Below are 72,089 nucleotides of genomic sequence, written 5' to 3'. Positions count from 1 at the left end.
AAGTCTATTGTATTTAAAAGAGCTTTGAAATGGTTGCTCAAATTACTAATGGAACCTGAGGAGAGCGACTTGAGATTAAGTTTTGCAAGACTGATTGCTTTAATGCAAAATAAAAATGTACCATATAATTGGTCTAAATTTTTGTACAGTTCTTTAACAACTATTGGAGCACAAGATCTTTGGATAGCACAGAATCCTAATTTGTTAAAAAAACAATTCAAAAATTTATTGACGAGATTTAATAATAACTGTATAAGTGTAGATATAGACAAAGCGCTAACCTCCTCGTACAACCTTTATTTTAAAAATAGTTTACCCTCATTAACCGTAGAAAATTCATATCTTATAAATAAAGTTCACATTAATAAAATCAAGTTAATAGACCAAATTCGTCTTGCCTCGAAAAAATATCCATCTATCTGAATGCAAGGGCATAAATTTAAATTTGACATACAAAGGAAATGTATATTATGTAACCTGGAATCAAATGATATAGTCCACTTCTTTTTAGCGTGCCCATCTCTTAACTCCCTTCGGAAGAAATATATAGGGTGAAGGGACCAGTAATTGACTGGGCACCAGTAATTGACATACCAGAAATAAACTGGTATTATAAGGGATATGAGCCGTTTTTAGTGGTGATTCTTTCAATTTCGTTATTGAGAAGCCTTTGGGCAGCAGTTCCAGAAAAATATTAATTATTGGAAGGTTCCTTGGTATCAGTGGAAGGTTATTTGTGTTAAAAGTTCAAAATCAAGGAAAAAACAAGCCGTTGCTAAGAAGGATTGATAAGAAAATAATTTTTATTTTTTCTTATTTTTCGTTTATTTGTTCATATATTCGTGTGGTTATCAATGTTCTGTTATAATTAGTATTACTTGTAGATTTCATTTATGTAGTTTTTGTTTTAATTATAAGAAGCATTGAGGATTAAAATGGGGCTGTCAATCACTGGTCCTTAAAACGGCAATTTGCCCAGTAATTGACATGTATGACAATTACTAGTCCTACAACTTTTTTGTTTGAGACCAGTGATTGACTTCCTGGGAAAATGATAAGATAGATTGATAAATTTGATTATAATTAAAAATTCAATACATTGTAAAATAAAATCATTGATAAAAATCGGCAACATAAAATAAATAGTAAAACTTCCAACAAAATATGTTTAAATTATTGAATTAGCAAATGTACGCCTTATTTCAAGAGGGCATGCAGAATGATTATTCTGTACAGAACAACAATGTATGAACAACAAACTGGAATAATCGTGATCGCCGAACAGCTTCCGAGGCCTACGTGATTGATAAAAACGACGCCCACTTATCGGAGTTGGAAAATCTCTCTTTCTCCCTCAGTTTTGGGTCCTAGCCACATGACAAAGAAGAAAGGGAGGAAATGGCTGAACCATAGAATTCCATCAAATAAAACGGCCAGGGGAAAAATGAAGCTCCCTCAAGAGAAGTACCAGGTGCGAAATCAAACATACGTGGAGAGTTGGTGACTTAGTGATGTTACACATTAATAACATAAAAAAGATAGTAAGATCTATTGTATTTACCAATTGACAGACATGTTGACGGAAGACGAATATATAGCATCCCATAGGCTAAATAGGCTAATCTGTATTAAAAAAAAATGAAATCAGTATGAAAACCATTTTTAATTCCCAAAGACGTGAAGGTTAGATCGCCCTATACTACTTTATGGAGAACGTTACCAATTTAATAAAACCGTTGATGTGTGAGGTTTTCAAATGGCTTGTGATTTCAAGTGGCTAATTATCAATTACATAAGATATATTATGATGTTCATTTCCTATGTATTCCGAAATAATATTTTGTTTTTTCATTCATTTTTTCTTTTATGGTGTGCCTGTTTTAATAACACATATTTTTGTCAATTGGTTACCTAGTTATGTGAAAATCAGTGGTTTATTTGTAGGTATGTGTATATTAATACCTATCTTTTCTAAGTTAAAGAGTCAATAACAGATATATATTTTTTTTAATCTAGTTTTTTTTTCATTGACGTTTCATTTATTTATTACTGTTATAAGTGCGAATGCTTACAACCTGTGGCGGGACACGATGAACATGCACACAATGTACATACACATGTGCCCAAGAGGTAACTCAGTAATAATAAACAATCTCCTTAACAAAAACTTACAGTTTAAAAAGTTAAGTGTAAGGGTTGATTGAACGCCAAAAGGTACACAAATCATCTAGTACCCAACATTTCATTAATTCTTCATTAATATTTAAGTAATTTTACTGCATTAATATTCATTAATATTTTTTAGAATTTATTAGATGTCACAGACCCTTATGCTGGCCATTTTCGTCTACAAAATATATGTTCAAGTAGCACTGTAGATTGACTTTAATATCTATTAATCTATAATAATCAAACTATTAATTACAGGTTAAAAAGAAAAACGTTATAAAAAATAAAAAAAAATTATGAGGCTAAAAAATTCAAAACCTTTTTTAAAAAATGCTTGCACCAACATACATCAATGACTTTGTTTATTTTATTTAATTATTTTTATTTTTAAATAAAAATCGTCGGTTTAAGTTCATTCTTCGATTAAAGTAATTGCTATTTTATGTAGTATTTAAACGTTTATAATTATAGGTAATAATTATCTGGCTTTATCGCAAATAATATAGTTTTCTTCAATTGCACTATCAATCTAGGTAGGACAGTTGTATAAGGGTTGATCATCAAAAACTGCACGAAAAAGCGTAACATTGAAAAACACCCAAATTTGACAATTTTTTTCTCTTTTTCTATAAAAGATAAAATTGTCAAATTTCCTTTAAAATAAAGGGCAAATCCTCCTTAATGCCTGTAATTTTTTTGGCCAAACCTAGATTTAGTAGATTACGAGAAAAAAGTTGCTGAAAATGAGCAAAAAAGGTATTTTCAAAAATTAGTCTTGTTCTTGTTGTTGTTTTTTTTTTTTTTTTTTTGTTTTCTTTTTTTGGCATTGGCTTCCGCCATACAGCCAGCATCGTCTAGGTGCTTATCACTAGAATATCACTTACTCTCCGTTCTTACCTACAAATACATTCGCTTCACACATTCATCATTCTACTATATACCGCTATTTACATAAACTACTGCTAATGGATGGAGCAGCACTCTGTGCTCCTGCCATCCTTCTCGCTTAACCAAAATTAAAATTCGCAGTTGTTGTTGTTGTTGTTGTTGTTGTTACCTTTTTTGTAAACAACGTAGCGCCTAAACGCGTGAACCAATTTTCTTGAATGAGGTGTCATTCGATTCGGAGTTTTATGTAGATGTGCCTTTTGGGGGTCTCGACGCTGTACATCGAATGGGAGAGGGGTTAGCCCCCTTTATGTAAGGCCCCCTTCAAAATTATTATTACTAATTACTCTGTAAATCTTGGCCCGATTTTGATAAAATTTGGTAGGATGATAGGGTTAGGGCTCCCCTAGGAAACATTAAAGTGGCGATCTGCTCTCACACTTTTTAAGGGGAAGTATAGCAATCGTTTCAAATTATCGACACGTGAACCAATTTTCATGAATGAAGTGTCATTCGAATCAAAATTTTTTACAGATTTGTCCTATGAAAATCTGACGCTGTGCCTTATAAGGAGGGGAGTTCGCCCCACCCAAATAAGGCCCTTTCTAAAACTATTATTACCAATATTTCTATAACGCTTAGTCCGATTTTGATAAAATTTATCACGAAAAAGTGATTAAAGCTTCTCTACGTGGCTGTGAAGTGCCATCATGCTCTTACTCCTACTAAGAGGAAGTACTGCAATCGTTAAAATTATCAATGAGTGAACCGATTTACATCAATGAATTGATGTTCGATTCAAAATCTTCATCTCTTTGCATTTTAGGGAGAAGTAATGTATTTGCAGTTTATTTTTCTTACTCCTCTTAAAAGGAAGTACTGAAATCGCAATTTAATTTTTCTATTTACGTACAAAAACCTTCCTTTTTATTCAAAACGCTTTTTCAAAAAAATTGTTATTGAGGATGGTTTGGGGACCGCAACTATAATCATTCATTAAAAAGATCTCTCCAGTGGTGGTTACGGTTCCGTTTTAGCAACTTATCAGGTTAAAATGATAGTATTGCTTATTTCAAATTTTAAAAAAATCTAAAGCAGATAGGTAACTTTGCAAAATAGACCAAAAAGAAAATTTATCTAAAAAGTACTTTTTTTTGGTCGTTGAATAAAAAGGAGGCTAAAATAATACAGGTTGAACAATTAAAAACCCAAAATTAAGTTTAAAATTAAAACAAACCCACAACAATTTTATTATTATTGGTTTTCTAAAAATCTTTTTAATTATTCTAAACATTAACATTAAAGCGACGATCTGCTCTTACACTTGTTAAGGGGAAGTATAGCAATCGTTTCAAATTATCGAAACGTGTACCGATTTTCATGAATGAAGTGTCATTCGAATCGAAATTTTGTACAGATTTGCACTTTTAAAGTCTCGACGCTGTGCCTCATAAGGAGGGGAGTTTGCCCCACCCAAGTTAGGCCCTTTCTAAAACTATGTTTACCAATATTTCTATAACGCTTAGTCCGATTTTGATAAAATTTAGCAAAAAGAAGTGGTTAAAGCTCCTCTACGTGGCTGTGAAGTACCATCATGCTCTTACACCGACTAAGAGGAAGTACTGCAATCGTTAAAATTATCAATGAGTGAACCGATTTAAATCAATGAATTGTCGTTCGATTCAAAATCTTTGCCTCTTCGCCTTTTAGGGAGTAGTACTGCAATCGTAGTTTATTTTTCTTACTCCTCTTAAAGGGAAATACTGAAATCGCAGTTTAATTTTGCTATTTACGTACAAATTACCTTCCTATTTTATTCAAAACGCTTTCTCAAAAAAATTGTTATTGAGGATGGTTTGAGGGACCGCAACTATAATAATTCTTTAAAAAGATCTCACCAGTGGTAGTAACTCCGACTTAACACCTTTTCAGGTTATAATGATAAAATTTAAATTTATTATTCCCAATTTTTAAAAAATCTGTAAAGCAGATATGTAACTTTGCAAAACATACAAAAGGAAAATCTATCCAAAAGGTACAAAAATCTCTTTAACAAAAACTTAAAGTTTAAAAAGTTAAGTATAAGGGTTGATTAAACGCCAAAAGGTACACAAATCAGCAAGTACCCAACATCTCATTAATACTTCATTAATATTTAAGTAATTCTACTGCATTAATTTTCATTAATATTTTTTTGAATTTATTAGATGTTTCACAGACCCTTATGCTGGCCAGTTCATTCATTTTCTTTTTCTTTTTTTTTTTATGATTTAAGTCGCTTCAACATCTAAGGTTATTGGCGCCCGGAGCTTTTTTCAGTGCACTGCCGGCCTCCGGACAGTGTTCTCTCGTTACAGACAACACTGTCCATCACCCGGACAGTGAGCTGTAAGAAGCTCTTAGAAAGAGAAAATCTAAGGGTCTGCTGCTGGATTCGAACCCGGAACCTCCACGTGGGAATCCAATACGCTAACCGCATAGCTAATCCCTTCCCTTTGTTCATTCATATTTTATTTTTTTGTTATAATTATGATAAAATGTATATTATATCTTCATAATTAAATAGGTACTTTATTTTAGCTTTATTCCAAATTATTCTTCTGATTTATCTTTATTATGCTCTTTATTCTGAGTAGTCACATGTATGTACGAGTATGTACATGCACGTTAAAGTAGAAAAAGACTAAGGTAGAGTCGGCTACTATTTAAATTTGAATCACGGATTTAAAACAATATTTCAGTCTAGAATTCGTCTTTCCGAAGTATTTGTGAGCACAAATAACGCGTAGGTAATATCAAGTAAATTATTCAACAGTAATTATTCATTTCTCAATTGTAATTTAATGTAGTCCCTCTAATTTTACTTATAGTAAAATACTGGAATAATTATGTTAGCTGTCATAAAAATATGCATATCTTATTTATCTTATATTCCAAATATATAATACTGTGGGAAAAATACCTAGATTGAGAATGTAATTGAAGAAAACTATATTATTTGCGATAAAGCCAGATAATTATTACCTATTATTATAAACTTTTGACTACTACATAAAGTAACAATTACTTTAATCGAAGAATGAACTTAAACCGACGATTTTTATTTAAAAATAAAAATAAATAAATGAAATCATTGATGAATGTTGGTGTAAGCATTTTTTTAAAAAAGTTTTTGAATTTTCTAGCCTCATATTTTTTTTTTATAAAGTTTTTCTTTTTAACCTGTGATTAATAGTTTGTTGATTAGATATTACAGACAATCTAAGTTAAATGGTGTTCTACTTGAACAAATATTTTGTAGATTAAAATGGCCAGCATAAGGGTCTGTGAAACATCTAATAAATTCAAAAAAATATTAATGAAAATTAATGCAGTAGAATTACTTAAATATTAATTAAGTATTAATGAAATGTTGGGTACTTGCTGATTTGTGTACCTTTTGGCGTTTAATCAACCCTTATACTTAACTTTTTAAACTGTAAGTTTTTGTTAAAGTAATCTACTTGTTATAACTGTGTGTTATTTGTGCTCACGAATATTTCGGTAAGACGAATTCAAGACAGTAGCCTACTCTAACTTTGTCTTTTTCTACTTTAACATGCATGTACATATATGGGATTTATCATAATTATAACAAAAAAATAATATAAATGAAGTGGCCAGCATAAGGGTCTGTGACATCTAATAAATTCTAAAAAATATTAATGAATATTAATGCAGTAAAATTAAAAAAGCGTTTTGAATAACATAGGAAGGTATTTGTACGTAAATAGCAAAATTAAACTGCGATTTCAGTACTTCCTTTTAAGAGGAGTAAGAAAAATAAACTGCAATTACAGTACAGCTCCCTAAAAGGCAAAGAGGCAAAGGTTTTGAATCGAACGACAATTCATTGGTGTAATTCGGTTTACTCATTGATAATTTTAACGATTGCAGTACTTCCTCTTAGTAGGTGTAAGAGCATGATGGCACTTCGCAGCCACGTAGAGGAGCTTTAACCACTTATTCGAGCTGAATTTTATCAAAATCGGACTAAGCGTTATAGAAATATTGGTAATAATAGTTTTAGAAAGGGCCTTACTTGGATGGGGCAAACTCCCCTCCTAATGAGGCATAGCGTCGAGACTTTTAAAGTGCAAATCTGTACAAAATTTCGATTCGAATTACACTTCATTCATGAAAATCGGTTCACGTATCGATAATTTGAAACGATCGCTATACTTTCCCTTAACAAGTGTAAGAGCTGATCGCCGCTTTAATGTTACGTACGGAAGCCCTAACTCTATCATCCTACCAAATTTTATCAAAATCAGGCCAAGATTTACAGAGTAATTAGTAATAATAATTTTGAAGGGGGCCTTACATAAAGGGGGCTAACTCCTCTCCCATTCGATATACAGCGTCGAGACCCCCAAAAGGCCCATCTACATAAAATTCCAAATTGAATGACACCTCATTCATGAAAATCGGTTCACGCGTTTAGGCGCTACGTTGTTTACAAAAAGGTAACAACAAGAAGAAGAACAACAACAAGAACAAGACCAATTTTTGAAAATGCCGTTTTTGCTCATTTTCAGTAACTTTTTTCTCGTAATATATTAAATCTGGGTTTTGACAAAAAAATTACAGTTATAAAGGAGGACTTGCCCTATAATTTAAAGAAAATTTGGGAATTTTATCTTTTATAGAAAAAGAGAAAAAAATTGTCAAAGTTGGGTGTTTTTCAACGTTACACTTTTTCGTGCAGTTTTTGACGATCAACCCTAATACAACTGTCCTACCGGACAGTTTTAATAAAATACTGAACAGATGCAGAAAGTAAGTATGAATTACATTCAGATAGTTTGGTTTCGAAGCAAATGACACTGGCAGCACTGATTGTGGAAAATATTAGCGAAGCGCTCCAAAAGAAAGTAAGTGTAGGAGAAATTTGGTTCACTAGAAAGCACCAACAACTCGAACCCAAAGACGCGTAGATGCCATCGGTAGCAGCGTTATAGGCGGATTGAATGAAACAAGGATGTGGCCACATAGTCTAATCGGAAGTAGAGAGGGTAGTTTGGTAAAGTGAGAACCAAAAAAGTTCCCAAAAAAAGGTTTAAGTAACAAAATATTTAGCGGTAACTTGAAAGGATAAGAGAGCGGAAGAGTTGAGAGAAAGAGATAATAGCCAGCCGAGTGTCTCACGAGCGTTTGAACAAGTCACTTCGTGTCTGTCTCTAAGTTAAATTTAAGTGGTTTAAACTAGGAGTGCGATAGCAAAAATTGACCAGTGAAAAAATTATACAATTTTGTACTATATAGTGAAAATTTATTAAACTCTATCGATCGGTTTTCGAGTATTTAGTGCAAATAAATTGAATAAGAACTTAATAAATTAGTAAAAATTCATTGAAGAGAATTGTCAACGAGTAGTGGGGATAGCCCAACTCTCGGCGGAGACTGTTGATCAACATTAAAGTTCGCTCAGTTAGATATTGTATTGGAATAAATAAGGTAAATAATACAATATTATTAGATAATCACAAAACTATCAGCTCTACAACTGAGTTCTAATCTACTGCGATATATTATTTAATTAAAAAATAAAACTAAATTAAAAATTAAAAAAAGAAAAAAAAAAAAAATTAAGTAAAAATTAAATAATACAAGATTTTTTAAAAAAAGAAGTAAATATTATAAATAGAATTATAATTTTGTATATTATAAAGGATATCAATAAAGGTTTTATTTTTAATTATAATTGTTAGAATGGCTGAAATTAATTTAAATGATATAATGTGTAAATTGATCGAAATGAAAAATCAAATGGAGCAAAATACTAAGCAACTGGAGAATACAATTAATTTATTCCGAAACCAGCTTGAGGGAATCAGCAGTAAATTAGATAATGTAGAAGTGAAATATAGAGATGTGAACAAGGAAGTCAAAGATTTGAGCAGAAATGTCAGTAGCTTGATGAGAAAGGATAAGGAGAAAAACATTATAATGTATAATGTGGAGCAAAAGGAGAATGAAACAGTAGAACAACTAGAGACGGCTGTTATGAATGTATTAAGGAATGATTTAAAAGCTGATATTGAACTCAAGGAGATTGATAGAATTATAAGAGTTGGGAGACATTAGCCTAGTAATAGACCCGTTTTAATTAAATTCGTTACCTTTCGTAAAAAAATTGAAATTCTAAGACTTGCAAGAAACTTAAAAGGAACAAATTTTGGCATATCTCAGGATTATTCGTATGAAGAAAGGCAGCTTGGGAAGAAACTAATACCTTATATGGTGCAAGCGAGAAGTATGCAGTGTAGAGCATCGCTAAGAGGGGGCAAATTGTTGGTTGATGGTGAGTTGTACTCTCTGGAAGAATTGATTACATTAGAGGAGCAAGAGCCGATTGCTATGGGATCTAACACGGGCCAAGAGGAAGCAGATAAAGGCAAGCCAAGTAATGTGTTGACGCCAGCCAAGCTTAATGTCAGTGTTCAACAGCATAGGCAGAAGGTTCAACCGCCGATCTTCAGTAAACATCCCGCGCTGAGATGGCTTCGTGGACATCCAACTGGCGAGCAGACCAACAAGAAGAGGAAGACAGAGTCGAGTAGTGTATAGCAATTGTTGGGTTCAGGTATGAGTCTCGTTAAGGGTTTAAAAAATAATTCTGCTAATCTAGATAATAAATTCGTTCAAATTGTTTCTTATAACATTAGTGGGTTAAAGAATAAAATTTTTGATAATCATTTTATGGCATTTATAAAAAGTTTCGATATTATATTTCTATTAGAGACGCATGTTGAAAGAGAGGATATAGAAAAGTTTAACAAATATTTTCAGGAATATACATTGCATTGGATACCAGCAGTTCGAGAGTGTAAACATGGTAGGGCCAGCGGCGGTATTTTGTATCTTTTAAGAAAAACCACATTAATTAATAACTTATGCACATTCATTATTAAAAATAGTGTTTGTTTTGTTAGGATAAATATTGCTAGTAGTAATTTGCTAATACTTCCTGTGTATATAAACAGCAGTCATTGGGATAGAGATTTCAATAACTTGGAGTACTTACTGAAAGGTGAAGATCTAGGAGACTACTTAATAATAGGTGACTGGAATGTTAGAATTGGGGAGGAGCAGTCTATGCCAAGTGATCTTTTGGACGATAATGGGAGCACTCTTCCGGTGGCTCCGTACAGAAAATCGAAAGATAAAATTGTAAATGGGAGAGGAAGAAAATTTTTGGAATTGTGTGAAGCGTATAATTTGATAGTACTGAACGGCAGAACTCCGGGAGACGAAGAAGGAGAAATAACTTTCACGGGTGCAATGGGTACTTCGACAAATGATATTGCTTGCATTACTTTTGATAGTATTAATTTAGTGAGTAGTTTTCGTGTTTTATCGGAATTTTACTCGGATCATTTCCCAATTAGTGTCACGATCAAAGTGAATTTAAAAGAAGATGAAAATGAGTTGTTGCCGTTGTTACCGAAGTTATTATGGACCAGACAGGATGAGATATATTTCTCTGATAAATTAGATAATGCAGTAAAGAAATGTGCGCAATCTGAGAATATTGAAGATGAATTAGTTAATTTACTTACCTGTGTACGTAAAGCAGCCAGTATGGGGAATTATTGTTTTAAAAATAGTAAAAATTTTGGGCCAAGTTGCTTTAAACAAGTTTGGTTTGATAAGGATTGTCAGAAATTGAGGAAAGAGGTGTTGTCCTTGCTAAATAAATTTAGGAAGATTGGTACGGAGGAAGCAAGAGAGGCTTATCTAGTAAAAAGAGGTCTTTATAAAAGATTATGTTCAGAAAAAAAGAAAATGTATTATATAAACACTATTGAGCAGCTAAATCAAATTAAAAATTCAAAAGATTTTTGGAATAGAGTAGGAGTATTTAAAAATAAAAATTTTAGATGTTCTGCGCAAATTGATATGAAAGATTGGGTAGATTATTTTAGGCAATTGTTGAATCCCCCTCTTATTGCTAGGCCAATAGAATATGCGGAGCCACATCTGATAGATCCTGTGTTTGATAAAAAATTTTCTGTAGAAGAACTAACGGCTGTGTTGATGTCTGCTAAAAGAAATAAGGCGCCTGGACTAGATAGGATACCGTCAGAATTTTTCATTGGTTCCCCAGCAAATTTTCAGGCCCGTTTGTTGGCATTTTTTAATGTTCTGTACGAGCGAGGTACAGTGCCGGTAAGTTTTACAACGTCCATTATATTTCCGTTGTTTAAGAAAGGAGAAATATGTCAAGTTTCAAATTATCGTGGTATTTCCTTTATTAATGCGATCGTAAAAATATTTACGGGTCTACTGTTAAGAAGGATTGCAAATTGGGTCCAGAATAGAGGTATCCTCAGTGAATGTCAGTCGGGTTTTCGTCCTGGCTATTCTACTGTAGATAATGTGTTCAGCCTGACCTCTGCGGTGCACGTGTCTTGGAAAAGAGGGTTTAAAAGAGTTTACGGTTTTTTTGTGGATCTTTCGGCAGCTTTTGACTCTATTGACAGAAGAACTCTATTTTACAAATTAAGTTGTATAGGCGTGTCAAGTAAGTTTCTTGCTACTCTTAGAAGTTTATATAGTAACACTAGATCGGTGGTATGGAGTAAAACGGGAGTCTCTTCGTTTTTTGATTGTATGATGGGTGTTAAGCAAGGATGTCTTTTGAGCCCTCTGCTGTTCTCCCTGTTTATAAATGATCTAGAGCAATATTTAGGCGAGGGTCTGCAAATAAATGGGCGTAATATCAATGTGCTAATGTATGCCGATGACCTGGTGCTCCTTTCCACGAGTGCATTTAAAATGAAAAAAATGATTTGTAATCTAGAAATGTACTGTGACAGGTGGAATTTACGTGTAAATTTGGCTAAATCCAAGATGATGGTCTTTCGTAAGGGAGGGCAAGCTGGTGATGATAAATGGGTGTATAAAAATCAACGTATAGAAGTGGTTAACCAGTACAACTATTTGGGGGTGTTGCTGACTCCTCGGCTGGCATTCCAGGCTCACCTTGCTAATAAAGCTAAATGCAGTAAACTAGCCTTGAATCTAGTATGGAAACGTTTCATTTCAAATAAATTTATTTCAGTGAACTCCAAGTCCCGAGTCTTCAATACGGTTTTGTGCGCAGGTTTGGGGATTTAAACAGTATGAAGTATTGGACAAATGTGAACGGTTCTATTTGAAACTGCTTCTAAGCGCACCGAGTTACACTCCGAACTACATGCTGGACCTGGAATGTCAAAGAAGTAGTATTTTTGAATATTGCCTGAACCTTCATTTGGGATATATTGGTAAAGTTGTGTTGAGTTATGACGATGAGCGTCTTCCTAGGTTTCTGGCACACGAGGTAGTTAGATGTAACACGTTCTGGTTTCGAGAATGGGCAGACCTTGCTCGAAAAAATGATTATGGCTTGGCTCTAAATTGGGAAAATAGGGAAATGTGGTTGGGGGAAATGAGAAGTTTATCCCAGAAAGTAAAGCAAGTTGAGCTGGAGAGAGCAAGAGCTAGGGCGTCATTCAAATTTCAACAGTTATTACAGCCAAATATGCTTGGGTAATTGTAATTATTTTTACAATGAAAATAATTTAGATCATGTAAAATGGATTTTTAAACTGAGGTGTGGACTGTTGAATTTGAATGACAAGCCTTGGAAGAAAGAAGATCACAGGAGATGCTCTTTGTGTAATCTCGGCCAGATGGAGGATCACTTCCACTTTACTGCCATTTGCCCAGTTTTGGGATTTATAAGGAGAAAGTGGTTTGGGTTTTCAAACCTCTCCAGGGTACTGTTTGAACAGTTTTTAAGTGGAAGTGACTTTAAATCCTTGGTTGGCTACGCTCAGGAGGCTTGGATTTTTAGGGAAAGTTTGGTAAGGGAGTTCAACTGGGATTAGCTATAGCCTGAGTTGTGTGCTGAAATAGGAAATTATTTTTAAAAATAAATGAATAAAATTAAATAAAAAAAATTAATAATATTTATATAAAAGTAAAAAAAAAAAAAATATATTCAAATTAAAGATAATCTATTATGTATAATAATTATGTTTTCAAATATTGTAATAGGGAAATTTTATTCAGTTGTTTTTAAAAATAAATAAATAAATAAATTATTATCAAAAAATTTAATAAAATAAAAATAAATTGTTCTGTGTTAGGGACAGTAAAATGTATTGTATAGTGAGACTCTTCCTCCTCACAGTCTAAGGACTAAGGAGTAGAGATTAGTTGAACAAAAAACATTTATGTAAATGTATATTACTGATGTTAATAAATCTCTCTATTATTATTATTATTATTAATGTTACGTACGGAAGCCCTAACTCTATCATCCTACCAAATTTTATCAAAATCAGGCCAAGATTTACAGAGTAATTAGTAATAATAATTTTGAAGGGGGCCTTACATAAAGGGGGCTAACTCCTCTCCCATTCGATATACAGCGTCGAGACCCTCAAAAGGCACATCTACATAAAATTCCGAATTGAATGACACCTCATTCATGAAAATCGGTTCACGCGTTTAGGCGCTACGTTGTTTACAAAAAAGGTAACAACAAGAAGAAGAACAACAACAACAAGAACAAGACCAATTTTTGAAAATGCCGTTTTTGCTCATTTTCAGTAACTTTTTTCTCGTAATATATTAAATCTGGGTTTTGACAAAAAAATTACAGTTATAAAGGAGGACTTGCCCTATAATTTAAAGAAAATTTGGGAATTTTATCTTTTATAGAAAAAGAGAAAAAATTGTCAAAGTTGGGTGTTTTTCAACGTTACACTTTTTCGTGCAGTTTTTGACGATCAACCCTTATACAACTGTCCTACCGGACAGTTTTAATAAAATACTGAATGGATGCAGAAAGTAAGTATGAATTACATTCAGATAGTTTGGTTTCGAAGCAAATGACACTGGCAGCACTGATTGTGGAAAATATTAGCGAAGCGCTCCAAAAGAAAGTAAGTGTAGGAGAAATTTGGTTCACTAGAAAGCACCACCAACTCGAACCCAAAGACGCGTAGATGCCATCGGTAGCAGCGTTATAGGCGGATTGAATGAAACAAGGATGTGGCCACATAGTCTAATCGGAAGTAGAGAGGGTAGTTTGGTAAAGTGAGAACCAAAAAAGTTCCCAAAAAAAGGTTTAAGTAACAAAATATTTAGCGGTAACTTGAAAGGATAAGAGAGCGGAAGAGTTGAGAGAAAGAGATAATAGCGAGCCGACAGACATTGTGTACGATCTAACAAGCATGTTAGCTAATATCTCCTTGGTGCTATTGAAAGTAAGGGCTGTTCTTCAAATTACCTGTCTTGGTAGGACAGTTGTGTAAGAGTTGATCGTCAAAAACTGCCTAAAAAAGGGTAAAGTTGAAAAAATATTAGATTATTTAGGTTTGCCTATTTAAAAACTGATTGTAATTAATTATGAATAAGACTAATTAGTAGAGTAAAAAGGAGGCTTCTGGCTCAGTAAAGATGGCGGACTAGGATGAAGTAGGGGTGGCGGGTGCAGTTTATTCCTGCTCTATCCTTCTCTCCACACTCTTAAGGTGCATCTTTCTCTTCTCTCCACACTATTAAGGTACATCTCTCTCTCTCTCTCTCGCCCATCCATATTAGTTAAAACTAAATAATAGTTGATTTGAATTGTGAAAATAAAATACTTAAATAGGTGAATAACCTGAAAAATCTCAACTAGCCTGCGTGAACATGCTCAAACTCTCTCTCTCTCTCTCTCTCTCGGTTAGTTTCTCTTGCTGCAGACATCAACTACATATATAATACTCATCATGTGTAGAAGCGGTGTAGTCCCACACATTCTCTACTTAGAGAGGGACCGGTTTTAAAAGACTATATAATAATACTATTGCAAATACGACACAGTCAGTCAACTTGCTTTGACTCCATTGAGCACTTCCTGCAGATTCTTCTATTATTAATTAAAAAATGGCAGATCAATGGAAAGTGATTTCAGTGAGTGATAATTATAATAAGTTTGTTACAACATTTCCCACCATTACACTAGCCGATTTGGATTTAGTACTAGCTTATATCAATCTACGTGATGATTTGAAATCTTTAGAAAAATACTCTAAAGAATATATTGTTAAGGCTGCTAATGAACATTATATTAACTGTGTTTGGTCGAATCCGAAACAGACTGTTGGGCCAGATACTTGCCCTTGTTCGAACATTGCTTGGTTATCCCACCACATTACCAAAGAATTAAATCTGCTATGCAAAGGAGGGATAGATGATGAGAATTAGTGTAACATAGTCAGTTTGTGACAAGATGGCGAGTGGTACAGGATTGCAGCTTACAACCAGCTTCTCGTTGAACGCCAAACACTCAAAACAACTGGTAACAGGCTTGTCTGAAGATGGTGCACCACTTATTGCATTCAAAACAAAAAAAACAGTTATCTACTTAAATGAGGAAGATTGGTCAACTCTACAAGCTAACAAGCAAGTATGTGATGATTTTTTTGGTAAAAAAAACGGATCCGTACCGGCTGAAGTACAACTACAGCATGCAACAGTTTTCTTTGAGATGTTCACCCATAAAACTATGGTTATACGAGGAAAACCATCATGGTTAGAAGATCTCCTTCAATATCACCCTCCGAAGATAATTTTTTTAAAAAATGAATATTTTAAACTAGTGAGTTTAATAGACGATGTTAATAAACAATTTACTTATTTAAGAAAAATATTAAACTGTTGTAACACTGGTGTAAAAACTATTGAATAAATTTTGTTTATACAAAATAATCTGTTTTCATTTTTTATTATGTTCCTTAATGATGTGGAAGGTTAATTAAAAAAAAAAAACAAAAAAAACTACACAATTTTATTACAAAAACTTTATTATTCTACTAAATCATTTTTATTTATCCAAGAAGGTTTCCTAAAACCTAACCACTTTACATACAGCTTATCTTGTTTACGTCTTAGTATTTTTTCTACAAGATATACATCTTTATATTTAGTTTTCTGCAGTTCTTGTGCATAAAATGCTCCTTGAATAGGTTGTCCTGTCAAGTCTTCCAACAAGTAAGTATATGGAATAGTGTTGCGGACATTTATAATTTTAAATACTTCGGTGCTCCAATTGGGTGTGTAACCTCTGCTAAATATAGTTCTCTTTTTCGAAACACGTACATAGTCTCCTTCTTTAAAGCGTTGTTTATCTATCCTTTTTACTTTAGAAGAGTATACATTAGCTAGTAAGAATGCTTCATTACTAGAATTTACTTCCGATGGTGTCATACCAACCGTACTGTGTACTTTGTTGTTGTAGGTATCTATGAGATCAGGTAAATGCTTTGTATAATTATAGCTTCCTCTGAGACTAAATAAGCGATACAACATAGATTTAAAGGTTCTATTAAATCTTTCTACAATTGAACTTTTAACTTGGCTGTAAGTACTATAGTGATTAATGTTGTGCTTCTTCATGAGTTTCGTGAAGGAAACATTGTAGAATTCCTTCCCATTATCAGTCTGAATATTTTTCGGTACTCTTCCACTTGAAATAAAAATATCATTCATAGCTTTAGTGATATCTTTAGCGCTTTTGGATTTAACAGGTTCCACCCAGGCGTACTTTGAAAAACAATCAATCACTGCTAATATATATTTGTAACCACTATTTTGACGAGCATATGGTATCATTTCCATTAAATCAGCTTGCCACAAATCATCAATACCTTTGAGCAATGTACGCCTTCGAGGGTAGCGTGAACGTGCTGGTCTGTGAAGTTCAACAACTACAGCCTCTTTGCTAGACATGACTTTATGGTTCAAAAATCGTTTTAAGCGTAGCAGCAGTTATAGGAACATTTGGATTCAATAAACTTATTCGATTCCTAAAAACAGTGAATAAACCGCGCACAAAATTATCTGTCACTTTTTTTCGGGCTTGGTCATACGTTTCTAAAAGATAACGTTTACTAACAAAGTGTTCTTGTAAATATGTATTTGTTACTAAATCTAACTCTTTTATATACTTTTCCAATTCTTTAGTTACAAATTGTTCAAGATAAATCTTATTAACAGCATCTGAACTATCAACTGGATTATTGATTCCAAGTAATCGTTTATTTTCAAAGTCGATATATTCTCCATCTTCATCATCACTAGCATGAAATACTGTTTTTAAGTGATGCAAAGGTCTACCAAACTTGTCTATAGACATATCGAAAACCAAACAACAACTGATAATTTATTCCACAAGTAATTCCTAATAAATAATATCTGCCTCTCTCAACTCTTCGATTATAGAATGAATTTCATTTCCATGTCCAGTGTGACCAGCATTTGTTGATGCATATAAGAGCCGAAGTCGATCCACTAATTCATTTGGATCATCCCAATGTTCATAAACATTTTGCCCCACATCCATACCTTTACCAGTAGTAGTGGTCGTATGTCTTAGACCGTATCTTCTTTTAATAGGCTTTGTTGCAATTGTAGTCCGAGGTGTCCTAGTAACTTGATCTGCGGTTGATGGTGGTGTGAAATAGGGTTGAGCCGACTGTTCACCCTTAGAAGGATAAAATAAAGGAGCTATTATATTTTTGTATTTGAATCCTTTGCTTGAGCTAAGATGTTTTTCATCACTAAATTGTTGTTTATGTGCGTTACTAACTTCTAAAATATCCTTATAATTTTCCAAATCTTCTACAGTGTATTTGTTAGGCTTTTTTAAAAATAATAATTGTAATAACCCAGGAGTACCTTTATACCAGTTTCCATTTACATTGATATCATTATCCTCAATGGCTACCTGTGCATTTCCTATCGTCATGCCTCCAGTAGGTAACACTCTAATGCCGTATCTATCATCTAGATCTTTAGTATCTGAAGTCATATGTTTCAATAAATATGGTTTTATTAAAGATCCTATATCTTCTACTTCTTCTAAGCTTTTCTCCAATTCCTCTTTACTATGTATTTGTTTTATTTGCTCTAGAGGAGAATCATCATCTTCAAACGTCTCTTCTTCCATTTTAATATCTAAAACATCCTTTCGTGGTATAGGAGTTGAAGCTTTAAGCGGTAATTTTACTTCTTCTTCTTCTTTGAGCGGTAATTTAACATATTCTTCAAGTGATGTCGTAGAAGTCGAAGCGTCAGATTTTAAAGCGGCTTTTTTAGAACGCTTTTTATTCTGTTCAACTAACTCTTGAAGCGGTTTTGTAATGGGCTTTAAACTTCTTTCCAGATCTTGCTGTGATAATTGAAGACCTCTCTTTAAACTTTTGAATTTTTCTCGCAGAGATTTAGAAGTTTTGATAAGATGTTGTGTAACTTTAGGATCCATAATGAAAAATGATAGACCGATGGAAAATATTGCTCTATATATAGATGTATGTATCTAAACCTTTTCGAAATCTACCATTGTGTACGTCTCTTGTTTTATCTATTGTTAGAAAACTGTACGGTGCATCCCAGCAGACCTCACACATTTCTTTAAAACTATTAAATGACACACTTGGTGAACTTACATGATCGTTATAGATATGCCTTAAATTTAAATCATCCTGCGTAAAAATTATAATAAAATTGGCATTATCACGTATAAGATGTTTAGGAATCCTTGCATAGCTTTGTGTTAAATAGAAACAATCAATTCCTCTATGCCTACCCATACTGAAATACTGTCTGATTATATCCTGTTGATCCATTGCAATATCATCAAATACTATGATAGAATTCTTTTCAGCATTGTCAGGAGTGATTACCTGCTGCGTATCGTTGATTTTGTGAAAACCTATTTCTGGTACTAATTTGAATACGTTTTCTAAATATAAATACTTTTCTTGTTGGAGAGATCGGCTACATAAGTACACATTTCCAAATTTTAACCCATTCGGTTGTAAAAGCAAACATGCTATGAGATTAGTTTTACCAGACCCCGAACTACCACAAATAAGTGCACGTATATTATCAGGCAACAATTGGCCATGGTGACCTTCATTTGCTTCCTGTTCTTCACCTGAAGGAATCACGTTATAAACAGGTAGACGTTCACGTTGTTTCTCCAAACGCATACTGATGATGATGGGTCTAATTCACAACCTATATAAGCATAATCAGAGCGAAAATAGTCATCATAATGAGAAAGAAAACAACGGGTAAAGGTCTAATAAATTCAGTGATTAACAAGCTTCCATTTGAAGCGCATATTCCAGGATATAGATTTTGTGGCCCCGGAACTAAATTACAAGAAAGATTAAGCCGTGGTGATAAAGGTGTTAACCCTCTAGACGAAGCCTGTAAGGAACACGACATTGCATATTTTAAAAACAAAGATTTGAACTCAAGGCATAAAGCTGATCGCATCTTAGCGGAAAAAGCTTGGCAAAGAACAAAGTCAAGTGACTCATCTTTTGGTGAAAAAGCTGCTGCTTGGGCTGTTACTAACGCTATGAAAATGAAAATAAAATTGGGAGGAGGTGATGGTATCAAGAAGAAGAAAAAAACTTACAAAGATGTAATAAGTGCTGCTCGCGTCACATCGCCTACATCAATTAGTGGAGCCTCCAAAGCGGCACTCAAAAAAGCTAAAAAGTTTTTATCAAAATCAAAACTAGACAAAATACCAAGAATATTACCAGTTCCAAGAACTGGAGGTATTCTCCCTTTTCTGGTACCATTATTTGCAGGTTTATCTGCTCTTGGAAGTCTAGCAGGTGGAGCAGCTGCGGTTGCTAAGGCAGTTAAAGATACGAGAGATGCTAGAGACCGTCTAGAGGAAATGAGGCGTCACAATCTGAAGATGGAGGAGCAAAAAATTGGCCAAGGTTTCTACCTTAAACCTTATAAAAAAGGATATGGTCTTTATATTAAGCAATATTGACTACTACTACCTAACAGAGCTCTCACAAATATAGAGTTGATGAAATTTGCCAAAAACGTACCTCATTTTAGAGGTGTTTATATGCGTGATTCTTTGCCAAGTTATCCTAAAACTAATGAATGTGCTATTGTAAATCTAGATTCAGTGAAAAACATAGGTACTCATTGGGTCGCCTATATTAAAAAAAATAATAAAGTAATTTATTTCGATCCTTATGGAAATCTAAGACCACCGTTAGAACTTTTACATTATTTCAGAAACTGTGATATTACATACAATCGTAGAAGATATCAAGATTGGAATACACCATATTGTGGGCATTTATGTTTGAAATTTCTATATAATAACGATGAATAAGCATTTACGGAATTCAGTCATGTCGTACACCTTTACCTTAACAGGAGCTTCAAGCATTCTTAGTGCAGATCTTTTTCCACCAATTAATTTATTAGACAGTGGTGGTGATTATAGCATTGGTTTATTAAGTTTTCAGTCATACAATTCCATACCGAATATCATTGAAGGAGTTAACAATCTTTTTCATTATGGAGACAATGTTATTAGTTTACCTACCGGAACTTATGAAGTGGAAGCTATAGCACGTTATCTTAAATCACATATAAGTTCTACAGATTCATTGAAATTGAAAGGTAATACCAACACATTGAAGGTGGAATTAACATGTACACAACCTGTTTACTTCAATAAAGAACATTCGATCGGCCCTTTACTGGGCTTTACTAAACATGAGGTGTTAGAAAAAATGATCGCTCATAAATCAGACGAAATTGTACAGATTCATAGTGTCAATACAGTTGCAATTAACTGTAATATAGCATCCGGTTCATATAGAAACGGGAAACCAGGACATACTATATATGAATTTTCACCAATAGTTCCTCCAGGATTTAAAATCGTACAAGAACCTTCTCCAGTCATTTACTTTCCAGTTATCGGTGAAGTAATCAACAATATAACACTTGTTATAACAGATCAAAACCAGAACTTAGTGGATTTTAGTGGAGAAACAATTACCATCAGATTACATCTAAAGAAAAATGGGTATTGATTTTCGAAAGTATAAAATGGATTACGCTGAAGTGAAATCAACTAGTATTCAACGGTCACCTTACCGAGCGTTAACACCATCAAATATTTACTTCCTACAAAGTATAGGACTTTTGATTAAACCAAAATGGAAGAAATACTAAATGTGGATAAAAAAGTGAGTTTTGAGGAGAGAATAACGGACTTTGAGTTTCACTCTCATCAGCCTTACAATCAATCATTAGAAAATTCTGACGAAATAATAATTGCAGTTCAACAGCAAGACATCTTCACTGTTCCATCCAAGAGTTTTCTCTACATTCAAGGACAACTGGTCCAAGAAGGAGTAGCATCTATAGATCCAAGTGTATTGAGTTTAGTGAGAAATGGATTTTTGTTTTTGTTTGACGAAATCAAGTATCAGTTGAATGGTGTATTAATTGACCATGTTCGGAATCCTGGAACTGTTAGTACTTTAAAAAATTATGCATCTCTTAGCCCAGACAAGGCATTAGGATTAGAAATGAGTGGTTGGATGATGCCTGCTGAATATGTGAAATTGGCAGATGAAAAAGGCAATTTTGATGCTTGTATCCCCCTAGACATTGTAATGGGTTTCTTCGAAGATTACAATCAAATAATTCTACAAGGAAAACATGAATTAATTCTACATCGCAGCAGAACAGATAATGATTGTATAAGAGTTTTAGGGGATCATACCAATGTTAAGGCATCTATTAAACTGAAGTCTGTACAATGGAAAATGCCTTACGTTAAGGTTTCTGACGAACAAAGGTTAAAATTTTTAAATTTCATCAACAAAGGAAAAACGGTTCATATGGCATTCCGTACATGGGATTTAATAGAATATCCTTCTCTACCTGTAACAAAGAAGCATACTTGGGCAGTGAAAACTACAACAAATTTGGAAAAACCACGATATGTCATAATTGCATTTCAAACAAACAAAAAGAATAATATACAAAGTGATATGTCTCAGTTCAATCATTGTAATATATCAAATGTTAAATTGCATTTAAATTCTGAGGTTTATCCTTATGATGATCTTAACATAGACTTCTCCAAGAATCACTTTTCAATTCTATACCATATGTATCAAAAATTTCAAATGAGTTATTATGCGAAGGAAAATGAACCTATTTTAAGCAAAGAACAATTCAGGGATGAAGCTCCTATTATTGTAATAGACTGTTCTCGTCAGTCTGAGGCAATTAGATCATCTTCAGTTGACATTAGAATAGAAATGGAAGCATCAGAAACTTTTAAACCAGATACAACAGCCTACGCTTTAATTTTTCATGATTCATTAGTTGAATATAATCCACTGACAGGTTTAGTTAGAAGAATTTAATTGGTTAGAGTGGGGGAAAGAATCATATAAGTGTAGAGCTGTACACGGTTGCTTATAGTTCACCAATATGCATGCCGCAGTGATAGATATTCAATGTTATCAAAGCGATGATCCTACTTTCATCGTAAAGGAGCTGGCAATTGTTGACGTCACCGGTCAACAGAAACATTGGATGTTCAAACCGCCCTCATATGGAAACCCGTACTCACCACCCAATAGATGGGTGTACAGAAACCTACATGGAATCAATTGGGAAGATGGCGACATGGATTATTCTGAATTTGACAATGTTTTAAAGGATGAAACTAAAAACTACACCTACCTCTATGTAAAAGGAGTTGAAAAGAGCAAGTTCTTGGGGGATATTATGGAAAAAACTGTGTATAATCTTCAAGATTTTGGATGCCCCAGCTTAAAACAACTTTGCAAACAGCATTATTCAACCAAATGTGACTATCATTGCGGAACTAAATATAACTGTGCTTTGCACTTTAGTAAAATATTAGTGCATTGGCTGCTGAACAACTACTCCAAAGTTGATTTTACTAATTCTAGTGTTCGGGAGAAATCTTTCAGCGGGTGGAAATTAACTGTAAGTCCGGAATTACTTGCCTTTAACGGCTACATCAAGATAAGAGACGATTGTGTTCAATGTATTTATTGTGGACTACAGATTTTAGAAGATGTAATTAAAGAATGTCCATGTAAATTACACAGTATTCATAATCAAAATTGTATATTGCTTAAAAAACATGGTATTAAATAAATGTATTTTTTTAAATAAAAAGAATGGTAATTTTTTTTCTATCCTTTTTATTTTTATTTTAAACTTAGGGAAGAAATAACACATTTCTTAATTATTTTTGTTCTTTATTAGCATAAAACAAAATACATATAATCAATATTACATTTTATAATATGAATATTACTTATCACTAATTTAATACAAAAAAAAGTAAAATAAATATTTGTATAATCATCATTGACCATTTCATCTATTCATTTAAAATATGCCCCAGAGCTCGAGTATTAATTGAATCAACTATGTACCTTTTATTATCTAGGGGACATAAACTTACTTTATTCTGTTCTACAGTCATCATAAGGTGATGCTTACTTCTAAACATAATCATTGAATGTCTAATTGCTTCGTTTGTCAGTAAGCAAGCAATATAATCATCAAACTTTATGGAATGTTTTAGAACCGGCTTTTTTACCCCTTTTGCTTTTTTTATTATTTTGGAATCTCCCATTCGAAGCGAATACATTTTTGGACGGAGTCCAATAAATTCTGTTATTATTTCACCTGCAGCTTCATCCTTAAATTTACCTATAGCTGCTTTATTCTTTTGTAATTCATTAATTATATCACATGACGCTATATCTTTGAATTCCTGACGAAAGATTTGAATCAATGGGTGGTCTGATGTGGTGGGATAGTTGGACAAATCTAAATAATTTCGCATCAGCAGTGAATCTTTAAATAAATTATCTGTTTCAATGAGGTAAATATATGCATCGGTATCCATATAGCAGAGATGTAATCTATCAGGCCCATAAAATGGAAGCATTACATCATAATGATACCAGTACATATGTAATTTCGATAAATCCAAAACACTAAGACCTATGTAAATAGGTTTATTAAAAAGAATACTATTCTTGGCTAAATGTACAGCCGCCAGAGATTTGTTGTATATAACATAGTCTAGACAGTCAGGTCGAGCTATTAATTTTTCTAACTTCAGCGAATTTGATACGAGTTTGATAGAAATTCTACGTCGAACATTCTCCATAGTTTTACCAAAAACTGAATTATTAAACAATTTGTATAAGTCCTTTTCAAACTGATTTGTAGCTTTCTTACGCAGTTCCGTGTTATGCTGTATATAAGGTGCTAACCACGCTGACTGTTGGAATTGCAAAACTTTATTGATTCGCGTTAATTTTAAACCATGTGCTAACGCCTGTTTTAAGACCATATAATGGCAAACATAGTTTTTACGAGGTCTAAAGTGTGGTATTAATTTAGTTTGCCCATCTACTAAAGTATTCTCTGCTAAGAATGGCAAATCATTATGACTGTTATGGAGTTCAGGTGGATACTCGATGTCAACGTCTAATATATATCCTATTTCATCACATTCTCCTAGACTATGCAAATTTATACTGTCCGGTTCAACCCATTTGAAATCACCAGATGGGAGGAATTTAGTCATTGCGAAACCGTATAAATTGTTGCAATCTTGGTATGTGATAAAAGTTGTCGGCAATGAAGGGTTATAATCATCCATGAAATGATTATTAGCTTCAGCATATCTCTTTGTTACCTGTGAAATTCCACCCTTCACCCCCTTCTCTATCATCAAAATTTGGTCATACTCAGTGAGGAGTTGTAATTTACAATGAGTTAACCTTAACATGGCATCCCAAGACAAACCTGGTAGGGTGAAATAATAAGCCGGGTCAAGTTTATGAGAACCAATAGTTACAGTTCTAAAGTGCTCAAATACGTCCGACAGAATTAGTACATCAATTTTCAAATATAAATCACTATATTCCCCCAGAGTTTTGCATGAAAATGCATCCCAAACGTTGAGGGCGTGTTGATAATCGTCTTCACTTATATCTTCACTCTTAACGCTACTATAAAACATTTCTTTAGGGGGTAATGAATTATCGCCTAACCTGTCCCAACTTGAAATATATTCATATGGGAATACACCTTTCCTAGTCACCAAACGCATCACGTCCGGACTGAAGAATTTTGATGTTTCTGTTAAATTTGCAAGGTTTTTCACTAAGCTATCCAAACTGGAGGCCATAAATCGAAATGTATCAATAAACCTTAACTTCATTTTTTCACTGACATTTTTTGTAAAAGAGATATACCGCTCCCCCGAAGTGGGGATGACGAATATTTCTCTATCATCAAATCCTAATTGGGCGATTAAAAAATGTGCGTCATAACCACTAAGATTATGGCAGAATACTGGTACAAAATTTAGTTTTCTACATAGCAAATTACATGTGTTATGTGCGGGGCCTCGATAAACGCCTGAAATGTGTGAATGATCCTTTACCTTTGCATTTTCATCAGTAAAAGATCTATCGCACATGTAACATGTACTGGCGCAGTTGAAATTTTCTTCTTCTTCATGAGTTAGGGGTTTAATGGGTGTGTTAATGTTGTACAGATTCTCCACAGCTTCGGCAATTCTCTTTAAATATAAGATACATTCTTTAGCCGCATCTGGTCCTCTGTATATGAATGGTTCTTTGGGAAGACTATGGTCTATAGCATCTAATTCATCGCTTATTTTAATGTAAACACCGAAACTCATTGGTGTGTGTAAGTGAGTAATTGTAGTGTATGATTCATCAGGGTTAGGATTACAAGTGCTCACCGGTTCCAGTATAGTTTCAAAATCTAAGTAAATTACGACAGGGACTCTCTGTATGTAACCCCCATGTTCAAATTCAATATATGGTTTTTTTGTTGGTAACTCAACTCTGGCAGGTTTGTGTGTGTAACAGAATAATTTATGGTCTTCGTATCGAGATTCCCCGTTGTAACGTTCATCAAAATGGGTGAAACATCTTTTACATATATATTTTGATGATTTGCGTTTGGATATTTGCTTACTGACAAGCCTATTAAAATTTTTTATATAAACATAGTGGTAATTGTTATTTGAATTTAGCAGTAACAGATCGCGATGGTCGTCTAATTCCTTATAAACTACCTTTAGAGGATACACATCATTGTTATCATCCAGGCCAAATACATTGATGGAAATATTATTAACAGATTCAAATTTGTTAACGTCTTTAAGAGGGCTTGGGAAATTTACACAAGAAAAATTATATTTACTCTCCAATGATTTGTATTTGTTTGGACGCCCCGAATTTTTCCCATCAATAAATTTGGCCAGTATTGCATATAAAAAGCATTTATTATCAAAATTTTTGACATTTATACATGCCTTCTTGCTCTCAATAGATTTAGGCAAAGGTAAATATGTTGTAGCTTTTAAAGGATTGTGTTTGCTTACCCTCACTCTTAGTCCATCCACTGAAACCAGTGACCAACCACTCTTGGTCATAGCCGCTTCTTCTAGTTCTTTCTTTAATTTGCTGAAGGCTATATCTAGAAAGCTGTTGACGTCATCGGCTAGGTATATTGCTTTGTTAGATGTTTTCAACGCCTTTTCGATTTTCTCTCCATGTATATTTTCAAAAGTGCAGTCCACCCACAGATTAAATTTTATGGATGAATGCGTTACCAAACTTTGATGAATAATGTCTAGAATTTTTGAACGTACGCTTTCTAGAAATATTGGAAGATCCATACAACTTGGTGAGCGTACAAAATATGACGCAAGACGTCCCTGAAAAGCGGTCTCATACGGTGTTACATTATTTAGCCCTGTGGATAATCCCAAGAGCTCTTTTCTGGAAGGTTCTCCCAATCTTGATCTTTTACTTCCACAGACAGCTTCATGTAAACGGCCATTGTGTATATCAGCTTGTACACAGTTACAATGCCTGCACCTGAGAAGAAAACAAATTAATAATACGTAAATAATTACAACTTCATTTATTTATTTATTTATTTATTACTTACATGTAGCGGCCTCTGGCTGTACACTTCTTCTTATGAATTTGAAGATCTTTTTTGTAAAAATACGCTTTTCCGCATGTGCAGCCATATTTTTCACGCTCACCGTGAGTTAAAGCTCTATGAAGTTTAAACTGATAGGAGTTTTCAAAATTAATGTTGCACTCTTTGCACTGAAAAGATAAGAAGCTTTTCTTTTTTTTTTTTTTTGACTTTGATATGCTAACGCATGAGTAATAATAATGGTAAAACTTACATGAACCATGATGATGAGAGCTGATGAAAAGGTATTTATTTTACTTTTTTCTTTTTATTTATTATTATTCTTAGTATCGGCTAAAGCAATAATTCTAATATGAACTTCCGCCTTGTTAGAAGGCAAATGCGTAGTCTAATGTAAAAGATTTTTAGTGTTCTAATCATGAATTTAGCAATTTAAGAAGCATAAATAACTATTCATATTAACCATTAAATTTAATATATAAAAAAACACGGACACGCTAAAATCCATAACCGCTTAACAAATAAGTAATTTTTAAAAAATTTTCAAATAAGTTTTTTTTTAATTATTGAAAAATTGATGTTTACTCAAACTCTAATTTAAAAGAATTATTTACACCGATTCCTCGGTATATTAAAGACATTTCTAATGTTTTATAGTTATTTATCATTCGATCAGATATTTTTAATCCATACGCTTTTGGTAGAAAACATTTAATAAATTTTAATTCATCTTGTAACTTTACCACTACCGCATTGCCTACTTTGGTATCAACACGAACTATTGAAACGATTGGGTATTTTTTATCTATTTGAAGTTCTTTTATAGATTTTGTTTCGACTATATCATATTTCACAGAATTTAAGGCTGATTTTAGATCAGACATCTGTGAAAAAAAGAAGAAAGTATTACATAATATTAGGAATTACATATAGCAAGATTGAAGTGTATACCTACATAAAAAAATATTGTGATTAGGTACTCACTCTGACAAGGCTGAAGTTCTCACAGACCGACCTCAATGAAAATGAAGTGAAGAGCTTAAAGAAGGCTCCTTTATATACAATGCATGACCACAATATTAAATATATATATATTTAGCTACTTTTTGTTGTATTTATTTAAGTTTGTTACGTTGGTAGTAAAGTTTACCACGCATATATATATTTAGCTGCTTTTTGCTGTATTTATTTTAGTTTGTTACGTGGGTAATAAAGTTTACCAGATGTACGCTAAACAGCATATACACGTATGTAAATGAGTATGCAATTTATTTGTATTGTGAATTCATTTCAGTATTCCTAGTAAGGTAATGCCAGTAGGCGTGATTTAAATGTCTAAAACAACCTGTATATGCATTTGAGATGCACAACTTATAAGAGATCGCAAAACATGAATCTCCTAGTTTATGACTGCATACATTGTTAGTTGAAGTTAAGTACTGAGCAACGAGTGGGAGCACTGGAATATTTAATAATTGCTTTAAATGTAGCATAGTAATTTCCAGTAAAATATTATTTAAATATTTTATTTTCACAATTCAAATCAACTATTATTTAGTTTTAACTAATATGGACATAGATAGGACGAGTTAGATGAAGTACTAACCAACCAGTGGGAGCACTGGAATATTTAATAATTGCTTTAAATGTAGCATGGTAATTTCCAGTAAAATATTATTTAAATATTTTATTTTCACAATTCAAATCAACTATTATTTAGTTTTAACTAATATGGACATAGATAGGACGAGTTAGATGAAGTACTAACCAACCAGTGGGAGCACTGGAATATTTAATAATTGCTTTAAATGTAGCATAGTAATTTCCAGTAAAATATTATTTAAATATTTTATTTTCACAATTCAAATCAACTATTATTTAGTTTTAACTAATATGGACATAGATAGGACGAGTTAGATGAAGTACTAACCAACCAGTGGGAGCACTGGAATATTTAATAATTGCTTTAAATGTAGCATAGTAATTTCCAGTAAAATATTATTTAAATATTTTATTTTCACAATTCAAATCAACTATTATTTAGTTTTAACTAATATGGACATAGATAGGACGAGTTAGATGAAGTACTAACCAACCAGTGGGAGCACTGGAATATTTAATAATTGCTTTAAATGTAGCATAGTAATTTCCAGTAAAATATTATTTAAATATTTTATTTTCACAATTCAAATCAACTATTATTTAGTTTTAACTAATATGGACATAGATAGGACGAGTTAGATGAAGTACTAACCAACCAGTGGGAGCACTGGAATATTTAATAATTGCTTTAAATGTAGCATAGTAATTTCCAGTAAAATATTATTTAAATATTTTATTTTCACAATTCAAATCATCTATTATTTAGTTTTAACTAATATGGACATAGATAGGACGAGTTAGATGAAGTACTAACCAACCAGTGGGAGCACTGGAATATTTAATAATTGCTTTAAATGTAGCATGGTAATTTCCAGAAAAATATTATTTAAATATTTTATTTTCACAATTCAAATCATCTATTATTTAGTTTTAACTAATATGGACATAGATAGGACGAGTTAGATGAAGTACTAACCAACCAGTGGGAGCACTGGAATATTTAATAATTGCTTTAAATGTAGCATAGTAATTTCCAGTAAAATATTATTTAAATATTTTATTTTCACAATTCAAATCAACTATTATTTAGTTTTAACTAATATGGACATAGATAGGACGAGTTAGATGAAGTACTAACCAACCAGTGGGAGCATTGGAATATTTAATAATTGCTTTAAATGTAGCATAGTAATTTCCAGTAAAATATTATTTAAATATTTTATTTTCACAATTCAAATCAACTATTATTTAGTTTTAACTAATATGGACATAGATAGGACGAGTTAGATGAAGTACTAACCAACCAGTGGGAGCACTGGAATATTTAATAATTGCTTTAAATGTAGCATAGTAATTTCCAGTAAAATATTATTTAAATATTTTATTTTCACAATTCAAATCAACTATTATTTAGTTTTAACTAATATGGACATAGATAGGACGAGTTAGATGAAGTACTAACCAACCAGTGGGAGCACTGGAATATTTAATAATTGCTTTAAATGTAGCATAGTAATTTCCAGTAAAATATTATTTAAATATTTTATTTTCACAATTCAAATCAACTATTATTTAGTTTTAACTAATATGGACATAGATAGGACGAGTTAGATGAAGTACTAACCAACCAGTGGGAGCACTGGAATATTTAATAATTGCTTTAAATGTAGCATAGTAATTTCCAGTAAAATATTATTTAAATATTTTATTTTCACAATTCAAATCAACTATTATTTAGTTTTAACTAATATGGACATAGATAGGACGAGTTAGATGAAGTACTAACCAACCAGTGGGAGCACTGGAATATTTAATAATTGCTTTAAATGTAGCATAGTAATTTCCAGTAAAATATTATTTAAATATTTTATTTTCACAATTCAAATCATCTATTATTTAGTTTTAACTAATATGGACATAGATAGGACGAGTTAGATGAAGTACTAACCAACCAGTGGGAGCACTGGAATATTTAATAATTGCTTTAAATGTAGCATGGTAATTTCCAGAAAAATATTATTTAAATATTTTATTTTCACAATTCAAATCATCTATTATTTAGTTTTAACTAATATGGACATAGATAGGACGAGTTAGATGAAGTACTAACCAACCAGTGGGAGCACTGGAATATTTAATAATTGCTTTAAATGTAGCATGGTAATTTCCAGAAAAATATTATTTAAATATTTTATTTTCACAATTCAAACCATCTATTATTTAGTTTTAACTAATATGGACATAGATAGGACGAGTTAGATGAAGTACTAACCAACCAGTGGGAGCACTGGAATATTTAATAATTGCTTTAAATGTAGCATTTTAATTTCCAGAAAAATATTATTTAAATATTTTATTTTCACAATTCAAATCAACTATTATTTAGTTTTAACTAATATGGACATAGATAGGACGAGTTAGATGAAGTACTAACCAACCAGTGGGAGCACTGGAATATTTAATAATTGCTTTAAATGTAGCATGGTAATTTCCAGAAAAACATTATTTAAATATTTTATTTTCACAATTCAAATCATCTATTATTTAGTTTTAACTAATATGGACATAGATAGGACGAGTTAGATGAAGTACTAACCAACCAGTGGGAGCACTGGAATATTTAATAATTGCTTTAAATGTAGCATAGTAATTTCCAGTAAAATATTATTTAAATATTTTATTTTCACAATTCAAATCATCTATTATTTAGTTTTAACTAATATGGACATAGATAGGACGAGTTAGATGAAGTACTAACCAACCAGTGGGAGCACTGGAATATTTAATAATTGCTTTAAATGTAGCATAGTAATTTCCAGTAAAATATTATTTAAATATTTTATTTTCACAATTCAAATCATCTATTATTTAGTTTTAACTAATATGGACATAGATAGGACGAGTTAGATGAAGTACTAACCAACCAGTGGGAGCACTGGAATATTTAATAATTGCTTTAAATGTAGCATAGTAATTTCCAGTAAAATATTATTTAAATATTTTATTTTCACAATTCAAATCATCTATTATTTAGTTTTAACTAATATGGACATAGATAGGACGAGTTAGATGAAGTACTAACCAACCAGTGGGAGCACTGGAATATTTAATAATTGCTTTAAATGTAGCATAGTAATTTCCAGTAAAATATTATTTAAATATTTTATTTTCACAATTCAAATCATCTATTATTTAGTTTTAACTAATATGGACATAGATAGGACGAGTTAGATGAAGTACTAACCAACCAGTGGGAGCACTGGAATATTTAATAATTGCTTTAAATGTAGCATAGTAATTTCCAGTAAAATATTATTTAAATATTTTATTTTCACAATTCAAATCATCTATTATTTAGTTTTAACTAATATCGACATAGATAGGACGAGTTAGATGAAGTACTAACCAACCAGTGGGAGCACTGGAATATTTAATAATTGCTTTAAATGTAGCATAGTAATTTCCAGTAAAATATTATTTAAATATTTTATTTTCACAATTCAAATCATCTATTATTTAGTTTTAACTAATATGGACATAGATAGGACGAGTTAGATGAAGCACTAACCAACCAGTGGGAGCACTGGAATATTTAATAATTGCTTTAAATGTAGCATAGTAATTTCCAGTAAAATATTATTTAAATATTTTATTTTCACAATTCAAATCAACTATTATTTAGTTTTAACTAATATGGACTTAGATAGGACGAGTTAGATGAAGTACTAACCAACCAGTGGGAGCACTGGAATATTTAATAATTGCTTTAAATGTAGCATAGTAATTTCCAGTAAAATATTATTTAAATATTTTATTTTCACAATTCAAATCATCTATTATTTAGTTTTAACTAATATGGACATAGATAGGACGAGTTAGATGAAGTACTAACCAACCAGTGGGAGCACTGGAATATTTAATAATTGCTTTAAATGTAGCATAGTAATTTCCAGTAAAATATTATTTAAATATTTTATTTTCACAATTCAAATCATCTATTATTTAGTTTTAACTAATATGGACATAGATAGGACGAGTTAGATGAAGTACTAACCAACCAGTGGGAGCACTGGAATATTTAATAATTGCTTTAAATGTAGCATAGTAATTTCCAGTAAAATATTATTTAAATATTTTATTTTCACAATTCAAATCAACTATTATTTAGTTTTAACTAATATGGACATAGATAGGACGAGTTAGATGAAGTACTAACCAACCAGTGGGAGCACTGGAATATTTAATAATTGCTTTAAATGTAGCATAGTAATTTCCAGTAAAATATTATTTAAATATTTTATTTTCACAATTCAAATCAACTATTATTTAGTTTTAACTAATATGGACATAGATAGGACGAGTTAGATGAAGTACTAACCAACCAGTGGGAGCACTGGAATATTTAATAATTGCTTTAAATGTAGCATGGTAATTTCCAGAAAAATATTATTTAAATATTTTATTTTCACAATTCAAATCAACTATTATTTAGTTTTAACTAATATGGACATAGATAGGACGAGTTAGATGAAGTACTAACCAACCAGTGGGAGCACTGGAATATTTAATAATTGCTTTAAATGTAGCATAGTAATTTCCAGTAAAATATTATTTAAATATTTTATTTTCACAATTCAAATCAACTATTATTTAGTTTTAACTAATATGGACATAGATAGGACGAGTTAGATGAAGTACTAACCAACCAGTGGGAGCACTGGAATATTTAATAATTGCTTTAAATGTAGCATGGTAATTTCCAGAAAAATATTATTTAAATATTTTATTTTCACAATTCAAATCATCTATTATTTAGTTTTAACTAATATGGATGGGCGAGAGAGAGAGAGAGATGTACCTTAATAGTGTGGAGAGAAGAGAAAGATGCACCTTAAGAGGGGGGAGAGAAAAGAAAGATGCACCTTAAGAGTGTGGAGAGAAGAGAAAGATCCATCTTAAGAGAGTGGAGAGAAGGATAGAGCAGGAATAAACTGCACCCGCCACCCCTACTTCATCCTAGTCCGCCATCTTTACTGAGCCAGAAGCCTCCTTTTTACTCTACTCTAATTTTTGTTATAAATCTAATTGAAAAAGTGATTTAGGTGATATAAGTGATTTATTTAGATTTAAAAGTGATTTTGAATGCATACCTTATGTCGTTTCATGAATATGTCAATTACTGGTCCCACCCCATGTCAAACACTGGTTCCACTGAAAATTCGGTATGTCAATTACTGGGTCATTGACATACTTCCAAAAAAAATCATTTTTGGTTGACATATAGATCGAATTTACTGCTTTTAAAATATTAATAAAATAGAATACATCCTACTGGAGCTGTACAACTTTACAGCCTACACCTGGAGCCAAAATAACGGAAGTTATTCTATCTTAAACTCGATTTTTTTCTTAAGCAGTCAATTACTGGTCCCTTCACCCTAAATAGATATATAACTGGTTGTGCTGAGCCTTTTTTGATATTGTTAACAGTGGACACTTTAGAAAAAATTAGTAATATCTTTTATTTTACTCCATTTTTATTTAAGCTCTCCATTTAAGGGATTCTCTCCAAATTAGTTAAATAAGCAATAATTTAATATTATGTACTAGTTATCCAAGAGTGTGCTATTTTTTTTATATTTTTTTTTTTTATTTTCATTTATATTTTTATATACATAAGTTGTAACTTTTCTTTTATTTATTCTTAGTTCATAGTTTTAGTTTAACCCAGAATTGTATATTATGTTTATTTGTTTATATATTAGAAAGAGAGGGAGAGTGAGAAAGACAAAATGAGATTATATTGTTATATGGAATTTTCTATTATATTTATAAAAGTTATACACTTATTCTTTGTGTTTGTAATTCATATAGTTTTATTTTATTTTTTTGTTGGGTCAAATTTCACTGTTTTATACAATTGCATTTAAACAGTTATCAATAAATATTTTTACTATTCTTGCCTTTTATATTTATATTTTTGTTATTATTATTATTACTATTTCGTTTTTTAATAAGTTATCTTAAATTTATTTATTCTTTAAATAGGAAGATCAGATTTTTTTTTGTTATTTGTTATTTTGTTATTTGTGATTGTTATTATTGGTCAATGAAGCATTTCTTTTCTTTTTTTTTTAAATTTTTGTTTTTGTTTTGTTTTGTTGGAACCATTAAGTATTTTTGTTCACCTTTTGCCGAATGAGACTACTTGTGTATGTTAGAATTTAAATTTTATTATTTTTTCTTATTTTTATTAATTATGAATAACTTTTACTTATTTATTTGTTGTATTTGTTGAGGTCTATCTCCAACTGTATACCCTATATACCCTGTATAACCTATTTGGGTTAAGCCAGTTGTAAATTTAAAATAAAAAATAAAAATAATATCAGATTGTGCGATGAAGTCTTTAAAATAGAAGTGCGACATGTTTTCCCAAAGGGATTACCAGTTTCTTTAATAATTATGAACTTTATTTAAAAACTACATCTCACCAATGTTACCCATCTCCTCTATTGGCCTAATTCTCAAAATTATACATAAGATGGAATGGAGAAATCTACTATTTATCACAAAATAATAACATAGGAATGCAGTAAGTATGTTGTTAATTTTTTCTTCCAATACAAGGTAATAATAATAATTTTTAGAAGATAAAATTAATGTATACATTCTGCTTTATTCAACAACAGTTGATTAAACAAAAACGAGCAGCTTATGTACAATTTCACCTCAACAAAAAACTGTCATGCTGTCTAAGAAATATTAAAAGTACACCTATTTTCGCCACCTTGTTGTTATCACATACAAAATTATCAATAATTGACGGTTACAATTATGTAAAACTAATTAAATCTTATGAAACCATATCTTTGTCTTCATCTATTTTCTGTAAAAGATGGTAGGAGGATAATTAAACAAGCAATGGGATGGGAATAATAAAAATTCTCTCACATTCTGGATATGTAAGTTTTAAAATATCTCTTGTACACCCGAGCAACGAGGGAGGAAAAAACATTTCCATGATAGCGAAACTTGTAAAAATTGTAATAGTAAACCTCGGGCTCCAGCCAGGAATTTTATTTCCTTGTTGTTCTTCTTCTTTTGGGATCTCCGTAGCATTGTCAGTTGAATTTTATGGTGGTTGGAAAGAAAATAAATGGTAATTAAAATAAAACAGAAATAAAAATTTATATCAGTGAAACTTCTAAGAATTATAAATTACCTTTGGCTCCTGCCAGGAATTGTGTGAGTAACATATTCCATTACTTCATTCTGTTTTTTAGCAGGAATAGCTACAACAATGTGAATGGAGTTGTGTGATTTTTTTAGGAAGGATAATGTTATTTTCAATAGAACTCGTAGAAATTTTAATTTACCTCCTTCTTTTGTCCATAATGCTTTCACAAGCTAGTCACATCGTTTGCTCTTCATCAGTCGGTTTTCATTTCTTTTCTTTTCTTTTTTTTTCCTAATTCTACAATTATAATGCTACAATGTAATTCTACAAAAAACTCAAGCATGAAGTAATAAAGAAATAGGAAGTATGATATTGCAAAATTTAACAATTGCTACTACAACTTCAAACAAGAAGTGTTTTTATCAATACATAAAAGAAACCTCACAATCCAGCAATTAACTAATTTAGTATGGCTAAATTTAGAAAGGATTTGGATGCTGAGAGAGTGCTAGAGTGGATCACTTGTGCTGGGAAGTAATTTTGTCTATGTCTGGTGTTTGTTCCGCCATGTTAGCGTCTTTTCCGGTTTTGGTTGTGAAAATCTTGGAACACGTTTCCGTTTATGTGATGAGCTCACATTGTTGGTTATATATTTAATTGTGAAATTGGTCTTGACCATGGTACTTTTGTTATGCAGCTGCATGTAAGTCATATTACTGAAATAATTATAAAAGTTTTTTTGTATACAGTCTTGTACAATTAATTACTCGTTAAGTATAGTGTGTGTCCGGCTCTGCAATAATTATAAAAGACATTTCTTCCCTTTCTTTGTATACAGTCTTGTTATTGTAACACTAATTGTGCAATTTATAGTTCTATACCTGGAGTTGACCTGTAGCTTTCGTAGTGAACGGTTGTGCTAGTACGCTCTGCATTTATTTTATGTTTTAATTGATAAAAAGGATTATTTTTATTTGATTTTTATGATCAAACTTGTTAAAACACTATTTGCTACATAAATTTGCAAAATTTGTTGACAATTTAAAGTGAAATCTGTGAAAAATCGTCTAAATTTGAGTGGAAACTGTAAATAATAGTTAATTTTTATAAACATCTCCCTAACAAAAACTTACAGTTTAAAATGTTAAGTATAAGGGTTGATTAAACGCCAAAAGGTACACAAATCAGCAAGTATCTAACATTTCATTAATTCTTCATTAATATTTAAGTAATTTTACTGCATTAATTTTCATTAATATTTTTTAGAATTTATTAGATGTCACAGACCCTTATGCTGGCCATTTTCGTCTACAAAATATATGTTCAAGTAGCTCTGTAGATTGACTGTAATATCTAGTTATTTATAATAATCAAACTGTTAATTACAGGTTAAAAAGAAAAACGTTATAAAAAATATAAAAAAATTATGAGGCTAAAAAATTCAAAACCTTTTTTAAAAAATGCTTACACCAACATATATCAATGATTTTGTTTATTTTATTTATTTATTTTTATTTTTAAATAAAAATCGTCGGTTTAAGTTCATTCTTCGATTAAAGTAATTGTTATTTTATGAAGTAGTCAAACGTTTATAACAACAGGTAATAATTATCGCAAATAATACAGTTTTCTTCAATTACATTCTCAATCTAGGTGTTCTTCCCACTATGTTTATGTATGTAATATAAAATAAATAAGATATGCATATTTTTAGGACAGCTAATTATTCCAGTATTTTACTATAAGTAAAATTAGGGGGATTAAATTAAATTACAATTGAGAAATCAATAATTGTTGAAAGAATAATCTACTTGTTATTAACTGTGTGTTATTTGTGCTCACGAATATTTCGGTAAGACGAATTCAAGACAGTAGCCGACTCTAACTTTGTCTTTTTCTACTTTAACATGCATGTACGTATATGTGATTTATCATAATTATATCAAAAAAATATTATAAATGAACTGGCCAGCATAAGGGTCTGTGACATCTAATAAATTCTAAAAAATATTAATGAAAATTAATGCAGTAAAATTACTTAAATATTAATGAAGAATTAATGAAATGTTAGATACTTGCTGATTTGTGTACCTTTTGGCGTTTAATCAACCCTTATACTTAACATTTTAAACTGTAAGTTTTTGTTAGAGAGATTTTTGTACCTTTTGGATAGACTGTCCTTTTTGTCTATTTTGCAAAGTTACATATCTGCTTTACAGATTTTTTTAAATTTGGAATAAGCAATTCTATCATTATAAACTGATAAGGTGTTAAGTCGGAACCGTAACTACCACTGGAGAGATCTTTTTAAAGAATGATTATAATTGCGGTCCTCAAAACCATCCTCAATAACAATTTTTCTGAAAAAGCGTTTTGAATAACATAGGAAGGTATTTGTACGTAAATAGCAAAATTAAACTGCGATTTCAGTACTTCCTTTTAGGAGGAGTAAGAAAAATAAACTACGATTGCAGTACTTCTCCCTAAAAGGCAAAGAGGCAAAGATTTTTTAATCGAATGACAATTCATTGATTTAAATCGGTTCACTCATTGATAATTTAAACGATTGCAGTACTTCCTCTTAGTAGGAGCATGAGAATCGGCAAGGTAGAGGAGCTTTAACCACTTATTCGAGCTGAATTTTATCAAAATCGGACTAAGCGTTATGGAAATATTGGTAATAATAGTTTTAGATAGGGCCTTACTTGGGTCGGGCAAACTCCCCTCCTTATGAGGCACAGCGTCGAGACTTTAAAAGTGCAAAACTGTACAAAATTTCGATTCGAATGACACTTCATTCATGAAAATCGGTTCACGTGTCGATAATGTGAAACGATTGCTATACTTCCCCTTAACAAGAGTAAGAGCTGATCGCTACTTTAATGTTACGTAGGGGTGCCCTAACCCTATCATCCTACCAAATTTTATCAAAATCGGGCCAAGGTTTACAGAGTAATTAGTAATAATAATTTTAGAGGGGCCCTTACATAAAGGGGGCTAACTCCTGTCCTATTCAATGTACAGCGCCGGGACCCCCAAAAGGCACATCTACATAAAATATTGAATCGAATGAAACCTCATTCATGAAAATCAGTTCGCGCGTTTAGGCGCTACGTTGTTTACAAAAAAGGTAACAACAACAACAACAACAAGAAGAACAAGGACAAGAACATTTTTTGAAAAAGCCGTTTTTGCTCATTTTCGGCAACTTTTTTCTCGAAACCTATTAGATCTGGGTTGATGCAAAAAAATTACAGTCATAAAGGAGGGTTTGCCCTTTATTTTAAAGAAAATTTGGGAATTTTATCTTTTATAGAAAAAGAGAAAAAAATTGTCAAAGTTGGGGGTTTTTCAACGTTACGCTTTTTCGTGCAGTTTTTGATGATCAACCCTTATACAACTGTCCTACCGGACAGTTTTAATAAAAGGGCAAAAGTATCATATCAGTTGAGGGTTGGTGGGGTCTTTATCTATTCTGAAGGAGTGGGAGTTGAATAGTTCAGATCTATGTAGTGCCACGCCCACCGTCATTCTCGCTGAAGTAAGAATACAGATAACAGTAAATTGGATATATTATGAGCCAATGTTCAGGTAATGAAAAAATAAAACGTAATATTAAAAAAAACGTTACTCCTAGTAAAATAACTAAGCGAAGAAGGTGTCTTAGCTCACCGGAAGAGGCCTCAAAAATTACGAAGAAATTAAGTTCCGATATGATGGGGTTGATGATACCGCAATGGATAAATTGAGTGATTTGTTAGATTCAAAACTGTCTATTCATCTTCAAGTTTTGAAAAATATTGAGTGTAAATTAGAAAACGTTATGAAAGTTAATAAACAGTTAACTAAAGAGGTAGCTGATTTCAAGGAACAAAATAAGGAAGTAAAAAGAAATGTGGAATTTTTGATGAGGAGATCAAAGGCCAAAAATCAATAATTCAATCAATCAAATCCCCAATCATTTAGGGGATTTTCTGAAATTAAGGAAGGTGAAAATATGACTAAGTTAATTCAGGAAATGTGCAAAAAATCATTTGGTATAGATAATGTATTGATTGATAGAGTGTTATATATATCACCATAGGACGTGATCGTACTTCAATTCTAGTTGAAATGATTAAAACTTCTGATGTACAGCATATATTGAAAAATGCCAAAATTTAAAAAATACAGGAATATGGGTACACAGAGATCTCATACTTAAAGATAGGATAAAAAGGAAAAAACTACTGGAGATGAAAAGACGCATATTGGAAATTGATAAAGAGGCTCGAGTACTGGTTAGAAATTATTACTTTCTATATCAAAACAAAAGATTTTCTTGGGAAGAAGGTCGTGGTTTTACAGCGGCTAATGAAGAGGATTTGGTGTTAATTAACCCTATATAACCCCAGAGAAGAGAAATGAAGAGCCAAAAAATGTGAAGTAGTCCGTTTGCAGAAGGCGGAGAGTTAAGTGTGTGGTGTTAGTGAAATTTGTGAAAATTCCGAGTTTTTTCATTGTGAGTTATAATGTGGCAGGTATTCGCAATAAGTTAGATAAAGTAATGTTCTTTAATTTTATTAAAAGAACAGATATTTTTTTATTATTTGAAACATTCGTAGAAGAAAAAGATTTTAATTTCTATGAAAATTCGTTTGATGGATATGATTTGTATTGGATAAGTGGTGTGAGAGATAAATCATTTGGCCGAGCGAAATGCGGAAGTTTGTACGGTATTAAGAAATGTTTAAATTCTTTTTTTAAATTTATAAAACTTGATAATTACTCCGTGATTCATTGCAAAGTAGACAATAATGAATTCTATATTATGCCAGTTTATTTGAGAGGTGCGTATTGGTCGGAGGATTTTGAGGTAATAAACAATATTTTAAATAACAATGCAAATAGTAAATTTGTCGTTTTAGGAGATTGTAATATTAGGATATCTAATGCACAAAAAGTGTATTCTGACGTGGTTTTAGATGAATTTAAATTTAATTTAAAGAGAAATTCGAAAGATTTTGTTAAAAATAAAAAAGGGGATACTTTTTTGGAATTGTGTGAAGATTTTAACCTAGTAGTTTTAAATGGGAGAACGCCAGGGGATAGTGAAGGCGAGTTTACGTTCATAGGAGGTCCAGGGAGCTCAGTGAACGATATATGCGCCGTATCATTTGATCTTACAAATACTATTCATGATTTCAAAGTATTGCCTCAACATTACTCCGATCATATGCCAATCAGTTATTGATTAAAGCTGCCTCCAAAAAAAGAAAAAATGAAGTATTTCCATTACTGCCTAAATTGATGTGGACAAATGTCGATGAACAAAATTTTAAAAAGAAAGCGGAAGTAAAGGTAGATAGTTTGAATTTGAGCGTTTGTAATGCGCAAGAAAATATAAATACATTAACAAATATTATAAAAGATTCAGCGTGTTTAGGTCATTTTAAACAGAATAGTGCATGTTCCGTTAGTAAACCAAAACAGATATGGTATGATTCAGAGTGTAAAAATAAAAGAGTACAATCATTTGCCCTGTTGAACCTTTATAGAAAATATAATGTAGACCTCTTTAGACATATGTATGTTCAGTGTAATAAACAGTATAATCAGTTGATTAGGAAAAAGAAACAACATTTCTATTTATCATTATATGAACAGTTCAAAGAAATAAAATATGGAAACAATTTTTGGCATGTAGGGTGAAGGGACCAGTAATTGACTGGGCACCAGTAATTGACATACCAGAAATAAACTTGTATTATAAGGGATATGAGCCGTTTTCAGTGGTGATTCTTTCAATTTCGTTATTGAGAAGCCTTTGGGCAGCAGTTCCAGAAAAATATTAATTATTGGAAGGTTCCTTGGTATCAGTGGAAGGTTATTTGTGTTAAAAGTTCAAAATCAAGGAAAAAACAAGCCGTTGCTAAGGAGGATTGATAAGAAAATAATTTTCCTTTTTTCTTATTTTTCGTTTATTAGTTCATATATTCGTGTGGTTATCAATGTTCTGTTATAATTAGTATTACTTGTAGATTTCATTTAGGGTGAAGGGAACAGTAATTGACTGGGCACCAGTAATTGACATACCAGATATAAACTGGTATTATAAGGGATATGAGCCGTTTTTAGTGGTGATTCTTTCAATTTCGTTATTGAGAAGCCTTTAGGCAGCAGTTCCAGAAAAATATTAATTATTGGAAGGTTCCTTGGTATCAGTGGAAGGTTATTTGTGTTAAAAGTTCAAAATCAAGGAAAAAACAAGCCGTTGCTAAGGAGGATTGATAAGAAAATAATTTTTCTTTTTTCTTATTTTTCGTTTATTTGTTCATATATTCGAGTGGTTATCAATGTTCTGTTATAATTAGTATCACTTGTAGATTTCATTTATGTAGTTTTTTTTTTAATTATAAGAAGCATTGAGGATTAAAATGGGGCTGTCAATCACTGGTCCTTGAAACGGCAATCTGCCCGGTAATTGACATGTATGTCAATTAATAGTCCTACAGCTTTTTTTTTGAAACCAGTGATTGACTTCCAGGGAAAATGATAAGATAGGTTGATAAATTTTATTATAATTAAAAATTCAATACATTGTAAAATAAAATCATTCATAAAAATCGGCAACATAAAATAAATAGTAAAACTTCCAACAAAATATGTTTAAATTAATGAATTAGCAAATGTACGCCTTATTTCAAGAGGGCATGCAGAATGATTATTCTGTACAGAACAACAATGTATGAACAACAAACTGGAATAGTCGAGATCGCCGAACAGTTTCACGAGGCCAACGTGAATGATAAAAACGACGCCTACTTATCGGAGTTAGAAAATCTCTCATTCTCCCTCAGTTTTGGGTCCTTGCCACATTCCAAAGAAGAAAGGGAGGAAATGGCTGAACCATAGAATTCCATCAAATAAAACGGCCAGGGGAAAAATGAAGCTCCCTCAAGAGAAGTACCAGGTGCGAAATTAAACATAAGTGGAGAAGTTGGTGACTTAGTGATGTTACACATTACTTACTTTTTAATCTAGTTTTTTTTTCATTGATGTTTCATTTATTTATTACTGTTGTAAGTGCGAATGCTTACAACCTGAGGCGGGACGCGATTAACGTGCACACAGTGTATATATAAATGAGCCCAAGAGGTAACTCAGTAATAATAAACAATCAAATACTGTTTAGATGCAGAAAATAAGAATGAATTACATTCAGATAGTTTGGTCTCGAAGCAAATGACACTGGCAGCACAGATTGTGGAAAATATCAGCGAAGCGCTCCAAAAGAAGGGAAGCGTAGGAGAAATTTTGTTCAATAGAAAGCGAACCCAAGGACGCGTAGATGCCATCAGTAGCAACGTTATAGGCGGAATGGATAAAACAAGGATGTGACCACATAGTCTAATCGGAAGTAGAGAGTTTGGTAAAGTGAGAACCAAAAAAAAATTCCCAAAAAGAGGTTTAAGTAACAAAATATTTAGCGGAAACTAAAGGATAAGAGAGCGGAAGAGTTGAGAGAAAGAGATAAAAGCGAGCCGACAGACATTGTGTACGATCTAACATGTATGTTAGCTAATATCTCCTTGGCACTATTGAAAGTAAGGGCTGTTATTCAAATTACCTGTCTTGGCTTGGGGAACTTAATTAAAACTGTCCAGTAGGACAGTTGTGTAAGGGTTGGTCGTCAAAAACTGCATAAAATAGCGTAATGTTGAAAAATATTAGATTATTTAGGTTTGCCTATTTAAAAACTAATTAATTATGAATAAGACCGATTTTTGTTATAAATCCAATTGAAAAAGTGATTTAGGTGATTTAAGTGATTTATTTAGATTTAAAAGTGATTTTGAATGCATACCTTATGTCGTTTCATGAATATATTTGTATGTCAATTACTGGTCCCACCCCATGTCAAACACTGGTTCCACCGAAAATTCGGTATGTCAATTACTGGGTCATTGACATACTTCCAAAAAAAATCATTTTTGGTTGACATAAAGATCGAATTTACTGCTTTTAAAATATTAATAAAATAAAATACATCCTACTGGAGCGGTACAATTTTACAACCTACACCTGGAGCCAAAATAACGGAAGTTATTCTACCTTAAACTCGAATTTTTTCTTAAGCAGTCAATTACTGGTCCCTTCACCCTATGTAGTTTTTTTCTTAATTATAAGAAGCATTGAGGTTTAAAATGGGGCTGTCAATCACTGGTCCTTGAAACGGCAATCTGCCCAGTAATTGACATACATGTCAATTACTAGTTCTACAGCTTTTTTGTTTGAGACCAGTGATTGACTTCCTGGGAAAATGGTAAGATAGGTTGATAAATTTTATTATAATTAAAAATTCAATCATTGTAAAATAAAATCATTGATAAAAATCGGCAAAATAAATAGTAAAACTTCCAACAAAATATGTTTAAATTAATGAATTAGCAAATGTACGCCTTATTTCAAGAGGGCATGCAGAATGATTATTCTGTAGAGAACAACAATGTATGAACAAAAAACTGGAATAATCGTGATCGCCGAACAGCTTCACGAGGCCTACGTGACTAATAAAAACGACGCCCACTTAAGGGAGTTGGAAAATCTCTCATTCTCCCTCAGTTTTGGGTCCTAGCCACATGACAAAGAAGAAAGCGAGGAAATGGCTAAACCATAGAATTCCATCAAAGGAAACGGCCAGAGGAAAAATGAAGCTCCCTCAAGAGAAGTACCAGGTGCGAAATCAAACATACGAGTACGTGGAGAGTTGGTGACTTTGTGATGTTACACAATAATAACATAAAAAAGATTGTAAGATCTATTGTATTTACTAATTGACAGACATGTTGACCGAAGACGAATATATAGCATCCCATAGGCTAAATAGGCTAAACTGTATTAAAAAAAAAATGAAATCGGTATGAAAACCATTTTTAATCCCCAAAGACGTGAAGGTTGGATCGCCCTGTACTACTTTATGGAGAACGTTACCAATTTAATAAAACCGTTGATGTGTGAGGTTTTCAAATGGCTTGTGATTTCAAGTGGCTAATTATCAATTAATTACATAAGATATATTATGATGTTCATTTCCTATGTATTCCGAAAGAATATTTTGTTTTTTCATTCGTTTTTTCTTTTATGGTGTGCCTATTTTAGTAACACATATTTTTGTCAATTGTTTACCTAGTTATGTGAATATCAGTGGTTTATTTGTAGGCATGTGTATTTTAATACCTATCCTTTCCAAGTTAAAGAGTCAATAACAGATATATATTTTTTAATCTAGTTTTTTTTTCATTGACGTTTCATTTATTTATTACTGTTATAAGTGCGAATGCTTACAACCTGTGGCGGGACGCGATGAACGTGCACACAATGTATAATATACATGTGCCCAAGAGGTAACTCAGTAATAATAAACAATAAAATACTGAATAGATGCAGAAAGTAAGAATGGATTACATTCAGATAGTTTGGTTTCGAAGCAAATGACACTGGCAGCACAGATTGTGGAAAATATTAGCGAAGCGCTCCAAAAGAAGGGAAGCGTAGGAGAAATTTGGTTCACTAGAAAGCACCAACAACTCGAACACAAAGTCGCGTAGTTGCGATCGGTAGCAGCGTTATAGGCGGAATGAATAAAACAAGGATGTGACCACATAGTCTAATCGGAAGTAGAGTTTGGTAAAGTGAGAACCAAAAAAGTTCCCAAAAAAAAAGGTTTAAGTAACAAAATATTTAGCGGAAACTTGAAAGGATAAGAGAGCGGAAGGGTTGAGAGAAAGAGATAAAAGCGAGCCGACAGACATTGTGTACGATCTAACAAGTATGTTAGCTAATATCTGCTTGGTACTATTGAAAGAAAGGGCTGTTCTTCAAATTACCTGTCTTGGATTGGACTTAATTAAAACTGTCCGGTAGGACAGTTGTGTAAGGGTTGATCGTCAAAAACTGCATAAAAAAGAGTAACGTTGAAAAAATATTAGATTATTTAGGTTTGCCTATTTAAAAACTGATAGTAATTAATTATGAATAAGACCGATTTTTGTTATAAATCCAATTGAAAAAGTGATTTAGGTGATTTAAGTGATTTATTTAGATTTAAAAGTGATTTTGAATGCATACCTTATGTCGTTTCATGAATATATTTGTATGTCAATTACTGGTCCCACCCCATGTCAAACACTGGTTCCACCGAAAATTCGTTATGTCAATTACTGGGTCATTGACATATTTTCAAAAAAAATTATTTTTGGTTGACATAAAGATCGAATTTACTGCTTTTAAAATATTAATAAAATAAAATACATCCTACTGGAGCGGTACAATTTTACAACCTACACCTGGAGCCAAAATAACGGGTTATTCTATCTTAAACTCGAATTTTTTCTTAAGCAGTCAATTACTGGTCCCTTCACCCTAATTAAATTTTTAAAAAAATCTAAATTTTTGTGTGGAACTCAAATTCATAGCGAAGATTGGGTTAAACACTTCAATAATTTATTAAATCCGCATCATGATATTTGTTCTATTAGTTATGTTTCGCCTTTTATCACCTTACCCTCTGTTGATAAAAATTTTACACTTTGTGAGCTAACAGACGTAATAAATTCCGCAAAATCTGGAAAGGCACCCGGAAATGATAGAATTCCGTATGAATTCTTTAAAAACTGTCCAACTAATTTTATTGAAGTGTTACTAAAGGTATTTAACAATATGTATGACACTGCCAATATTCCGGAAACGTTTTCTCACTCAATAATATTCCCACTGTATAAAAAAGGTGATGTAAATGATGTTAGAAACTATAGGGGTATTTCATTTTCTGATTGTGTTTCAAAGCTATTTACAGGTTTGCTGTTGAAAAGAGCACAAGCGTGGGAAAACGAAAATAATATTCTTAGTGAGTCGCAGGCGGGTTTCAGAAAGGGATATTCTACAGTAGATAACATCTTCAATTTAATGAATATTATAAAGCTTAAAGTGGGCAGGAAGGGCCACAAACTGTATTGTTTTTTCATTGATTATAAGTCTGCGTTTGATACTATAGACCGAAATTCTTAATACTGTAAACTATATTCACTAGGGCTGTCTTCTAACCCTTTTATTGAAACATTAAAGGGTTTGTATAGTGATACTAGATCATCGGTAAGGACCCCTAACGGATTAACTAGTAAGTTTAAAACTCTAAATGGGCTTAAACAAGGATGTTTATTATCGCCGTTATTATTTTCATTGTACTTAAACGATATCGAACTAAAATGTTTGTTATACGCCGATGATGTCGAGATTGTGGCTAGTGACCCAATAGTCCTTCAGAGTATGATTAATAGATTGTCCACTTATTGTGAAACTTGGAATTTGTCGGTTAATCTTGATAAGTCGAAGGTTATGGTTTTCAGACGAGGAGGGAAATTAGCCAGGAATGAGAAGTGGTACTTTAACGGAACGGAAATAGAAGTAGTCAAACAATATAAATATTTGGGTGTTTGGTTAACCCCACAATTAGCTTTCCGACACCCCTTTGAAGATCGACTTCGAGCGGCTAAAGCAAGTATTATGGCGAATTACAGTAATGTATTCAATAAAAATGGTATACCGATTTCAGTTAAATTGGAAATGTTTAAGCAGTAGGTAGAGCCATAGTTAGTTACGCCGCGCAGACTTGGGGGTTCCTGTGGAGTGATATAATAGAAAGTTTAAATACTTTTTTCATTAAAAGATTGTTTCAGTTACCAAAAAACTCTCCCAGTTATGTTATACATTTGGAGTCTGGTTTGACACCTATATTCGTTTTTACACTGAGCATACATTATCGCTACATCCGGAAAGTGCTTACTTTACCAAATACACGATTACCAAAGATTTTAGCGGAACAAATTATAAGAGAAAAACTTTTTTGGTTTAAAGAATTTAATGATATTTGTGAAAGGCAGGAAATGGAATTAATAAATTATGACAGTGGAGGTGAGCATCAATTTGAGCTTTTAGTTGAGAAAATAAAATTGTCATTTAAAAGAAATTTGTTGGCTAAAGCTGCGAATTCAACTTTTCATTGATTGTATAAAGAGTTAACTATAGATTTGGGTCAAAATCATTACATTAATGACACAAATAAGTTACACTTTATGTACAAGGCGATATGCACATGGGGATAAACAATTTATATAATTACAAAAGGGAAGAATAATTACAATAATTAATTGTCCAAGACAGTATGTAACTGGGGAAATGACCTTGTACCAAATAAAGTGCTTGACGCGCACTAAATAGAATAAAATAGTCAAGTGTACAAGGCGATAAGCACATGGGGATAAACAATTTATATAATTACAAAAGGGAAGAATAATTACAATAATTAATTGTCCAAGACAGTACGTAACTGGAGAAAAATAATTACGCTAATTTACATACGAATATATATATATATATATGGTCCAACAGTTTAAAGATACGATTGCTCAGTGCACTGAGGCCCAATTTGTCCATAAACCTTGTGAACAAAAAACCAGTTTTTAATAGCACTTGTCACAACGTAAAAGCAAAAACAGACGCTAACATGGCCGACATTACTTCCCACAGTGACGCTTGGCTTTTCTTGCAGACCAGCACATCCCCTCTCTCTCGTGCTCACCCAATTGCGCCAATTGACGCCTGGCACACTCTGGAAAAAACAAGTCTGGGGGGCCGCCACTATTGGGGAACCAAACATCCTCCCCCGCAGTGGACTCGCAGAGATCCACTTACTGAGTTGGCAGGGGGCATAGCTTCCGAATAGGCCGGCTGATGATACCCGACGGGGTTTTAACGTCTGCCACTCGTGCCACTTCGTCTCTTCCATAGTGGAGCCTGGCGATCCGTCCAATCGTCCACTGTAGGGGGGGGAAGGTTGTCGTCAACTATGGTAACTATCTGACCCTCTGTCGCCGGGAAGGAGGGTGAATGCCACTTCAACATGGCTTGTTGGTCAAGTAGATACTCCCGATGCCATCTCTTCCAGAATTGGCCGACAGTAAACTGCACCATTGTCCATTTGGACCTGAGGGAGGTGCGCGGCGTCAAGGAGTCACCAGTTGGCAGGGCGGTCAGTGGCCGCATTATTAAAAAATGACCGGGCGTCAATACCTGAAGATCATCTGGAGAGGAGGACACAGCAGTAAGTGGTCGGGAGTTCAGAATGGCTTCAATTTGACACAGGATAGTAAGGAAGCACTCCATAGTAGGCTCTTGGGTGCCCAACGTGATCTTCAGTAATCTTTTGGCTGATTTAACCGCAGCTTCCCACAAGCCTCCAAAGTGTGGCGCTCTAGGAGGGATGAAGTGCCACTCAATGCCTCGTTTATTGGACTCTCTCTGAATGACCTCCTGCGACTTGGCGTCTTTTAGTAGAGTGTATACCTCCTTGAGTTTTCTTTTGGCCCCGACAAAGTTAGTGCCATTATCTGACCAAATGTGAATTGGCACGCCTCTCCTGGCAACGAAGCGGCTCAAAGCCGCCAGAAATGCTTGCGTGGTGAGGTCTGTGACTAGCTCCAGGTGTATGGCCTTGGTTGAGAAGCAGACGAAAATGGCAAGGTAAGACTGAAGAACCTTGGCTGAACGCAGAGAAGCAATTTTGACGTTAATTGGGCCTGCATAATCTATACCGGTGGTGGTGAAGGGTGGTGAGGCGCTGGCTCTTCCTTCTGGCAGTTGACCCATGAGCGGGTTGAAGGGTGTTGGCTTGATGCTGAAACATTTGTTACAGGTTCCCAATTGTCGGCGGACAACATTCTTACCATTGACAATCCAATATCGACTCCGCAGAAATGCGTGAGTGGCAGTGGGGCCTACGTGGAGGTTGGATATGTGGGCATCTTGTATGACCAAGGCCGTGAAGGGGTGTTGCGAAGGCAACAAGGCAGGGTTTTGAGATTCGGGGACATCGGCCAGTCTGAGTCTCCCTCCAACTCGCAGCACTCCATCAGTGTGCAGAAATAGGCCTAAGGTTTTGACGAGGCGTAGTCTGGGCCTGGGGGACTGAGCATCCTCAATCTCCTCGGACAGCGAGTGCCGTTGGGCTCGGACTATTAGAACTCGCAGGGCTTCGCTACGTTCCTTTACATTCAATGGACCCGACCTACGATGCACTGGGTTTCTAATATTGTGGGCGAATCGCAGGCACCAGGCCACTACATTCTGCAGAGTATACAGACTGGAGAATTTAGTCTCTAATTCCTCAGAGCAGGACATTACACTTGACACATTGAGGGCCTGGGAGTACTCCTGAACGGTTGGCTAGGGTCAAATCGCCAAAGGATACGCAATAGGTCTCTATCTTCATGTGGATGTTGTATCTGCCGAAACATCTGACGAATGTCAGCAGTGAACACCCACCTGTCAGTCCTGAATCGGGTAACGACCTTCCAAATGTCGAGTTGTAATTTTGGACCAGGAAGTAAAAGCTCATTGAGGGAAACGCCTGATGAGGACTTCTGGGAGGCATTGAATACAACTCTAATTTTCTCCGGGGGGTCATCTGGGCGATGGGGTATGTAATAAGAAATTTGACCCAACTTGAGTGGAGGAGCTAACTCCATGTGGTTAGACTCTAAGTAATCTTTCAGGAACTCGACATAGGGAGTACGGAGCTGTGGGGATTTTGAATGACGAGACTCAATTTGGAGTAGGCGTTTTAGGGCAATTTTTCTCGATTCGCCTAGGCAGCAAAAACTAGTCTTAAGTGGCAATGCTACTGAAAAACGACCATCAGGAAGTCGGAAATGTGACGTCGAGAAGCACTCTTCAGCTTTCAATTCGTCCGGGGTAAGAGGCGAAACCTCCGACACTTCCTCCAAGGCGAACATCTTTTCCATCAGGCGTGACAAGACTAGGTCAGGGGGGTGTGATATAGATTGGGGGGTTATACCCGAGCTGAGTCGGAGTACCGTGGGCTGGACAGGAATTACCGGCATATGAGTGACTAGAGAAGGACCAACAGGTGGAGTAGAACCTTCGGAGAGAGTAACCCCCGCAGAAGTCATGGTGGGAGGAAGAGTTTCAGGAATAAAGGTACTACAAATTTGCAGCGGCCGCCGCGTTCTAATCAGGCGTTGAGGTTTCGGGGGCGGAAGTTGGATAGCCAAAGTTGGAGGAGTGGGTTGCTGAGGGGACTTCCTCTTGGGGAGTAGACCTGGCTTGAGCAGAGGAGAAAGACAAACTAAGGGGGCCTGACTGTTCCGATTGCACGAGGAGTTCAGGGTTATTGCAATGAGCAATTGGTTCCGACTCGGACTGGCAAAGAGTGGTTTCGGCCGAAGGCTTGTTTTCTGGGCTAGACTGGTTAGCAGGTGCCCTAGGGGCTGGTAATTGACCATACTTATGCTTGAACAAAATTTTATAATAGGTCCGATATAACTTGGAGTTGGACCTGCTGTCCTTGACAGAAGAGTGAATACAAACCCTCCTCGAGGGAAAGCTTCTCAAGGGGCCAGACATAATCCAGCCAAGAGTTGTCAATTGGGCGTTGGGGGAACCATTTTGTGCCCGAATTATTTGACTAAGGTCGATGGCATCAAAGACCGAGGCTGAAAACACTACGTCTACAGGACTCGGTTCGTTAAAGGTTGGGTCAGCTAACTGTTTATCCGCTAAATGCGGCCAGTCCTTAACAGGGAAATAAGAGGACGGTGCATCTGGGACGGTCTTGGTGACTATGCGGAAGGGGACTTTGATTTGGGAAAAAGGGGGGCATTGCCTCAAATTGGTAGAAACTTGACCTACGACTTTGGTGGCGATGTTGCCTCCTATCCCTCGAATCCCACCTAACATGGGGTTATAATGCAATTTACTTTCTTTAGCGAATGTCTTGGACATCAAATTTATCTCACTGCCTGAATCCAGCAGGGCACGAACGCGATACCACTGGCTATCTCCTCCAAGGAGATACACCAGGGCAGTGGGGGAAACTGACATATCAGAGGGGAAAGACTTGACTATGGACTTACGGGGGACCTTTGCCGAATGACACAGCCGACAGTGTCTGCGACGGCAAAAAACTACAGTGGACAACGGAGGGGTATCGCGCTTGCCGAGAACCTATTGTTCTGGCTGACGGGATGGTGCTGGATGGCGGCCGAAGTAGATGGTGGGGAGTACGGGGGATAGACTGGAAGAGGAGGAGAGCGGCGATGTGGGTCGGGACCTCAAGTCACTGGCCTGGGCTAAATACGGGTGAGGCTCAAAAGGACTGGGGGGGACTCAGCGAACTCCGAGGAAATGGAGGAGGAGATTCAGAAGGGCCCGGGGAGGGCGTTCTTCTTGGTGGGAGTCTACATTTTGGAGGCCGAAGGATCTGCAGAGACATGAGCGACGGAATACCAGACACAGGGGGTGTTCCCTGGCTGAAGCTAGTGGAGGGTGGAGGAGGGTGCAGTGAGGTGTGGTGTTCTCCATGACACTTCGCGCAACCGACCTGGCAAGGACATCGGGATACTGGGTGATAGATGGAAAGACAATTGGTACATAGGTTCTTCTCCGTGACCAAGTCCCACTTGTCACTCACTGACAAGTTAACGTAGTGAGCGCATTTAGACAGGCGATGTGGATCCCCACAGAAGTAACACTGAATGGAGGAAGAGGTTGAGGAAGTTGTGGCACGAGGAGTAGAAGGGATAGGCTGTGGCCTTGGAGGAGGTGAAGATGATGAAGGTCTCCGTGGTGGACGAGGCACAAAACGGACTGATTTGGGTGAGTACGGTTTAACCTGACTGGGCGAGGGGGTGGAAGCTGGTTGATGGGAAGGAGGCGTGGGACTAGGGCTGGGACTAGCCTGGACAGGAGGAGGGGGAATCCCCCTTGGTGACAATGTAGGAGAGAGTCGGTCCCCCTGGCCTTTTAGGAAATCCAGCACCTGAGAACTGCAAGGCAGCTCGTCAAAGGATCTTAGGTACTTCTTCCTAAATTCCTCTTGTAGACCGGGGGCCAAATTGGACAACGTAATGTGGCAAAGGAGAAAATCAAGCGGGTGAGGGATGGAACACTGGTCCAGTAAAATTTGTCTGCTTGACAGCCAGGCGATGCACGCTTCTATGCTGGGCTGAGGCTCTGGGAAGTGTAGGAAGTTGTCCACCATAGCACTGGCGACCCGCAACCTTCCCTCATATCGGGCGTCCAGAGTGCTCCAGGCGTAACAATATCCCTCCTCGGAAGACTGAGCATTTTGTATAATGGAAAGAGGGGGGCCTCTTAGAGCGGACCGGAGGGCCTCAAGCCTTTTCGGAGCCGGTAAGGAAAGCTTATGCACCTCTGTCTGAAAACTGGCCTTAAAGCGTTTGTATTGTAAAACATCCCCCCCGAAAGGGGTAATGTTAGGGATAACTAGTTCCTGCAGCTGGCGCCTGGCAAGCTCAATTACGGACTCGTCAACTGCTGGGACCGTAAAGCCCTGATCTGGCGGAGCGGAAGTGGAGACGGGGGCTGTTGCCAATAAAAGCAGGATGATGTTCAACTGAGCTGCCTCAGCACGCTCATGGCTCTCTGACAGAGACACAGCCAGTGGGCCACCGACTTCCGGGGACAATGCACGCAACCACCCCCATGCTTCCCTGTCCACAGTTTGGGACAGGGAGGCGAACATGGAAGAATAGTTGCGGCTAAGCTCCAAGGCTTCAGGGGAGCTGGGGGAAAGATCACTGACCCCTCCGGTCCATTGGTTTAATCTGGCTATTAAATGGTAACACCTGACTCCACAGATGTCAGGATAGTGTTCCGACTGGAGAGGAAATCGGGGAGTTTCCTCCAAGACAGGGGGGCTAGGGGTGGCTGGTGAGAGAGGGGGGGTGACCTGTGCCTGTTCCTCCATTTGATCTGCTGAGGTTAGGCGGCAAGAGCCAGCAATAGATAAGATCAAAGGGCAAATACAATTATCAAATGTTGTTACAGATGCAAGGAATGAACCAGTTACACTACAAAAAAAACAAACATAAATACAATACGTACAATAAGTCTCCAAATCAATGACAAATTCCTAAATGGAGATAAGTAAGTACTACAACAATATATCAAGCAACGTGTGCTAACTTAACTACGTTTACTAATAATACAATAAAGCAGGCAAACAATGTTACATAGACTAAACACGACTAAACATTACAAAAAAAAGAACAAAAAACCCGACAGTTGTCAAAACAAAACTGTCAAAATTCAAACTGAAATAAAACTAAGGTATAAACAAATTATTTTAAGAAAAGACGAGATTACTTACAAGGTAAAAAAAAAAAAAAAACAACAACAGTTGAACAGTGTTCTGAAGACTGTGTCCCGGGTTTCGGCACCATGAAAAATATTTAAGAAAGGGTGGAATGGAAATGCGCAGTTTAAATGAGAGGTGGTATAGTGGGGGACGCCACCAGTCTTCAAAACACTTTTTAAATAGATACAATTCAACACTTTATTAATAATCTATAAAGGCAAATACGACAAAATAAATGACTACAATAATGAGTGGTACAGGGCAATTGTCCAAGACAATGGGTAGCTGGTGAAGTGACTTTATACCTGTTAAAGTGCTTGACGTGCACTAAATACAATAAAATAGTCAAGTGTACAAGGCGATATGCACATGGGGATAAACAATTTATATAATTACAAAAGGGAAGAATAATTACAATAATTAATTGTCCAAGACAGTATGTAACTGGGGAAATGACCTTGTACCTAATAAAGTGCTTGACGCGCACTAAATACAATAAAATAGTCAAATGTACAAGGCGATATGCACATGGGGATAAACAATTTATATAATTACAAACGGGAAGAATAATTACAATAATTAATTGTCCAAGACAGTATGTAACTGGGGAAATGACCTTGTACCTAATAAAGTGCTTGACGCGCACTAAATAGAATAAAATAGTCAAGTGTACAAGGCGATATGCACATGGGGATAAACAATTTATATAATTACAAAAGGGAAGAATAATTACAATAATTAATTGTCCAAGACAGTATGTAACTGGAGAAAAATAATTACGCTAATTACATACGAATATATATATATATATATATATATATATATATATATATATTCCAACAGTTTAAAGATACGATTGCTCAGTGCACTGAGGCCCAATTTGTCCATAAACCTTGTGAACAGAAAACCAGTTTTTAATAGCACTTGTCACAACGTAAAAGCAAAAACAGACGCTAACATGGCCGACATTACTTCCCACAGTGACGCTTGGCTTTTCTTGCAGACCAGCACATCCCCTCTCTCTCGTGCTCACCCAATTGCGCCAATTGATGCCTGGCACACTCTGGAAAAAACAAGTCTGGTGGGCCGCCACTATTGGGGAACCAAACACTTTATGCAAACTATAATGAAATTGAGGGGGCAGCTAATAAATTTAAACTATAGAGTGAGTCGTACTAGCGAGAGACACCTCTGTTCAATGTGCAATCTCAATGCAGTTGAAGAATTATTGCACTATGTGGCTGAATGTCCAATTCTTAAAGAATTTAGAATCCGGTGGTTCAATAAGAAAACGCTGACAAAAACCGAAATAATAAGTTACTTGAATGGGCAGAATAATTGTTTTAAGCGCCTTTATTGGTACCACTTGAAGGCGGCTAACTACAGACAGTTTTTGATTTCCAATTATAATTTTTAAATTTACTTTTGTTATGAGAAGAATATTTATTCTTATTTTTATAGAATTTTGTGGATTTCAATAATTAACTTAAATTTCTTTATATTGTTTTTGCGATTGTTATTTTAATTTTCTGTTACAAAGAATTTTTTGTTTATGTAGTAAAAAGAAAAACTATGTTTTCAAAGATGAAAAATATTTGTATATAATTTTTGTAAGTGAGGTCAACCTCTGCAGAAGGACATAATGTCCATGCATTGTGTGGTTTTTCTTAGTTTTCTGTTCATTATTATTTTTATATAATTTTGTATCGTTATTGTAAATAATAAACACACATTATTATTATTGTTATTATTTTTTTTTTTTTCCAAATCCCTCGCGGCCCGCAGGCAAGGGAGGAACCTGTTTTCTTTATCTGGTATTATGGTTCTAACTGGAACCGGGCAATTGTCCTATGATAAGGACAAAAGAAAAAAAAAAATATGTCCGTGCTAGTCTCTGGCGTCTTCCCTTAGCACTTCCCTTACAAAGCGGCAGGTGTGGAGAACCACAGCTTGCTGCATCTCGTATATGATGGTCCTCCTGATTCCCATCATGCAGAGGCCCTCCCCCAGCGACCGCGGCACAAGTCCCGTGGCTGAAATAATCAACGGGACTATCTCCACCCCTGAGACTCCTCCCCACACAGCAGATATTGTTATTATTATTATTATTATTATCAGTTCTCCCGCAAGGGGTAGTTGTTGTGCGCAACTGCCGGGGTTTTACACTCCTCCGGGTTCCTAGTACTGTACACCGCACACAATTTCATTAACAGTACACTTTTTACGCAAACACTGACATAAGCACACATACAAAGACACAGTCTAGGGTTACCGTCCCTAGTCCTAAATTTGGGTCGGCCATCAGAGGAGCAGTGTCCTTTTTCTGTTCTTCTGCATATATGAAGTTTCCAATCATACCTGGCCGTGGGACGCCCATGTCTCTCTCCGCATGGGTGAAACAGGGACCCGGCGAAGGCTACAGCTGGTGGTTGAGGTGAACGCCTCCTGCGGGTTTCGGAATCCAACACGCCACTTTGCTGTGGCTCTGACCCGGGTGAACTGAGGTTTGGGGAGGAGCACACCTCAAACTAGGGGAAACACCTTGGTTAGCTCAGTTAACCAGGAGAATGTGTAGATGGGTCTTCTTTTGAAAGCCTACGGAACCCTCGGAGACTGTTGATGCTAGGTCTGGCACGCTGTTCAAAGAGGGGAAAGGACGGGTGGATGGGAAGGGTCATCTATGGAGCACAGGGAAGCGGGAGGCTTGATGCTGGCAGTTGCCTCGGCTATGGTCCGAGAACGCGACCCTGTGCCTGAATCTGGGGCAAATACCCAATAATTTTTATGGATGGTAATTTGATAAGACCTACTGGGAATGGGGGGGATGATAAACAAAATGAAAGTCCTTTTATAAGAAGATCTAAGTTGAAGAGGACGCCTCCGAGTGTGCAGGGCACACCTACTTCTGTCCCGAACTTAGGAACGAGTGTGGGGAACGCTAGTAGAGGAGAAGGAAATAGGAATGATGGAAAGGGCCTGGAAAGCGCGGTAGCTAAACCAAGTACATCGCCGATTCCTCTGCGTGGTAGTCCGCCGACGAATAAGACTGAGAAGCACATCAAAGAAGAAGAACAACAACTAAACAGGTGTAGAAATGTCTTGAAGAGAATGCTGGCAGCTACTGCTAGACAAAAAAATGTCAGCATTGACATTAAGAAGGGTCTAGTGGAACTTGAGGACGCTCGCGATGCGATAGAGCGACAAAGGCGTGGATGGAAAACCGCTGATAAATTGCCTCAGTCTCATCTCTTAGGGCAATCGCGGTATACTCAAACACCGATTGGTGCGGGAGCCCTGGATATCTTAAAAGGGAAAGAAGATAGAGTACCTGAGACTGTGGAGCAAAAGACGCTGCTAGTATCTGCGGGAAAGATGCTGTCAGAAAATCATGAAGACGATCCGAGCCCCTGGTCGGTGGTAAGACCGCGAAAAACGCGTAAGCCACAGAGTCCGCAAGTAGCGGTGGAAAAAGTATCTGATGAGACAGGAGCAGTAAAGGCCTCAGTAAAGAAGGAAAGAAAGAGGCAGAGGAAGAACAAACGTCCACCGCGGCCTGATGCGCTTGTTATAAAACCTGCTGAGGGCAACACATATGCATCAGTTCTCATGGAAATCCGGAAAGGTGTAGATCCAGCTAGGTCGGACATTGAAGTAAGGTCTATCCGACAAACTAGAGCCGGAGAGGTTCTGCTTGAGCTGGGATCTGACACTAAAAACAGGGAACATTTTAGTGAAGCCTTGAGGAATACACTTGGAGATAAGGCCAATATACGTTACCTCGAACCTATGGGTACGCTGGAAATCAGGGATTTAGACAGCTATACCACTGAGGAGGAGGTACGGGATGCGATCAAGAAGGAGTTAGGGGAAGATTTCGCGGAACTAAAGATAACTGTTGGTAAAGCGAATTTTCGAGAGCAGAAGATAGCTATTGTCGAACTAAATGACCGGGGAGTGAATAAACTTTTGATGACTAGCCGCATTAAAATAGGTTGGGTAAACTGCAGAATAAGACGGAGAGTAGCCGTGACTCGGTGTTATGCATGTTTCGGCTATGGTCACCGCCAAATGGAGTGCAAAGGACCAAACCGAAGATCTGACGGAGTTTGTATTAAATGTGGAGAGTTGGGCCATGTTAAAAAAGAATGTAAAGCGGACCCGAAGTGTTTTCTGTGTGAAGAACGCGGGGAAGCCCTGGATTCTCTGAGACATATTGCTGGTACGGGAGGATGCAAGATCTTCAGGCAGGCATTGGAGAGAGCACGCAAACTCAGTAAGCTATGAAGATACTTCAAGGAAACCTTCATAGAAGCAGGACTGCTGACGCACTTTTGGACCGTCTCATAACAGAATGGGAGCCCGATCTGCTTATTATAAGCGAACAATATCGCAACAGGGGTAGCCCTACCTGGTATACGGATGTGTATAATACCGCGGCGATTTGGGTACCAAATCCGGGAACTGTGCCGGTTGAATATCATAGCTCTGGACGAGGCTTTGTGTGGATCAGGTGTTTAGGCATCACTTATGTGAGCTGCTACTTAACACCGAATGAAAGTATCCACGATTTCCGTGAAAAGATTGATGCACTAGAAGATACTTTTCATGATAGGAGGAGTGCTATGGTAATCGCGGGGGATTTTAACGCCAGAGCCACGGAATGGGGTATGCCCACCACAGATGCGAGGGGCAGATACATACTGGAGATGGCGGCCAGGTTGGGTCTTTCTGTGGCAAACAGTGGTAATACGCCTACTTTTAGGAGGCCGGGCCAATTAGGCACAGTTCCAGATATTACTTTAGTATCTGACGTGCTTGCACAACAAGTTAAAAACTGGAGGGTATTGGAAGATTATACTGGCAGCGATCACCAATACATCATCTTCTATCTGCAGCAAAAATACGACAAAACAGAAGGCATATTAACGAGGAGAGTTGGCTGGAACCTGTCAAAATTGAATGAGGAAGCCTTCTCCATGGTTATTGAACAGGGTAAAATGGCTGTTGTAGATATGCAGGGCCTTTTGGAAGAAACGGTTAGCAAGACTATGGGTTTGGTTCGCCAAGCTTGTGATGCATCTATGCCTAAAAGAAAGAAATTCCAGAGGAAGAGAACACCAGTATATTGGTGGACGGCGGAGATAGCTATGCTTAGAAAGAACTGCCTTCGTCTTAGGCGTGTTACCATTAGAGCTAGGAGAAGAAACGGAATAAATACCGAAGAGAAAATCGAGGAATTCAAACAAGCAAGAAGAGCCTTGAAGCGAGCTATAATTCTTAGCAAGCGGGAAAAGTGGGAGGAACTTCGGTGCCAGGTGGACCAGGACCCATGGGGACTCGGCTACAAGTTAGTTATGCGTAAATTAGGCTCCTTACAGCCCCCTCCTAGATTAGATGCCAAACAAATGAGGGAAATTGTTGAAAAGCTGTTTCCAACTCATCCTAGGAGAGAAAGACCGCTGCGTGTAGCACTTGAGGAATCGGTACAAGGTTTCATTAAATAGTGCCGTAAATCTGCTTCAAAATAAGAAGGCGCCTGGGCCTGATGGCATTCCCTCAGAAATACTTAAGCTGGCTGTGCGGCTATGCCCTCAAATGTTCCTTCAGATGTATAACCGTTGTTTAGAAGAGGGAGTCTTCCCAAATGTCTGGAAGATCCAGCGATTAGTTTTAATCAGTAAGGGTAAAGGAGATCCTAATTCAGCATCGGCTTACAGACCACTTTGCATGCTGGATACTGCAGGGAAATTGCTCGAACGTCTCATTAAGCTACGCCTGACTACAGCGATTCAGGAAGCGGGAGATTTGGCAGAGCGCCAATATGGCTTTAGACGTGGCAGATCCACTCTAGGGGCAATTGATGAAGTGGTAAAAGCTGCTGTCGCAGCTCAACAGGGTAATCACTTCTCAAGGAGAATTGTACTACTCGCAACCTTGGATGTCCGAAATGCATTTAATTCGGCAAGGTGGGTAGATATGTTGTTTGCCTTAGACAGGAATTTCCGTGTACCTGGTTATTTGCTGCGTGTGATCGATAGCTACCTGAGTAATAGAGAGCTGAGATACAATACGATAGAGGGACCTCGGCGGAAGGAAATTACCGGTGGTGCCGCCCAGGGTTCTATATTGGGACCTGACTTGTGGAATGTAATGTACAATGGGATTCTGTGCATGGAAATGCCTCTGGATTCCTTCTTGGTTGGCTATGCGGACGATATTGCCGCTATTATTGTTGCGAGGGATGTGGAGGATGCGCAGTTAAGATTGAATCAGGTGATGAGGCGCACCCAATCCTGGATGGAAGATCATGAACTGGAGCTGGCTACAGAAAAAACTGATGTTTTAATGATAACCAGAAGGCATATTCCCACAAATGTTGGTGTACAGGTAGGGGCCTTGGCCGTGGAAACGAAGAGCAATGTCAAGTATCTTGGTGTACATTTAGACACAAAGCTCACGTTTGGTGCCCAGCTTAAACATGCAGCAATGAAAGCCGCTAAAGTCACTTCCGCATTGAGCGGGTTGATGGCGAACACAGGAGGACCTATTGCTAGCAGACGACGCTTATTGATGTCCACTGTCAATGCCATCTTGCTGTACGGTAGCGAAATCTGGGCTGATGCACTCAGCAAAGAAAAGTACCGTAAGCGATTGGCTGTGGTGCAAAAAAGGGGTGCACTTAGAATCGCTAGTGCATATAGAACGGTGTCTGAACCGGCGGTTTTAGTGGTGGCTGGAGTGACACCTATAGATCTGCTCGCTCAGGCTAGAAGGTCAATCTACTTGCAGAAGGATGTTCTGGGGAAAAGCGAGGCTAAGGCGCAAGCTAGAGAGTTCGCTAAACGGGCTTGGCGCGAACGATGGCTGGCTGATACTCGGGGTCGATGGACAGCCAGTCTCATCGGAGATCCTGCAGCTTGGGCGGATAGGAGACACGGCGAGGTGGACTACTACCTAACCCAGTTCCTAACCGGCCATGGATACTTTTGCTCTTATCTTGGCAAAATGGGTAAATTAGCCACAAAGGATTGTATTTTCGGGGACTCAGCTAACGATGATGCGTATCATACGTTCTTCGAGTGTGAAAGATGGGCGGAGGAAAGAGCGAGATTGCAGGAAAGGACTGGTCCGCTATCACCGCACAACGTAGTTGATACTATGCTGGTTAGCTCAGACCTATGGGAGGAAGTTTCGTACTTTGTTAGGTCTGTGCTAAGAAGTAAGAAGAGGGAGCTAGACCGTCGATAGGATCTACGGCCCAGACAATTAAACAAATTTAAGATGCATTTAATACGAGGCACCACCCTGAAGTAATGCTTATGGCGGTTCCGGGGTGGACGTCATGCCTGAAGAGGAGGGGTTTTTTTAGTGGGTAGAGCCCCACACACCCAGACTTCATCTGGAAGGTGCCTGTGGCATTTTTCCCCCTCGGAAAAAAAAAAAAAAAATATTATTATCAGTTCTGTACCTCGTTTGGGGCATTTTAATTGTTAATAAAATATTTATTATTATTTTGCGTAGAAGTATTCTGAAGATTGGTGGGTGTCCCCCACTCTTGTTCCAACCCTTATTGCTTATTGCGTTTTATGACCGTTTCCTAATTTCTCCCTCTGAACATATCCTTTGCTTAATATATTCCACACTTTTTGGACTTTATTTCAATGTAGATCTCACTTTTCTTAACTTGGATGGTTTATTCTTTCCCATCCAATTTTCTTCTTCCCTAGGCCTTTTTTTGGAAAACTGATTCTTCAGAGAATGAAGTTTTCTCTTTAGAACCTTCAAGGTGGGACACATCACTTTCTTCTCTAGTGATTGGAACAGGTGGACTACACGGGACTTCTAACAACTTACTGAAACTTAATTTCATCTGCCCTTCCAGGGAATTGATATGCTTCATTAAAAAAATATCAGCCGATACAAGTTTACTTTGTTGGAACGTTGATGACTTAAGGTCTTTGAAATAGCTTTCTATGTATGAAGTAGTTGACTTTATCTCAGAACCAAAAAAATTTGGTAACATTACTGCCGACCAAAGAGGCAGTTTGTGACATAAACGTTGTTGTGGCGTCACGATGGCAGGCAATGAGAACAAATTGTCTTCATCCTCATTCTCTTTAAGTATTTGGAGTTTTGTCTTCACCGTACGATATATCTGAGAGAACCAATCGTTCTCACTTTCAGACTGTTCGTACTCTAACACACTTTCATTTTCCCTTCCTATTACACATTCTTCATGCTCTAGTTTTTCTGCTTCTAAATTCTTTACTAGCCCTTTAGAAATAAAGTTAATTATTGATTTTTTAGCATTCTTTGATTCACAATTTTCATAAGGAGATAAAGCCACAAAAAACAGTTCTCGAAATTTTAGCCTAATGTCTGAGAGTACTGTAAGATCTGTCAACAGACCTATACAGTGACAGTACAATTTCTTTGTTCGAAAATCTTTATTTGCAAAACATTTCCAACGAGTTACTGCTTTTAAGAGATTATTACGATCCAGTCTAATGAAACAAGATGGTGTTAACTTTCTATCTGATAGACTGGCGTAGCAAGATTGAACATGTGCTTAGTAAATGCAACAGCCTTTATTAATGCCGCCGAGTCATCATACTAACTTCGTTGTTTTTTTTATTGGTATGAGTTAGCCATTTCTGCAACCAATAAGTGAGAGAAAGGGCATCGTGAGCTTGAGATAACATTTGGAGAACGGGGACTGCTGGTCCGTATGAATTACATAACACTCCTACGTATAAAAACACATGCTTACATTTATAAAATCCCTCTGGTTTCGGATGTGGTACTAACCGATGTATAAGACTACCCGTAGCATCTACTGACAATACCTATACTTCTTATATAACTCAACTTGGGAGGATGTCCAATAGTGAACAAAGAAAGGATCTAAACCACAGTGGACACAGCCAATATATGGGAGGGTATACTTCATAGACCAGATTGCAAGTACAGGGTTTATATGCAATCGTTTCTCTAAATTACTCTCATACTTGGCTTGACAATATACCTGATCTGAATGGACATGAGGAGGTTCTGTATCTCCAAAAGTTATCAGCTCATTAGCCACTACTCTATGATATGAGGAAGCAGTAATTTTATTTAAACTATCAACAACCTGCAACCTCCTTATTCCCGATAATTTTCTCTTTACTGCACTATCGTGTTTCGTTTCTGGATCGTAATCATAAACTGAACAGTGCAACTTAATGTTACTCTGTTCTTCATCAAGTACCTTAGCTATTGTTAAAGTGGCTCCACACTGTTTGCGTTTGGACTCAACAAAATTGTTTCCTGTGCCTGGACGAAGCTTGTTTCATATATTAAGTCATTCAGTGTATGAGTGCAACGGCCCTTTGGAAGCACAGTCCTTCTGAACTTATTGTTTGGCCTACATATTTCATTTCTCGCAGTAAAAATAGAGTGTGGTCTTATCAACTGCCACTGCTCTGCATTTATGTGTAAATCAAACTGAAAAGAAACGCTAGCACTTGAATCGCTTTTATCAGCTTCCTCCTCTTCACTAGAAATGCCTTCTTGTGAAATATTTCCCTGCTTTTCTTCTATTGTAATCAAAAGATGTCGAATTATTTCAATGGCGTTTCTTCTTAAGAAATTGTACACAGCTTTTGCGCTGACTTTATAATCTAAGTCTTTGACAATTTCGTTATAGATGGTATTAGTTGGCACAGGGATTCTACCACAATGCAATATCCCAGCTACATGTTTCGCTATAGCACTGTGTAAAACTTCAGAAGAAACATTTGGTTTTTTAGGCACTTCTAATGAAAGAAAGTTAAGAAATGAAATACGTAAATGAAAGTCTACTATATTACAACAACAAATACTCTTACGCTAGAATGAATAAAAAACAGTTATAGTGAAGTAAAGTCCAATAAGAAGGAGAATATATTAAGCAAGGAAATGGCCAGAAGGAGAAATTGGGATACAGGAATAAAACGCAATAAGAAATTAAGGTTGGAACGAGAGTGGGGGGACACCACCAATCTTCAGAATACTTTCTACACATAGAGCAATTATTATTTTATTACAAGGCTTATTATTTTATAGTCAATTATAATGCCCTAAACGAGGTACGAAACTTTATTCAATTAGTATTCTAGTATCAGGCTGGATACAACAAGGGAGAAGTGACTTTTTATAATTATTACAATGCCGGACAAACACTGGACTTAATGAGTAATTAATTATACAAGACTGTACACAAAAGGGGAAGAAATGTCTTTTAATAATTATTACAGTGCTGGACTCACACTGGACTTGATAAGTAATTAATTAATACAATCCCCTTTTGTACAGTCTTGCACGCAATCCCTGCAAAGGCTGATTAATTGTCTCAATAAATATCTCAGCACTTGGAATTTAAATATCAATCTAAGTAAGTCTAAAATAGTTATTTTTGGTAATGGTTGTAAAAGATCGCGAAAAGAAAAGTGGTACTTTGATAATAAAGAAATTGAAGTTGTAAATAACTATAAATATCTCGGGCTTACTCTTACCCCAAAATTATCGTTTAAAAAACACCTAATTGGAAAAGTTAATAAAGCAAAGTTAGGGTTAAATTCTGTCTGGCACGAATTGATTGAAAATAAATGTGTATCATTTGATTCTAAAAGTCGGATATTCAATAGTGTTAGTCGATCTGTCCTGTGCTATGGGGCACAGATTTGGGGGGGAACGGAATATGTCGAAGTCGAAAAACTATTGAGGTTCTTCTTGAAAAAACTCTTCAGGTTGCCCAATTACACACCAACAGCCTTCTTGCACTTAGAGACCGGAATACAACCCCTATTTTTGTTTACATTAAAACTGCACCACAACTATATTATTAAGATCATGAACCTTCCTGAGGATTGTCTCACTAGGAAACTGGCGGTGCAAGTGATTAAGCAGGACTTATCTTGGTTTAACCATATTAAAAAAGTAATGAAAAGTATAAATATGGAAACTGTCCTGTCACTTAGTAATGTTTCTGAGTGGGATGGTGTATTCCGGAATATTCGAATACGTTTAGAGGCACGGTTCCAAAACAAATTCGTTGAGGGTGTAGCTGACAATGAATATTATAGGCATTATAGAGTGCTTCAATTCAATTTGGAGGATGGTCATTACCTGACTAGTAATATGTCCTTGGACCATATAAGATGGATCATTGGAGTAAGAAGTGGTACAATAAAATTAAACAACTGTCCATTTAAAGATGAATTCGATGTGTGTCCAATGTGTAATATGGAGGTTGTGGAAGATTTGCATCACTTTTTGATTGAATGTCCAGCGTATGGTGATCTAAGATATAAATGTTATAAAAGAACCAATTTGTCCACCATAGAGATGGTCGGTTTACTGAATGGAAAAGACTGGATGGCACTAGTCAATTATTGTAAATCTGCATATTTACGAAGAAATGTGAATATTGTATAGATGTTACATTTATTGAATAGTAACCAAGAAGAAGAAATTTTGATTTTGTTTGTTTTTGTGTTGTTGTTCATTAAAGTGTGTATTTTAGTTTATTATCACCATAAGTTGGTTTATTTTATTTTTTGTTCGTACAATTTACTTATTTCATCTTTTAGTTTGTATTTTTATTTATTTTGAATATAAGTATATGTTTGTTTTTTTTCCCACTCTGTAACGGTTGTACAACCAACATAGTGCCTTTATGTACATTCATTACAAGAAGTAATTTTTTGTCAAATTTATGTTATTATAAATAAAGATTATTATTATTGTACAGTCTTGACTCTTCCTGGTCCAAAGTTACAACTCGACATTTGGAAGGTTGTTACCAGATTCAGAACTGATAAGTGGGTGTTCACTGCTGACATTCGTCAGATGTTTCGGCAGATACAACATCCCCTGGAAGATAGAGATCTATTGCGTATCCTTTGGCGATTTGACTCTAGCCAACCGGTTCAGGATACCTATTGTGCACTGTTACCTATGGAACCACGTCAGTCCCCTACTTAGCATGTCCCGTATTCTAGGAATTAGCTCTCACTTCTCAGGCTTCCATTCCCCTAGCATCTGAGATACTAGGCGACCGCACGGGTGCTATAACCTGGCGGCACTTTGGTTGAATTTTGAGACGAAACTTTTGCACCGAGCTCGAAACACATTGCGCTCTTATGCGCCACCAAGAAAAAATCTAAATTCGCAAAGGAAAAGCCACAAAAAGCAATTTCCACAACAAGCAAGTTTTTTCCCGCCAAAAAAAAATTGGCCGGATTTGATTGCAACTTACTTCATTATGTTAAGTACTCTTTGCGCTCCATTGCACCACTTTAAAAAATTCTGTAACATTAATAATTACGGAGATATGGCCATTCAAAAGATCAAAGGAATTTGCCGCAAACCTTGAATATCGACCCGGGACTTGGTATACAACTAGAGGGGAGCTAGCACCAGCTAGAACCACAAAAAAATCCAAATAAAATATGCACACATTCACAAATATAAGGAATTAAAGTGCTAAAAAAAAGCATTGACTTCTCGGCACTTTGGTGGAATTTTGGTGAAAAAATTATTGCACCATACTCAGAAAACTTTGAGCTCCTATGCGCCACCAATAAAAAAAGCTAGCTAGCGCCAAAAAAGCCTCAATTTTCCATTTAAAGTTACGCGCGAAATTTAAATTAAAAAAAAATGGGATTAATTAGCGGGAAAATAGGTGCGCTTTTTTCCAAAATACCTAGCACTAGTATTAGAAAAGTAGCACTGCACAGAAAATGCCCAAAATTAGCATATTTCCAAAGTTATTTACAAATTACTTAACAGATTTTCCCCCCAACCTACCTTTAACCGGAAGTGCCTTTAATTGGCATGAAACTGATTGCGCTTAGTTCAGAATAGCTCACTATCTAATACCACTATTAGAAAAGCTAGCACCACCAAGGAAAAGCTAATATTCACTATTTAATTTTTTTCCGCCAACTGCTAGTTCAACTTATGGAGCCTCGGATTTACTTGCAACTCACATCGCCTTTTTCAGAATGGCTAGAGCTATTTTGTACCACTATTAGAAAAGCTAGCACCACTCTGGAAAAGCTAAAGTTTACTAATTTTGTTTTCCTGGCAACTGCTAGTGCAACTTTTGGAGCCTCGGATTTACTTGCAACTCATTGCGCCTTTTTCAGAATGGCTTATAGTTTAATTTTTAGTTGCCTTAAAAACATTATTAATGGATTTATGCTGTTCTTTTGAAGTAGCTAATAGTTGTAATGGTTTCCCATGTTGCAATGAGCCAATTATAGGTTGTATAACATTTTTCGACTTTGACCCACTAGGAAAATTTTAATGACAAAGTAAACATTTCTTAATTATGACGAGCATTATGTATTTATTTAGGAGTCTCCTCAAATACTTCAAGCATAATTACTACATGTTAGGCACCACTTCTTCGGTAAAGATTGTGTTGGTTTCGCTTTACGATCTGCTTCAGAATCCAGCAGCTCATAAAAACCAGAATTTTTCCAAATGAAATCCATTCACAGTTCATCGCGAAACAGTTTATCTAACTAAAATTCTTTAAAAACAACTGTCACGCCAAATATTTGGAAGCTGGCAGGGATAATGAATCAGCATCCTGAAATTCTTTAAAATGATGAGATTTTCTTATTTGTAGGTTTCATTTTATTAAAATTGTCCGGTAGGACAGCTGTATAAGGGTTGATCATCAAAAACTGCACGAAAAAGCGTAATGTTGAAAAACACCCAATTTTGTCAATTTTTTTCTCTTTTACTATGAAAGATAAAATTCCCAAATTTTCTTTATAACATAGGGCAAATCCTCCTTTAAAACTGTAATTTTTTTGCATCAACTTATCTCTGATAGATTTTGAGAAAAAACATGCCGAAAATGATCAAAAACGGCATTTTCATAAATTGTTGTTGTTGTTGTTGTTGTTGTTGTTGTTGTTGTTGTTGTTGTTGTTGTTGTTGTTGTTGTTGTTGTTGTTGTTGTTGTTGTTGTTGTTGTTGTTGTTGTTGTTGTTGTTGTTGTTGTTGTTGTTGTGATTGTAGTAGTAGTTGTTGTTGTTGTTACCTTTTTGTAAACAACGTAGCGCCTAAACACGTGAACCGATTTTCATTAATGAAGAGTCATTCGATTGGGAATTTTATGTAGATGTGCCTTTTGGGGGTCTCGACGCTGTACATCGAATGGGAGAGGAGTTAGCCATTATGTAAGGTCCGCTCCAAAAATTTATTGCTAATTACTCTGTAAATCTTGGCCTGATTTTGATAAAATTTGGTAGGATGATAGGGTTAGGGATCCCCTACGTAACAATAAAGCGGAGATCTGCTCTTACACTTGTTAAGGGTAAGTATAGCAATCGTTTCAAATTATCGAAAAGTGAACCGATTTTCATGAATAAAGTGTCATTCGAATCGAAATTTTGTACAGATTTGCACTTTAAAAGTCTCGACGCTACGCCTCATAAGGAGGGGAGTCTCCCCCACAAAGGTAAGACCGTTTCTAAAACTATTATTACCAATATTTCTATAACGCTTAGTCCGATTTTGATAAAATTCAGCTCGAATAAGTGGTTAAAGCTCCTCTACGTGGCTGCGAAGTGCCATCATGCTCTTACACCTACTAAGAGGAAGTACTGCAATCGTTAAAATTATCAATGAGTAAACCGAATTACACCAATGAATTGTCGTTCGATTCAAAACCTTTGCCTCTTTGCCTTTTAGGGAGCTGTACTGTAATTGCAGTTTATTTTTCTTACTCCTCTTAAAAGGAAGTACTGAAATCGCAGTTTAATTTCGCTATTTACCTTCCTATTTTATTCAAAACGCTTTCTCAAAAAAATGGTTATTGAGGATGGTTTGGGGACCGCGACTATAATCATTCTTTAAAAAGATCTCTCCAGTGGTAGTTAGTTCCGACTTAACACCTTATCAGGTTATTATGATAGAATTGCTTATTCCAAATTTAAAAAAAATCTGTAAAGCAGATATGTAACTTTACAAAATAGACAAAAAGGAAAATCTATCCAAAAGGTACAAAAAATCTCCTTAACAAAAACTTACAGTTAAAAAAGTTAAGTATAAAGGTTGATTAAACGCCAAAAGGTACATAAATCAGCAAGTTCCCATCAATTCATTAATACTTCATTGATACTATTTAAGTAATTTTACTACATTAATTTTCATTAATATTTTTTTGAATTTATTAGATGTCACAGACCCTTATGCTGGCCAGTTCATTCATTATTTTTTTTTAATGATTTAAGTCACGTCAGCATCTGAGATTATTGGCGCCCGGAGCTTTTTTCAGTACAATGCCGGCTTCCGGACAGTGTTCTCTTGTTACAGACTACACTGTCAATCACCCGGACAGTGAGCTGTAAGAAGCTCTTAGGAAGAGAAAATCTAAGGGTCAGCAGCTGGATTCAAACCCGGAACCTCCACGTGGGAATCCAATACGCTAACCGCATAGCTAATCCCTTCTCTTTATTGATTCATAATATTTTATTTTTTTTATAATTGGGATAAAATGTATATTATATCTTCGTTATTAAATAGGTACTTTATTTTAGCTTTATTCCAAATTATTCTTACGATTTATCTTTATTATGCTCTTTATTCTGAGTAGTCACATATACATATGTACATGCACGTTAAAGTAGATAAAGACAAAGGCAGAGTCGGCTACTGTTTAAATTTGAATCACGGATTCAATATTTCAGTCTAGAATTCGTCTTACCGAAGTGATTGTGAGCACAAATAACGCACAGGTAATATCAACTAAATTATTCAACTATTATTATTCATTTCTCAATTGTAATTTAATTTAGACCCTCTAATTTTACTTATAGTGAAATACTGGAATAATTAGCTGTCATAAAAATATGCATATCTTATTAATCTTATATTGCCAAATATACAACAATGTGGGAAGAAAACCTAGATTGAGAATATAATTGAAGAAAACTATATTATTTGCTATAAAGCCAGATTAATTAATAAAGCCAAATTACCTACTATTATAAACGTTTGACTACTAAATAAAGTAACAATTACTTTAATCGAAGAATGAACTTAAACCGACGATTTTTATTTAACAATAAAAATAAATAAATTAAATCATTGATGAATGTTGGTGTAAGCATTTTTTTAAAAAACTTTTTGAATTTTTTAGCCTCATATTTTTTTTTTTAATAAAGTTTTTCTTTTTAACTTGTTATTAATAGTTTGTTGATTAGATATTACAGTCAATGTAAGTTAAATAGTGTTCTACTTGAACAAATATTTTTTAGATTAAAATGGCCAGCATAAGGATCTGTGACATCTAATAAATTCTAAAAAAAAATTATGAAAATTAATGTAATAAAATTACTTAAATAATATCAATGAAGTATTAATGAATTGATGGGTACTTGCTGATTTGTGAACCTTTTGGCGTTTAATCAACCCTTATACTTAACTTTTTAAACTGTAAGTTTTTGTTAAGAAGATTTACGTAGATTTTACTTTGCTGCTAAATGATATATAATTTTATGATTCCATTAAAATTATAAATTAGGTCATGATGTCAATAAAATAATTCTTTGTATAAGGTAAATTGGATCACCTAAATTGTATAACTATTTCATTTTATATATTCTGAGATACGAGGCAAACTAAAATAAAAGTGATATGACTAACAAGACAAAATTTTAGTGAGAAAAATGAAAAAAGATTCACTTGGAAAAAAAGTAGCCGAACATTGCTCTATAAGTTGAAGTAGCAGTTGCCGGGAAAGACTTAATTACTAAACTAGCTTTTCCAGAGTGGTGCAAGCTTTTCTAATAGTGGTACAAAACAGCGCTAGTAATTCTGGAAAAGGCGCTGTGAGTTGCCAGTAAATCCGAGGCTCAATAAGTTGAACTAGCAGTTGGCGGAAAAAACTTAAATAGTAAATTTTAGCTTTTCCTTGGTGGTGCTAGCTTTTCTAATGGTGGTATTAGATAGTGCTAGCTATTCTGGACTAGGCACAATCAGTTTCATGCCAATTAAACACACTTCCGGTTAATGGTAAGTTGGCGGGAAAATCTGTTAAGGAATTTGTAAATTACTTTGGAAATATGGTAATTTTGGGCATTTTTTGTGTGGTGCTAGCTTTTCTAATTCTAGTGCTAGGTATTTTGGAAAAAGCGCACAAATTTGCCCGCAAATTTGTTACGCCACCTACAAGCTCAGCGGTGACGGGGGGGGGCAAGGAGAAAACGGAAGACAAGGAAGAGGAAATATGAGAAATAAAAATAATAGTGATTAGAATCATGATTAAGTAATACTTTATAATAAGGAAAAAATAAATAAATAGATAAACTTAAAATAAAAAAAAATAGTTACCTAGTAACAGCTTCTTAGTTAGCGAACCTGCGTGGAGCGACCGTACAGGCCGATTCCCTAACCAGCTACCACACTAACATTACTCAATAATTAATTATTAAGTATGATGTAGCTATGAGAGATTCAAGGAATTCAAATAAAATGATTGAGGGTTATGAAAATACTTATTATTGTCCACAAAAGGTATAAAAAAAAAAGTCTCTTTAACAAAAAACATAAACACACACCATACTAACTTTAGGGGAAAATACAGAATATATCTTGGTTGACAAAGTAAATGTAATAATTTTTATTAATATAATAAAACTAGTCCCACTATTTTCCAACAAAATGTTCTACACTTACATCAACCCCAGGCCTGGTTTTGATAGCAATCTGCATTGCTCACCACAACTCAGGTACTGTTCCCTTCTGCTGCCTTTCGGGAAATGGAGATTCTTCGCATAATGAATTCTTCTCACCTGTAATTATGCGGCCATTTCCGCCTGGATGATTTCTTTCCTTCGCAATTTTTTGGATCCAACCAAAAAACGTACAGCAACCAATTCGTCTCTCTTTTCAGATCGCGTCAGATCCTCGTGTCACTTGTTTTTCCGCTGCCTCCACACAACCCTGAGCTCTTCCAATATAATTTATCCGCTATATGTTCTTTATTTCTCTTGATTAATTTTCTAAACTAATTTTCTTCATCCTAAATTTTCCCTAAACCTAACTAAATAAATTAGACAA

General features: G+C 35.1%; 5 protein-coding genes across 5 annotated transcripts; 3 read left to right on the top strand and 2 right to left on the bottom strand.

Annotated features, from left to right (window-relative positions):
* The first annotated feature begins 19,198 nt into the window (after positions 1 to 19,198).
* LOC141451954 (uncharacterized) lies at positions 19,199 to 20,163 on the top strand. Its single transcript, XM_074123770.1, has one exon. It carries the CDS (start codon positions 19,199 to 19,201, stop codon positions 19,940 to 19,942), a length of 744 nt encoding a protein of 247 aa, XP_073979871.1. The 3' UTR covers positions 19,943 to 20,163.
* A 974-nt stretch (positions 20,164 to 21,137) lies between these two features.
* LOC141451971 (uncharacterized) lies at positions 21,138 to 22,361 on the top strand. The gene has a single exon (XM_074123790.1). It carries the CDS (start codon positions 21,138 to 21,140, stop codon positions 22,359 to 22,361), a length of 1,224 nt encoding a protein of 407 aa, XP_073979891.1.
* Positions 22,362 to 23,217: 856 nt separating this feature from the next.
* Positions 23,218 to 28,434, bottom strand: LOC141451953 (uncharacterized). The gene is made up of 3 exons (XM_074123768.1): positions 27,239 to 28,434; positions 26,989 to 27,155; positions 23,218 to 26,915 (listed from the first exon to the last, which is right to left on the bottom strand). Exons 1-3 carry the CDS (start codon positions 27,245 to 27,247, stop codon positions 23,357 to 23,359), a joined length of 3,735 nt encoding a protein of 1,244 aa, XP_073979869.1. The 5' UTR covers positions 27,248 to 28,434; the 3' UTR covers positions 23,218 to 23,356.
* Positions 28,435 to 48,556: 20,122 nt separating this feature from the next.
* Positions 48,557 to 49,984, bottom strand: LOC141451970 (uncharacterized). Its single transcript, XM_074123789.1, has one exon. It carries the CDS (start codon positions 49,982 to 49,984, stop codon positions 48,557 to 48,559), a length of 1,428 nt encoding a protein of 475 aa, XP_073979890.1.
* Positions 49,985 to 58,264: 8,280 nt separating this feature from the next.
* Positions 58,265 to 59,488, top strand: LOC141451969 (uncharacterized). Its single transcript, XM_074123788.1, has one exon. The coding sequence runs from the start codon at positions 58,265 to 58,267 to the stop codon at positions 59,486 to 59,488; it is 1,224 nt and encodes a 407-aa protein (XP_073979889.1).
* The last annotated feature ends 12,601 nt before the right edge of the window (positions 59,489 to 72,089 follow it).

Source organism: Rhodnius prolixus, unplaced genomic scaffold (assembly GCF_049639745.1).
Source record: "Rhodnius prolixus isolate KJV_2025 unplaced genomic scaffold, Rpr scaffold_20, whole genome shotgun sequence".
NCBI classification, from domain to species: Eukaryota; Metazoa; Arthropoda; class Insecta; order Hemiptera; family Reduviidae; genus Rhodnius; species Rhodnius prolixus.
The sequence above is the reverse complement of the archived record's forward strand: the minus strand, read 5'-3'. Positions and strand labels throughout refer to the sequence as shown.

Excerpts from the sequence above, each read along its gene's own strand:
- LOC141451954 (XM_074123770.1), top strand. The coding sequence starts at position 19,199 with ATGAGAAAGAAAACAACGGGTAAAGGTCTAATAAATTCAGTGATTAAC.
- LOC141451971 (XM_074123790.1), top strand. The coding sequence starts at position 21,138 with ATGGAAGAAATACTAAATGTGGATAAAAAAGTGAGTTTTGAGGAGAGA.
- LOC141451953 (XM_074123768.1), bottom strand. Across the intron at positions 26,916-26,988 it reads ACAGCCAGAGGCCGCTACAT|GTGCAGGCATTGTAACTGTG; the intron begins GTAAGTAATAAA and ends TTTTCTTCTCAG.
- LOC141451970 (XM_074123789.1), bottom strand. The coding sequence starts at position 49,984 with ATGTCCTGCTCTGAGGAATTAGAGACTAAATTCTCCAGTCTGTATACT.
- LOC141451969 (XM_074123788.1), top strand. The coding sequence starts at position 58,265 with ATGAAGATACTTCAAGGAAACCTTCATAGAAGCAGGACTGCTGACGCA.